This window comes from Dasypus novemcinctus, chromosome 5 (genome assembly GCF_030445035.2).
Source record: "Dasypus novemcinctus isolate mDasNov1 chromosome 5, mDasNov1.1.hap2, whole genome shotgun sequence".
NCBI classification, from domain to species: domain Eukaryota; kingdom Metazoa; phylum Chordata; class Mammalia; order Cingulata; family Dasypodidae; genus Dasypus; species Dasypus novemcinctus.
The window spans coordinates 130425643-130497731 of record NC_080677.1 but is presented as its reverse complement, the minus strand read 5'-3'; the positions used below and the strand labels follow the sequence as shown (position 1 = coordinate 130497731).

At 39.4% G+C, this 72089-nt stretch overlaps 1 protein-coding gene, 4 non-coding genes and 1 pseudogene across 5 annotated transcripts; 4 read left to right on the top strand and 2 right to left on the bottom strand.

Moving 5' to 3' along the window:
- Positions 1-20689: 20689 nt before the first annotated feature.
- TRNAC-GCA (transfer RNA cysteine (anticodon GCA)) lies at positions 20690-20761 on the top strand. The gene has a single exon. It is a non-coding gene; the product is annotated as a tRNA-Cys (tRNA).
- Positions 20762-29425: 8664 nt separating this feature from the next.
- On the top strand, positions 29426-29497 carry TRNAC-GCA (transfer RNA cysteine (anticodon GCA)). The gene has a single exon. It is a non-coding gene; the product is annotated as a tRNA-Cys (tRNA).
- A 1256-nt stretch (positions 29498-30753) lies between these two features.
- Positions 30754-30825, top strand: TRNAC-GCA (transfer RNA cysteine (anticodon GCA)). Its single transcript has one exon. It is a non-coding gene; the product is annotated as a tRNA-Cys (tRNA).
- A 21072-nt stretch (positions 30826-51897) lies between these two features.
- Positions 51898-51969, bottom strand: TRNAC-GCA (transfer RNA cysteine (anticodon GCA)). The gene has a single exon. It is a non-coding gene; the product is annotated as a tRNA-Cys (tRNA).
- Positions 51970-55545: 3576 nt separating this feature from the next.
- On the top strand, positions 55546-56336 carry LOC101425440 (small ribosomal subunit protein eS6-like). The gene has a single exon (XM_058297565.2). The coding sequence runs from the start codon at positions 55546-55548 to the stop codon at positions 56290-56292; it is 747 nt and encodes a 248-aa protein (XP_058153548.1). The 3' UTR covers positions 56293-56336.
- A 533-nt stretch (positions 56337-56869) lies between these two features.
- On the bottom strand, positions 56870-66921 carry LOC105745304 (S-adenosylmethionine decarboxylase proenzyme 1-like; annotated as a pseudogene).
- Positions 66922-72089: the final 5168 nt, after the last annotated feature.

The window sequence follows — 72089 nt, the reverse complement described above, 5'->3', positions numbered from 1 at the left end:
AGCAGGCCATAATGCCAATTGTGTTAAGTTCTACTTGTTACTGTGGTAATCATTGTTCCACTTGGGAATGTCCTTCACATTGCCAGCATGCTGCAGCACCATTGACTCCAGAAAGAAGCTAGGAAGGTAAGCTCCAGTATTCCACTGGCCTGGTGCATAGCAACCTTTGACACTATGAAACAGTGCCAGTCTGGAGGCAATATCCATTGCACATCTGGCCATTTTGAGCCATTGTTGGCTGCTGCAAGAGTCTGAACTGCAGTGTAGTCTCCATCCACTTCAGGAGCACAACCAGAGGTGTGGTAGATACCTTTATTGTTTTAGGGGTCAGTGACCAACCTAGCCGATAACTCAAATGGAACAGTAACCTGCAGTTATTGAAGGCCTGGTTTGAATGCACAAGAGTTTGACAATGCTGAAGTATATCTCTTGATTTTTATACACTTTCTATATACTTCTAATGCAGTTTATAACATACCAAATGAAGTTAATTTTTTAGTACTTTGCTTTTTACCTCTACACTTTTACCATGAAGATGTTAACTAACAGGTATTTTACTTTAGCAGTACAGGAAAAACTGTACTTCCCATTATTTTATGAAAACTGAAGATTCCCAATGGAATAAAGATTTATCTTTCCTTACCACCACTTGAATATGCAGATTGAGGTGGCCTTTGACAGGTTTTCCTGCTATAAATTTATTTTTTGCCATTAATATCACTTTAAGTTTCTATTTAGTAATGGCTTCCTGGAATTAGCCATGTAAATGCTTCAATTTAGAAGATGCTTTTACAAACTCTTTATAATTAATTATAATCACATAGACTGGTTAGTTTACCTTAAATTACATTTAACAACCAATGGAATTTATGTTATCCATTTAAAAGAAGGCAGATCTGCATTTCTTTAACTTAATTTCATTAGATATGAACTTAACAATTTTCATCACCTTAAAGATTTAATACATATAATGATTATTTATATACTTGGTATTTCATAAAACTAGGGAGATAACATCCAAGCCAAATAAAATTGAAACTGTTATAGTTTATGCAAGGAATGTTCTTTTTCCTTCCTTTATAGGAGGTAAAAACATTTTAAATAAAATTCTAAAACTGTGAACAATCTTAAAAGCACACTAATTGCTACATTCTGGAAAACTATTTTAAAAGATCTTTCCATAGCTTTCAAGGACTTTTTCTTTACTTATTGAAATTTGGGAGTAGGATTATTAACCACTCTTTTTTTAAGACCGTTAAAAGGTTTAAATTGAGGAATTATAGGACAAACTATGATTTTTAATTCAGCAGCTTAGAAGAAGATAGAGTTTCAGTCTATCACACCTCACCACCACCCTCAAAGCTCTTGCGAAGAGAAGGCCTTGAGTGTAGGGCAGGTTGAAGAACTTAGGAAAATTTTTTCCTTTCCCAGTAGTTTCTATATCCAGATTTCCACATTACCTTTCCATCCTGCTTAGCTTAATTTGAGCTCCAGGAATACTTACTCACATGTATAACTGCATATTTGATTTTTCAATTTGAATAGAGCTCATCTAACAATTTTCATTTGTTAGTTGGATATTATCATCCAGATGTATGAAGATATATATTGAGCAAATAGGCAGACATGAATAGAATTTGACACAGAAACACAGAACTCAGAATTTTCATTCTCTTACAGAATAAGTATAACTGTAAGGTAACATTTAAAAGATTTATTTGAAGTCTATTTTAATTACTCTAATTTGCACTGTGACCATGCAGTTTTGCACAAGAATTTTGTTCCTTTATTATTGGCTTATAACCAAAATGTCCCCAATGACTTAATACCATTTTCCTTTGCTTCAGAACTTTCCTTATTTCCCACTTTGACTTGAGCAGACCTTGGATGAGCAAGACTAATTCTATGTATATTCACTGAGCTATTAGAGCCTCAGGGAAACTGGTTTCTTTCATGAATTCCTGCTTTTAGGAACCATTAACAGTCAAGGCAGGAGGCCTTCCTCACTTCCCAGTCCTTGGAGATAACAGGACTCCAGCAGCCACTGGACTGGAAGAGTGGACATTCAACCCCAAGGGTTGAAATCCCCCAGGCAGCAATTTAGTCCACACTTGGAGCCATGAGAGAAAGCAAGGTCACTAATAGACTGGTAGAAGGACAGGAGACAGGGATGTCTTAAGTTTGCTTTCCACTGAGCCATAGGGGCAGAAGCTGTCATGAAATAACCAGAAGCAAAGGCAAGGGGTAAGGCTAGTCCTGAAGTGACCATAATCAGAGGTAAATTCAGTTTAAGATTACACTTACAGTAGTAGATTTAGGCTAAATCTACCCAGTTATAATTTCAGTTATTATCCTTCTGTTTTATAATATAAAGCCCTCTATATAATGATCCTAACTTTTAGTTACAGTTTCCAGTAAATTTTTACTTTAAGGTGAATTGGGTATCTTTATTAACATAAGCCACAAGAATTTTATTAGTAACACCTTTGTAAGTTTTTCTGCCTTTCCAGCACTTGAACCAACTCCACTTATGATTTATACATTAAATCCACTTACAAGATAGTTTTGACATTTAAAGACTCATTTTTAGACTACCTTTCACTGTTATCTAATATGAACTGGTGAACCCCAAAACTGATTTCCTAGACACAAGCAAGCTGAAAAGTTAAACACAGATTTCAAAGTTGAACAAAAAGTTAAGCACAGATTTAAACAGAAGAATGTTATACCCTTAGCATTTCTAGGATTTTTTTAATCTTAATTGATGGCACATGAGGTTTCTTATTTTCCAGGAGGGGTTTAATAACCAGCCTGGATCTTGATCCCTATTGATGCCCCTTAATAGGCACAACCGAGTTTAAAACTGAGAAGGCTGTCTCTAAAGGGGAGTTAATGGAAGTTTGAGGTATGTAACAGTTTGATATTGTTTATGAATTCCAAAAATAGCACCAGCACCCCTTTGGCTGACTAATACAGAATTTGGTACTGGGAATGGGGTCATGCTTTGTGCTTTTGCAATTATAAAAATGCTGGAATGGCTTTACAAATGGGAAAGGGAATTTTGTGGAGGGACTATATGGAGATGCTTGGTAGAAAAGACCTACAGTGCTTTGAAGAGACTGTTGATAGTGATATGGACTCTAAAGAGACTTTTTATGAGGCTTTAGAAGTAAGTGATGAAACTATTATCAGAAACTGGAGGAAAGGTGATCGTGTTTTAAAGTTGCAGAGAATTTAGCAAGATTAACTCCTGGTGTTTTATTGAAGGCAGAAGTTGAAAATGGGAAGCCTGGGCATTTAGCTGAAGAACTTTCCAAAGTAAACTCAGAGAAAGTACCAGACAAGTGATATAAGCTGAGAACTAAATTGTTGGGCATTAAGAAACCAGAAACAGATTCTGGAAATTTCAAGCCTCTGGAAATCAAGTACCCAGACAATAGTGCCCCATTTGAGGACTTACCTAAACCTGGAACTTGTAAATTAGGATTGAAAATGCAGTTATCTAGGAAAGACTTGTGGAAAGTCTTACTGTCTGATGGTTTGGATTTCTGCTTCCTGCATGCTAAACCAAGAAACTTTCTGAGAGAGCTGTGTGAACAAAACCACTGTTAGCTTGGACAGAAAAGGACATCAGTGGGAGAGATAGAAGGGGAAACAGCTTGGGAAAGAGGAAAACCACGGAAGCTGAGATCTGGAATTAAGACATCACCTTGGGCCAAGAGAGTAACCCCACCTATGTGTACAGACAGGGTGTGTTTACCCCAGAAGTTGAAGGGGGTGGATGTTCCCACTCAATGTTCAGGGAGAGTTTTGCCACCCCAGGGCACAGAGGGGGTGGAGTAAACATTCCTCAAGGATTAGGGTGGTTAAGGTCAGCACCCCATAGGTCTGAGAGGGGTGCACCTGTCCCCCATGGATTAGGGAAGGCCAGGTCATCAACTCGTTACTCTGAGAGGTTTGGGTCTATATACCAAAAGTTAGGAAGGATGTTGTCTTCACTTTACTGTACTAGGGGTTTTTAGGACTCTAACCCAAAGATTGAATAAAGTATGGCAATCACCCCAACATCCTTGGAGGGTGAAGCCTGAATCTTTGTCACCATCCAGATGCTTGATGAGGGTGAACCAAGAAAATGGATGTTGGGCAAACCTGTGGAAAGGGTGGGTCCCCATGTGGCCCCAGGGAGAAGAAACTTTCATCTTAAGAATGACTCTCAGACTTCGACATCAAATAAATTACGCCCTGCAGGCTTACAGAACTGTTCTGGACCCAAAACTCATGTTTCCCTCCCAATTTCCCTTTATGGTAAAGCAAATGTTTATCCTTTGTCTGTCCATTTGTGTATTGGAAGCAGATACATTGTTTTGTAAGTTTCACCCAGACTGGACTTTGCCCCAAGACAAACTGTATTTCTTTAAATGATTGCTATGTGATTTTGTACTTAGCATTGCTGATGATTTAAGGTTCTTTGAGTATTGTAATTTCTTTTGGAATTCAGAGGGTGGAGCATAGTAGTTTGACATTGTTTATGAATTCCAAAAAATAGATATTTAATTATGTTTGTAAACTGGTCTTTCCCTCTGGGCATATTAGATTATATTGAATTCAGAATTTCACTTTTTTTCCTTTTTTTAGAAAATTTTTTAAAAAAAGATTTATTTATTTATTTCTCTCCCCTTCCCCCCCACCCTGGTTGTCTGTTCTCTGTGTCTATTTGCTGGATCTTCTTTGTCTGCTTCTGTTGTTGTCAGTGGCACAGGAATCTGTGGTTTTTTTTGCTGCATCATCTTGTTGTGTCAGCTCTCTGTGTGGGTGGCACCATTCCTGGGCAGGCTGAACTTTCTTTGGCACTGGGTGGCTCTCCTTATGGGATGTACTCCTTGTGCATGGGGCTCCCCTATGCGGGGGACACCCTTACGTGGCAGGGCACTCCTTGCGCGTATCAGCACAGAGCATGGGCCAGCTCCACAAGGGTCAAAGAGGCCCGGAGTTTGAACCGCGGACCTCCCATGTGGTAGATGGACGCCCTAACCACTGGGCCAAGTCCACTTCCCAAGAGGTTACACTTTTACTTGATTAAATAATGATTAAGTCTTTGATTGGACCACATCACTAAGACTCTGAGTCCCCCCCTTTTGGCGGGTTGGGACTCACAGAAAAACTGACATGGCAAATGAGTTAGTTGGAATTTTGATCTTGGAGCTTGGGAAGCAAACACATAGAGAAGCAGGTAAGTGAGGAAGGAGAGAAGGCTCAATTGCACACAACTGAGACCCTGGGAAGAGACATGAGCCATATGCCTGATACTCTATAGCTGGCCTTGTAGAGAGAGCAGAGGAGCTGAAACCAGAGAGAAGCCCTGGGAAGAGAAGAACCCAGGAAGCCTGAACCCTTGCAGACGTCGGCAGCCATCTTGCTCCAAAATGTGGCGACAGACTTTGGTGAGAGAAATAACTTGGGCTTTATGGCCTGGTAACTGTGGGCTTCTACCTCAAATAAATACCCTTTATAAAAGCCAACAGATTTCTGGTATTTTGCATCAGCAGCCCTTTGTCTAATAACACAAGGTGTATTTCCTCATTTCTTTAAGAAGAAAAATCATGAAGTTTCTGGCCCTCAGATCTATCTGTCCTCTTCTCTTAAACTGGTTTAACTGGAATTCAGGGTCCCATACAAAGGGTGCTCTCAGCTTTACTGTGGCCATGTAGACCAGCAGTAGGCAAATTTTCCTGATCTCTGACAAGACACTCTCATGGGGAGTCTGCTGGTAGGCTAGCGACCATGCCCATTATCCTAGGAAAAATGAAGAAGTGCTTTTCAGTCAACTGATCTAGCATCCCAGAGTCCAAGTCTGACTAAAACATTTACCACTCCAAATAATTTGGAGCTGATGCTCTAGTCTCCATGTCCTGAGAATTTAATCCAGAGCCCTGCCATTGGGCATCCCTGTGGCCAACCTAGGTCTTGGGAGATGCCTGAAAACCCCCAAGTTCAGACCAAAGCACCCAAGCCAAATTGGCAGGAGATGTTGGGAGCAGTTACCCAAACTGAAGCACCTGAGCTAAGTCTCAGGGGATGTTTGGCTGCTCTCTGAACCGAAGCACCGAAGCCTTTCGGAGTTACTTTCTGGTTCCCGCCACCCTGGGAATCACGGAGCCCCTGCTACTGGACATTGCTGGGGTGTCCTGGACTTGAGAGATGCCCAGAGTAGATTCTCAACCAAAGCTACCAAACCATGCATTGCCCCTTCTTGGAAAAGGGGAAAAAGCTTCTTCTTCAACTTACTTTTACAAAGATCTTAAAAAGCAGTCCTAGTTTGTGACTCTACTGCCTGAGAGTTTCCCAGTTAAAAAAGCCACCAAAGATCATTGAGAGATTAGGGATCAATTGTTCCAGCCAACAGGCCTTGGGGCCCTAGGGCATCCTGAAGCAACCAACACCTTCCTACACTGTGAGCGGAACCAGAACTTCACTAGCAAATGCATTTTCAGTTTCTAAAACATTCCAAAGCATTTTACAAACCTGTAATGAGAAATTCAGTAGTAGGAAGTGGGAAGATTAAATGTGGAATCAAGTTTAATTATGAATAGAGCCCTGGCCCATGACCTCCCCTGGGAAAGGAACATGGGCTGCCCCATGGCATCACCTTGGCCTTCCCCATCACCACCTTCCCACCCTTCATTAGTCACTAAGGAAATGCAAATTAAAACCACAAAGAGATACTACTTCATTCTTCCAAGGATGGATGGATAGATAGATTTGCATAAATAGATGATGAATAGATGTGTAAACATTGAGATTTTTCTAAAATAGGAATTGGCTTATGTGGCCATAGGGATTGGCCAGTCCAAATCCAGAGGGCAGGTTGGACTTTCAACAAAGGTGAAACTGAATTTCCTAGGAGAAGCTGCAAATTGGAAACTTTGATGATTATGATTTTGAATTCCCCAGGAGAAGCAGACTGGCTGAAGTAGAGATAGACATTCTTTTTGACTGCTGAAATCCCCAGTTCTCACTTTAAACCTCTACTGATTGAATAAGAAGGCTCCTCTCATTGTTAAAGGCAATCTCCTTTGTTGATTGTAGATGTAATTGGCTATAGATGTAATAAACTAAGAATTTAAATCTATCTATGAAATAGCCTCACAGTAACAATCAGGCAAATGTTTGCCTGACCAAACAATTGGACACCATAATCTAGCCAACCTGACACATAAAATTATGCATCAAAGATGGCTGTTATTTTTTTAATGTAACAAGTGTTGGAGAGGATGCACAAAAATTAGTACTCTAGTGCATTGTTGATGGGAATGTAAAATGGTGCAGCTACTATGGAAAGCAATATGGTGATTCCTCAAAGAGTTATTGACCTGACAATTCCACTTCTAGATATACTCCCAAAGAATGTGAAAAAAGGGTCTCAAACAGATATTTGCACACCAAATGTTCATAGCAGCATTATTTACAATAGCCAAATGTTGAAACAACCCAGTGTACATCAACAAATGAGTGGATAAACAAAATGTGGAATATAGATACAATATTATTCAGCCATAAGAAAAAATGAAATTGTGAGACATGCTGCAACATGGATGAACCCTGAAAACATTATGTTCAGTGAAATAAGCAAGGCACATAAGGAAAAATATTGCATGCTATCACTTTTAAGAGGTGACTAAAAATGGAAAATTCACATTGATAGAAAGCGGACTAGAGGGGAGTAGATATAGCTCAAGTGGTTGAACACATTCTTCTCATGTACAAGGTCCCAGTTCGATCCCTGGTACCTCCTTAAAACAATAAAAAAAAAAAAAAAAAACCCAACTTTCATTGGGGACTGCATATAGCTCAATGGTTGGGCACCTGTGTACCATGTTTGAGGTCCTGGGTTCAATCCCTGATACTTCCTTAAAAACAAAAACAAAAAGTGGACTAGAGGTTCAAGGTAATGGGGAAGGGAAAGGAGGAAAGGAAGAGTGTTTGTTTGGAAAAGTTAAAACCTAAAAATAAAAAATTTAGAAGCAATGAAGTTCTGAAACATGCTACAACATGGATGAACACCAAAGATATCAGATTGAAATAAGCTAGACACTAAAAGACAAATACTGTATAATTCCACTTATATGAAACACTAGAATAAGTAAATTCGTAGAGACCAGAAGTAGATTACAGGTTACTAGGGGCTGGGTGTGAGGGAATGGGGGGTCATGGCTTAATGTCACAGGGTTTCTGTTTAAAGTGATGAAAATAGTGATATGAATGGTGGTAATGGTAGCACAACATAGTTAATATAATTAATACTACTTAAGTGTAAACTTGAAAGTGGATAAAATGGACAATTCTGAGCTGTATATGTTACCAAAATAAATAGTTAAAAAAAAAAAAGCTGAGAGAATTTCTCACCATCAGATCTGTTCCACAAGAAAAAGTAAATAAATTCTTTCAGGTGGAAGAAAATGACATCAGATGAAAATCTGGATCTGCCACAAGTACCGAAGAGTTCCAGGAATTGTAAATAAATGGGTAAATATAAAAGACAGTTTTCCCATTTTAAAATCTCTTTGAAAGATAATTGAATGCTCAAAGCAAAAATAATAGCAATGGAGTTTATAATATCCACAGTGGTAAAATCTATGACAACAATAACACAAAAGACAAATTGGGGGAAATTGAAGCATACTGCTATACAATTTTTATGCCATAAGTGAAGAGGTTATATTATTTGAAAGTAAAAATATAAGTTAAATATGATACTGTAAATTCTAGAGAAACTGCTAAAATAAACAAGGAAGAATAGCTAATAAGCCAATGGTGGGGATAAATAGATCACAAAATTTGCTCAATTAAACCAAAAGAAGTGAGGAAGAAATATACAAAAACAGATGGGACAAACAGTAAAACAAGATCAAGATCAAGATGGTAGGTTTAAGTACAATCTGATAGATAATTATATTAAATGTTATTGATATAAATACTCCAATTAAAAGGCAGAGATTGTCAGTCTGCATAAAAATTTTATATGCTAGCTACAAGAACACCATTTTAAATTAAAAATCATAGTTTTAAGAAAGAATGAAATGTGCTCAGAGATGTATTCACCAAATGCAATGACTGTCTCATGATGATTGAGGAAGTTGTTGTTATGGGGGGAGGAGTGGGGTTAGAGGGGTGGGGGGTGATATATGGGGATATATGGGAAAAAAAGAAAGAATGAAATATGTATATACCATGTAAATGCTAATAAAAAGAAAGGTGGAGAGGCTATTTTATAAAAGACTAAATAGATTTAGAACAAGTAATATTACCAGTGATAAAGAGGGACATTTCATAATGTTAAGATGTTTAATTTATGAAGAATATGTAATGGAGGGGTGGGGCAAGATGGCTTCAGAATAAGAGCATCCATTCATTGCTTCTACAAAAAAAATGACAAAATCCTGCCTGTGTGAGCTGTTTTGGGAACCCACGAAGCAGGAGGCTGCTGGACATCGAACCAGAGACAGTGCAACAAGAAGAGTGACAGCTCAAGATAAAACCACGGGTTTCTACCCCTCCCCCAGGGCAAGAAGCCCTGACTTCCCCAAACTTCGCTGGTCACACAGCCAGAGGAGAAAAACTCTGACAGTGGGAGGGTTCTGGTGAAGGGTGGAGAGGGGTCCTATGAGTGCAGATTCAATTGTCTGGACCCCCCTTTTTGATTTATGAAGAGTATACCAGCTGGCTTGAGGAGAAACTCGGAAGAGGGGGGAGGCAAATCTGCTCAAGCAGCGCAATTTGCCTAACCTCTGTGGGTTATGTCTGGGAGAAGGTGGAGCCAGGTAATTAACTAATCCTGTGCAATACACCTAAGGGAGGGGGACAGTAGGAAGTGCTTGGTAGGCTTCCAAGAGCATATTTAGGGTTTCTGGCAAGTTGTGGGTGCTCTCTCTCAAAGAGACGGAAAGCCATTATTTTCTATAGTGATTTGGTTCACCCAGGTCCCATTTGAATTTTGGAGGGGACCTCTCACATGGGCTTCCTGAGAAAGAGGGAAGTAAGAAAGGGAGAAAGGGGGAAGGGCAGATTCCTGATCAGTTTGTTCAATTGTGAAGAGTCTATCATGCCCCTGGAAGAAGACTTTTTTTGAGGAGCAGATTGACCTGGAAGGAGGGTTTGGCTCAATGGAGAAGTTTCAGCCTAAATATGCAAGGTCTCTGGTTCAGTTCTCAGCTCCTCTTAGATTAGTGACCCACTGGTATATTAGCCGATAATTTGAGACAGGGAAAACATAGATAATATCCTTGTAATAGCTTCCCTTGAGTTTCTTATTTTCCCTAAATAAGAGCTTATGAGGGAAGTCTGTTTTTTTTTATTGTTTGGTTGACTCCTTGCTTGAGGGCTTGTGTTTTTTTTTTTCTTGTTATTTTGTCTTTCCTTCCCCTTTATCCCCCCACCTTTTTTCCTTTTTCCTTTCTTCCCCACCTCCCCTTTTTTCAATTAGGTGCTGCTGGCTTGTTTATTGTTTGCTGTGCTTCCTCCTCTTCAACCTCCTCTTTTCTGTGTGTACTGATTTAGAATACCAATGCTATCTCTTTTCCTTCCTACATCTTTCTACATTCCAACTTCTGTTGTTGCTCTTACATTCCTCTCTTTGTTTAGCCCCCAATTTTTGTGGCTTTTTATTTCTAACACTTCTTTTTTCTATCTTTTATTAACTCTTTATGTTATTGTCCTTTCTTTTCTCTTTCCCTCTCTCCTGATCATGCTAACCTTTTAATTCATACTATGTATTTCTCTATATTCAGCTTACCATTTCAATGTAGGTATTCCACTTTCTTATTCCTATAACTATACACTGCTTATGTGAGTTTAATACTTACTCTCCTAGGTCTTAAATGGTTCTTCTGTTAACATTTACTACCAATGCTACTATTATAATTTTTCTTTTCTTACCTCATTTGCTTTCCCTGGCCCTAATATTTTTCCTTCAAGGAAAATGTATCAAGAATACATAATGTATCAAGAATACACTGTCTATTAACTTAGACAACACGGTAATAGAATAAGAAGAACAAAGTGTCAAAGAGAAAAATTAGCACACACACAAAAACAGCACCTAAAAAACCCTAAGACTAGAGGGCAAGCTAATCAACTGAACAAACCCAAGATAAAGTGATTACCAGACAGCAACAAAAAAGTACAAACCAAACCAAAAATCAGGAAGACATGGCCAAGTCCAATGAATAAATTAAAAACCAGAAAGAGGAGCAGAACATCAAACAACTAAATAAAGTTCTCCAAACAAATATCATGGATCAACTTAATGAAGTGAAGGAAGATATTAAGAAAATGCTTGGAGAGAATACTGAAGAAATTGTAAACATACACAAAAAGATAGCATATATGATGGTGATGAATGGCATCATTCAAGAAATCAAAAATACACGCTCAGCAATTAACAGCAGATTTGAAGAAGCAGAGGAAAGAATTAGTGATATGGAAGACAGTACATCTGAAGTTTGTAGAATTGATCAATACAAAGATAGAAAAAAATCCAGCAGGGACTTAGGAATTTGAATGACAACACAAAATGCACAAATATACACATTATAGGCATCCCAGATGGAGAAAAGAAGGGAAAGGGAAAGGGAACAGAAGGGGTATTGGAAAAAATAATGGCTGAAAACTTCCCAAATCTATTGAAGGAGATGGATGTACATGTCTAGGAGGTGCAGTGCATCCCAAACAGTATATATCCCAACAGACCTACCCCAAGACATATACTTGTCAAATTATCCAATGTTCAAGACAAAGAGAAAATATTGAAGGCACCAAGAGAAAAGAAAACCATCATGTACAAGGGAAGCTCAATAAGATTAAGTGCTGATTTCTCATCTGGAATAATGGAGGCAAGAAGGCAGTGGTATGACATAGTCAAGGTACTAAAAGAAAAAAAATTCCAACCAAGAATACTCTATCCAGCAAAGTTGGCATTCAAAAATGATGGAAAGTTCAAAATATTCACAGATAAACAGAAGCTATGAGAGTATGCCAATAAGAAACCTGCGCTTCAAGAAACACTAAAGAGAGTTCCGCAGGAGGAAAGAAAAAAAACAAAACAAAACAGGAGAGAAAGAGTTGGAGGAGAGTGTACGAACAACCAAAAAGACAAAAAGAGAAATAAAAACAACATATGACATACACAAATCCAAAGAAAAGATGGCTAATGTAAGTAATTCCTTGACAGTAATAACACTGAATGTCAATGGATTAAACTCACCTATCAAGAGACCCAGATTGGCAGAATGGATAAAGAAATATGACCTATCTATATGCTGTCTATAAGAAACCCACCTTAGATGCAAGGATTCAAGGAGGTTGTGAACAGCTGGAAAACACTCTTACAAGCAAAAAAGGGCAGGAGTAGCTGTACTAATATCAGACAAAATAGACTTTAAGTGCAAAACTATTTTGAGAGACAAAAGTGGACACTACATATTAGTAAAAGGGGCAATCTTTCAAGAAGAAAGAACAATCATAAACATTTATGCACCTAATCAGAGCACCTCAAAACATTTGAGGCAAACACTGGAAAAACTAAGTGGAGGAATAAATGCCTCTACAATTATAGTGTGGATACACCATTATCACCATTAGATAGAGCATCTCAACAGAGAATCAATAAAGAAACAAAGAATTTGAACAATATGTTAGAGGATCTGGGCCTAATAGACATATACAGAGCACTACACCCAAATACAGCAGGATATACATTCTTCTTTAGCACATATGGGTCATTCTCCAAGGCCAGAGAGTAAGTCTCAATCAATTCAGAAAGATTGAAATCTTACAAAATAATTTCTCTGACCACAGTGGAATGAAGCTGGAAAACTGCAAGGGCCAGAGACCCAGATTAGGCACCAAGATATGGAAGTTAAGCAACACACTCTTAGATAAAAAGTGAGTAAGGGAGGAAATCTCAAAAGAAATCAGTAACTACCTTGAAACTAATGAAAATGACAACACAACATATCAAAACTTATGGGGTGCAGCAAAAGCTGTACTGAGAGGGAAATTCATAGCCATAAACATATACATCAAAAAAAGAAAGAGCTAATATCAAAGACCTAACTGCACACTTGGAGGAATTAGTAGAAAAACAAAAAACTAACCCAAAAGGAAGAAGACAGAAAGAAATCACAAAGATCAAAGAAGAATTAAGTGTAATAGAAAATAAGAAAGCACTAGAAAAAATAAAACAAAAAGCTGGTTCTGTGAGAAGATTAATAAAATTGATAAACCCTTAGCTAAACTAACAAAGAAAAAAAGACAGAAGATGCAAATACACAAAATAAGAAATGAGAAAGTGGATATCACCACTGACCCTCCCCAGAAATAAAGACTATCAGAAGATGATACTTTGAAAAACTATATGCCAACAAGAAGGACAATTTAGAGGAAATGGACAAATTCCCAGAAACACATAAGCAACCTACATTGATGAAAGAAGAAATTGATGATCTCAACAAACCAATCAAAAAGACATAGAAACAGTCATTAAAAACCACCCAACTAAGAAGAGCCATGGGGCAGATGGATTCACAGGTGAATTCTATCAAACATTCTGGAAAGAACTAACACCAATCTACTTAAACTCTTCCAAAAAATTTAAATAGAAGGAACATTACCTAACTCATTCTATGATGCCAACATTACCCAAATACCAAAGCCAAACAAAGACAACACAAAATACTTGCTAATTGTATTCAACAACACATCAACGAATTATACACCATGACCAAGTAGGTTTCATTCCTGGTATGCAAGGATGTTTCAACATAAGAAAATCCATCAATGTAACACACCATATAAACAGATCAAAAGAAAAAAATCACATGATCATATCTATAGATCCAAAAAAAAAAGCATTTGACAAAATACAGCACACTTTCCTGATAAAAACACTGCAAAAAAAGAGGAATAGAAGGAAACTTTCTGAACATGATAAAGGGTATATATGAAATACCCACAGCTAACATCATTTACAATGGCAGAATCTTAAAATCCTTCCCTCTAAGAACAGGAATGAGACAAGGATGCCCACTATCACTGCTGTTTTTAACATTGTATTAGAAGTACTTGCTTGAGCACTGAGGCAAGAAACAAATATAAAAGGCATCCAAATTGGAAAGGAAGAAGTAAAAATTTCACTATTTGCAGATGACATGATCCTATACATAGAAAGCCCTGAGAAATCTACAACAAAACTTCTAGAACTTATAAATGAGTTCAGTAAAGTCGCAGGTTATAAGATCAATGTACAAAAATCAGTAGCATTTCTGTACACCAATAATGAGCAATCTGAAGAGGAAACCAAGAAAAAACACCATTTATGATAGTAAATAAAAAATCAAATACCTAGGAATAAATTTAACTAAAGATGCAAAAGACATACACAGAAAACTATACACCACTGTTACAGGAAGTCAAAGAAGACTTAAATAAATGGAAGAATATTCCCTGTTCATAGATAGGAAGACTAAATATCATTAAAAGATGTCTATCTTACCAAAACTGATCTACGGATTCAATACAATTCCAATAAAAATCAACACAGCATTTTTTACTGAACTGGAAAAACTATGAAATTTATTTGGAGGGGAAAGAGGCCCTGAATAGCCAAAGACATATTGAAAAAGAAAAGTGAAATCAGAAGAATCACACTACCTGACTTTAAAACATACTACAAAACTATAGTGGTCAAAACAGCATGGTATTGGCACAAGGATAGACACTGACCAATGGAACCAACTTGAGAATTCAGTTATAGATCCTTGCATATGCAGTCATCTGATATTTGACAAGGTCACAAAGCCCACTCAAATGGGAGAAAATGGCCTCTTCAACAAAGTGTGCTTGGAGAACTGGATATACATATGCAAAAGAATGAGAGAGGATTGCCATCTCATACCTTATACAAAATTCAACTCAAGATGGATCAAAGATCTAAATATAAAAGCCAAGACCATAAAGACCTTGGAAGACAATGTTGGGAAGCATCTACAGGAACTTGTACTAGAAAATGGCTTCATGAACTTCACACCCAAAGCATAAGCAGTGAAAGAAAAATTAGATAAATGGGACCTCATCAAAATTAAAGCCTTTTGCACCTCAAAGGATTTCGAGAGCCTACCCAGTGGGAGAAAATATTTGATAACCATATATCTGATTGGAGCCTAATACCCAACATATATAAAGAAATCCTATATCTGGAAAATAAAAAAGACAAAGAACACATTCAAAAAATGAGGAAGAGATCTGAACAGACACTTCTCCAAAGAAGAATACAAATGGCTAAAAAACACATGAAAAGATGCTCAACATCACTAGCTCTTAGGGAAATACAAATGAAAACTACAATGAGATACCATCTTACACCCATTAGATTGGTGGCTATTAAAAAAAACAGAGGACTTCAAGTGTCGGAGAGCATGAGGAGAAATGGGAACCCTCATCCGCTTCTGGTGGAAATGTAGAAGGATCCAGACATTCTGGAGGACAGTTTGGTGGTTCCTCAGAAAACTAGCTATAGGCTTGTCATATGACCCAGCAATTCCACTGCTGGGTATATACCCAGAGGAACTGAAAACAAGGACACGAACCAAAGTATACACACCAATGTTCACAGCAGCATTATTCACTATTGCCAAAGAGTTGGAATCAACCAAAATGCCCATCAACAGGTGAATGGATAAACAAAATGTGGTATATACATACAATGGAATATTACTCAGCTGTAAGAAGAAATACAGTACTAACACATGGGATAACATAGATGAATCTTGAGGACCTTGTGTTGAGTGAAGCAAGCCAGGCATTGGAGGATAAATATTACATGACCTCTCTGATATGAATTAAACATATCAAGCTGTCTCAGAGAGCTAGAGACTGGATGATAGCCTTACAGAAAATGGGGGGGAGAGGAAGGCTGTGGACACCTACATGGGTGAAATCTATGATAAAGTGGAGGTAAATAGTTGTGCAGTGAAAGGGTAAGACAGGGGCATAGGGATACTATTGGTGGTGATTTGCAGGCTTGAGGGGGCTAGGGCTGGGAGGATGGGTCAGATGGTCCATGGAATTGGGGGGAGGCTTTGGAGGAAGCAGGTGGACATGGGAGATTATCAGGTATGTGGTTGAAACTATAATGTTGAGAAAACTCTTTAGAAAATATAAGGAAGGGTTACTTGCTTAAGGTGTTTTATGGGGGGTGTCTGGCATGGGGTGCACCTGGGAAAGGCTTCCACAGAGTGTGTAAGCACTCCTTTTGTCACAGTGTGTTATATCAGTGAGTGGAGACACATACAATGAGTGGGAAAAGGTTGTACTCCCATCCTGGGTAGGCCTGATATTCTCAAACAGAGACGGTGTCTCTTGAGAGCATGGGTGACTCTCAATGGGGAAGACAGACTAGAGTGTCAAACCTTCAGCATTGTTGTATCTATGAATCTTGTCCTTCAAACAGTGAAGCTTGGTTGTCACTGTGGGCCCTGAGAGGAGGGAGAGAGAGGAATAGAATAGGTGGAAGAGGGATAACTGGGGGGCGATGGAAGATCATACAACGATGAATATAAGTCATGTTAAATTTCGCCAAAAATTTATGAAAGTGTATAGTCTAAAATGTAAACCATAATGTAACCAAAAATTTAGATAAGTGTGTGGTCTAAAATATAAGCCATAATGTAAGCCATAATGGAACCATGGTTAGTAGCTGTGTTTCAATATCTGTACTTCAGCTGTAGCAAATAAAACATTCACATGTAAAAAGATCATTGTTGGGAAAGGTGGAAAGGGTTTGGTGTTGGGTATATGGGAGGTCCCTATATTGTATATGTGACCTTACTGTGATCTAAAACTCTTTAGAAGACAAAATTAAAAAAAAAAAGAAAAAAAAAAAAGGATGTAGACACTGAGGAAGGAATAGAAGAGATTGCCCTGCCCCAGCACACACAGGGCAACATCTATTACTGTGATGAAAGACAAACATCAAAAACAAAGTTTTATGATATTTTTCATTTTTTAATGTCCCAATTTATTTTTCACTTTATTTTAGTTTTTCTAAATTATTATGTGTTCTACTCTAATCTTTAAAACTGTCAATACTATTTCATTTTCCTACTAATTGATTTTGGAAATATATTAGGCTTCATTTTTGAAGAAGTTTTGGATCACAGAGGGGATCAAGTACGGCAGGGGAGGAGAGCTGGCGTAGGGTGTCATTGATGGGGGATGCATGGGTTGAAGGAAGTTCTCCAAGGCATGCATATAGGGTATATAGTTATGTTCTGATGTTCATTAGGTATTTTCATAGTGGATAGATTTACACGTGACAACTGAGGGAGTCTGAGTTCCCATCCTGGGGAGCTCTGTTGCATTCCCCAATGGAACAGCAACAATCCTCCAAGTACAAGGGCAAAGACCAGTGAAGGACTGTCCAGTGATGGGCCTTTGAAACTGATGACTATGCTTATGAGCCTATATACTTGAAATTTCAACTAGGTCTAGAGCTACAGGGTACCTAAGAGTTACCTCCTGAGAGCCTCCATGTTGCTCAAATGTGGCCACTCTCTAAACAAAACTCAGCATGTAAATGCATTACCTTTCCCCCAGCATGGGACATGACTCCTGGGTATAAGCCTCCCTGGTGCTGAGGGATTACTACCATCACCACCTGGTGAGGTAACTAGAAAAATACCTTGAACAAAAGGGGGAAATGTTAAAGACAAATGAGTTTATATGGTTAAGAGACTTCAAAATGAGTCAGGAGGTCAACAGCGGGTTTGCCCTTATGCACATCTCAGAAGGATCCCAGAGACAGCCAAAGTAGATACAACCCCAGGTACTGGTTCTCCTGAAGGCTATGGAGACACATAGGTTCTATGGTCAAGGCAGATGGCACCAGAGTTCGACATCTCGCCAGTGGGCCCTACTTTGGAATTTGTGCTCCTGATTATGACGGAGTTGGATTGAGCTGTGACCTCTCTACACATGCCTCTTCTCTCACTTTTACTGAACCTGTGACTGGTGCTGGGTTGTTGTATGCTTGGAAGACTTAAATCTCTGTAATTTCCATGTGCCATCTGGGCCCCGAGCCTCAGCAAGGTTGCAACATCTACCCTGCAGTTCACTGGACTTACCCAGGTCAGCTAATGGGGAGGTGAGAATGGTCAACCACCACACCAGGGAACTGAGAGTGTCTACAACTGCAAGCAGGAGAATTGCATCCATCAGCCATATGGGACCTAAGCCCCCTCTCAATCTGGAGGTGGAGTGGACATCACCATCCCAGGGTCCACAGGATGGAGGAATATAATATGGATGGACTTGCTGGTATTCTACTATAGAAAGGTTGTGACTCTAGCAATGAAAGAAATTGTATCATTGATATGGAGATGGTGGCCACGGGAGTTGCTGAGGGCAGAGAGAGGGAGGAAGAGCTGTGATATGGGGAATTTTCAGGACTTGGAGTTGTCCTGAATGATATTGCAGTGGCGGATGCAGGACATTATTTATCCTGCCATAACCCACTGGATGGACTGGGGGAGACGGTGAACTACAATGTAAACTATGGTCCATGTGGTGTGGCAGTGCTCCAGGCTGTATTCACCAAATGCAACGAATGTGCCTTACTGATGAAAGGGGTGTTGATGTGGGAGGAGCAGGGGGTGGGTGGGGAGTGGGTATATGGGAACCTCTTATGTTTTTTAATGTAATGTTTTGTGTGATCTCTTTATTTTTTTAAAAAAATGACACTGAAAAAAAAAGAAAGAATACATATTGATCCTAAATGTGTATGCATCTACTAACAAAGCCTCAAGATATATGAAGCATAAACTCTTCATATCAACTTTGGTAACTGATTTAGATCTGACTTTCCACTTAAAAATAGAGAAATGTTCATGTAATTTAATTGAATAAACAGAAGAAACAAATGAACAACAATTGAAAGGAAACTAGAATATGACGAAATAGATTTTAAAATTACAAGCAAATTCTATGTACAACTTCAATTTACTTTAAAATTCTAGTTGAAACAGATTATTTTCATGTGTAAAAGTTACTGAACATGATCCAAGAAGTGAAATACCTGAATAAACCAATAATAGTAGGATATATTAAAAAAAAAATTAAGGGGAAGTGGATGTGGCTCAAGTGATATAGCTTCTGCCTACCATATGGGAGGACCTGGTTCAATTCCTAGAGACTCCTGGTGAAAAAGAAGAAGAGAAAGCTTCCCCACTCAGGGAACCAGTGCCCCTGTGAGTGCCCCTGTGGTGAGCCAGTGCCTGTGCAAGTGAGTCACACAGCAAGATGATGATGCATCAAAAAGAGAGACAAGGGGAGAGTTAAGGTGAGGCGCACCAGAAACCAGGAGGTGGTGCAATTGACAAGGAGCCTCTCGCCACATCAGAGATCTCCAGGATTGAATCCTAGAGGAGAGAAAATGAGAAGAGACGACAACACAAACAGCAAAAACAACAGGGCAGGAGGAGAGGAAGGGGGGAAAATAAATCTTAAAAAAAAGAAGAGGAGTACACAACAGACACAGCAAGTGCAAACAACGAAGGGTGGGCAGAAATAAATAAATATCTTTTAAAAAATATTTAAGGAGCTCTTCCTCACAATGGCACCACACCCAGAAATTTTATAGGCAAATTGTGCTAACCTTTTACTAGCAATAGATTATTCTTGTGCAAGACACAATGTTCCAGAGGATAGAAAAATATGAAAAATCTCCCAAAATCATTCTAGGAAGTTTGCATAATCCTGATATCAAAAATAAATAAAAATAATAAACCAAAAAGAAAGCTATAGGCCAACTTAGTTCAGAACAATCTAAATAAAATAGTAGAAAATCTTGTTAAAAGGTATAAAACATCATAACAACAAAGAGTTCAAAACAGAAATGCAATGATGGAGTAATATTGGAAAACTTATTCCTGTAAAGCAAGGGTTCTTTGAATTCCAGAGCAAGTAAACTCAGTGCCCAGTCCTAGTCCTTCCAGCCAGCATTAGGGTTAGGGTTAGGATCAGGGTTAGGACTTGCTGTTCCCCCTTTTCTTATTACCAAAATCTAGGACTGCAGCTTTATTTATTTATTAGAAGGTACCAAGGATTGAACCCAGGATCTCATAGTGTAAAACAGGTGCTCAGCCACTGAGCTCCACCTACTTCCCTGGGTCTGCAGTTTTAAATAGTCAAATGACTTCCCTAGGGTAAGCTAAGCCCCTGAGAGCCTGAACCAAGGTCCAGGCCTATGTCCCTGGAAAAGGAAACCAAAGCACTGAGAGGAAGATGGAGAAAATTTAAAAGACAAAAGCATTTTAGATAGTAAGAAGAGTGGAGCATGTGTAGCTCAGTGGTTGAGCACATGCTATACATGTATGAGGTCCCAAGATATTGAGGGGAATGTTTGCCATATGTTATAATAATTATTATTATATAGAATATATACAGTTATAGTTATTATTATGGAGGAGTTGAAAACTGCTCTGGGAAGAGGAATGCTCAGGTAGGCATAGGTGGGAAGACTAGAGAAAGAGCAGATTTTGACAGATGTGGAGTTAGGTATGCAATAGCAGGTTGGAAGAATTTCAATTATGAAGGGATCCTTATTAAATAGATAGTAAGCAGCAGGGGGTGTAGCTCAGGGGGTGTAGCTCAGGGGTAGAGCATTTGACTGCAGATCAAGAGGTCCCTGGTTCAAATCCAGGTGCCCCCTGTGTTGCCAAGTTTTCACTCCTTGAGCTGATAAATGGAGGTATAGCTCCTTGTTTTCTGGTAGACCAACCTCATGGAACTAAGGTTTTCAAAGTGGTAAAATATGAAAGTGTTCCACTGAAGACATTTTTCATATATTATATTTTTACTTCCTCAGCCATAAACATTTTATAAAGCAGTAGAGGGAGTCTGCTCCAGGCTTTCTTTGTGCTTCCCTGTGCTTTATTATTACCATCATGATTTTATTTGTTTATACCAAGCTTGCTTCAAAAAAGAGAATCTGAGGCAGCTTACAATAAAACTCCAACCCATCAAACAAGTTTAACAAGAAAAAGACTGAGCAGGCACTCAGTTACTGAGCTACATCGCTCCTCAGGAGGTTAAACTTTTAGGAGAGAAGATAAACAATTATTCCAGAGAGCCTATGTTTGGAGAAACTACTACTGCAGTGCGATACTTATCTCTGATCTTCCTGGTGATCACACAGATGTGAAAACATACCAACTCATCAATTGATAAAAATATTTTATTGGCTCTGAAAATCAGCAGGCATTCATATGATAGGTTTTTATAGATGAAACACTGGACAGTTAATGTAGCAGTTATGTACGGCCACACAAGTTTTGCACATTATACAACTCCACCAATAACCTAGTACCTTGGAGTTATGCAACATAGTGACCCTGGAGGCTTCTGAAAAATCCTATGGAAATGCCCATGTAGTAATCTTCAAAATTACTACACCAGTACCAGGAAGGTAGGAACTTTCTTACTGTCCTTTTCTCTCTCTCCTTTTCTCCTCCGCACCCTAAATGCTAAGTGGAAAAAGAGTAAGAGAGGACCACGTGCCAACACTTCCACTGTTTCTGCAGTTCTTGGCTCCTGCAGTACATGGTAGCCAGCAGCACCCAACAGTCAGCAGCTCATGGCACCTCCCCATAGACAGCTTCCTCTGACATAACCTTGGGTCACTTTGCACCAGAGTGCTGTAAGCATGGCACCCCCTGTGAATGACTTCTTCAGCATCCCCTCAAGCAGCGTCATAGTAAGTTCTGAGGTGCAGTATACCCTCATGATCAGCTTTCCCAAGCACGCCAGAAAAAAATTTCCTGATGAGTGCGGCCACTTGGCATCTCCTTGTGGATGGTTTGCCTGGGCACATCAGAAGGTCGGTTCGTAATGAGTCCAGCTACTACAATACCATAATGAACTTCTCTCTATACAGTAAGCCAATGCAGGGTGGATTTCAGCCCTGATGTAAGGGCAGCAGAATGGGGTTAGGGTTCTTCCAGATTTGTTTTTTCCTTATCCTCAGGGGCTGAGTCTTTCTTATTCCTAGGGGCTGAGGCTACTCCCTATTTATGCTCTTCCTATATTCTTTAGAGTTGTCTTTACTCCTTCCTAGTCAACTCCCCAATTACTCCAATCCCGTTATAGACAATAATTATATTAAAATTTTCATGTTCAAATTACTGGGTGCTTTCTGTCTCCTGATTGGATCCTGACAGATACAGAATTTATACCAGAAGTAAGGTTTTTCCAGTAGATAGAATCACATTATGGTTTTTGGGAATTGATTTGGTTGCATTGTTGAGTTTCAACATAATGTTGAGTTCCTTGCCAATTGAAAATGGGATACTAGTAATCCATAGCATAGTCACATCACAATTAATCAAGCTATCACTTGTAGTTGATTAAGTGGCAAAAGAAGCAAGTATTGTGAAGCACTTCTTCATACTTCAGAGAGCAAGCTACTCCCCAGTTCCTGGATATATAACTGGAATATGCACACATAGAAACTAGTAGAATTGCCACATCGGCTCTCTGACCCTTGGGGCAAGGGCCATTATGGTAGGATGGGCTAAGTGGAAGCCATCTCAGATTTAGTATCTTTCCTAGAGCAAATCAACAAGGCCATTGGAAATCTGTATGTAGCTATTGACCTGGATAATGCATTTTTCTCTATACCAATTTTTAAGGACTACCAGAGGCAATTTGCTTCTACTTGAAAAGGCCCACAGTATATCTTCACAGTCTTGCCTCAGGGCTACATTAATCCTCCTGTCTTCCATAATATACTCTGTAAATATCTTAATCATCTTAACTATACAAAACTTCATACTAGTCATCCGGAAGAAGTGAAGCTAGAGGACAGCACACGGAAGAAGAGGATCTTCACAAGTAGAAAAATTAGGACAGAAATATTGAGGCAGAAAGAGACGATGATTTGACTAATGCACAGAAAAGTTTTCATGAAAGAAACAAAGTTTTCAGTGGAAAACTTAAAATTCAAAATTGACTTTCAGATGAAGACAACTAAAATCCTCCAGAGAACTTGGAGAAATATGCATGTCAATTTTCATAAAAAGAGCCATCAAGCACCCAAGGAAAGCACATAAAATTGGGAACATGAAAGATACAAAGAAATGCTCTTTTTTTTTTTTTTTTTTTTTTTATTAATTTTTTTATTTTTTATTGACTTTGTAATAATATTACATTAAAAATATATATGTGAGGTCCCATTCAACCCCACCCCCCCACCCCCCCTCTCCGCCCCCCAACAACACTCGTTCCCATCATCATGACACATCCATTGGATTTGGTAAGTACATCTTTGGGCACCTCTGCACCTCATATACATTGGTTCACATCATGGCCCATACTCTCCTCTATTCCATCATGTAGGCCCTGTGAGGATTTACAATGTCCGGTGATTACCTCTGAAGCACCATCCAGGGCAGCTCCATGTCCTGAAGACGCCTCCACCTCTCATCTCTTCCTGCCACAAAGAAATGCTCTTTGAAAAGGATAGAGATGCTGGTTGGAAGTTTAGGATACACCTGCCTTTTATGGAACATCATTCTGTAAAATTTTCATAGCATTCCTTGACAATAGCATGTGCTTGAGATAAGCTCTAGAAATATTGTTATGATTGGGTTCTGATTCCAAAGTTTTCTCAAAAAAGAATCTGTACAGTCAGGATTCAATCACTGAAGCAGAAACAGTAGCATGGATATATATGATTTGTTAAAGGGATTTTTTTTTTAACCCAACACAGTTGTAGAAGCTGGTTAAGCAATTTCTATAAGGCTGTTGCTGATTTTGTATCTGTTGCTGGATCTTGAAATCTACAGGGTAGGACAAAGTAGAGGAGGTCAAGGAACCATGAGCAAGAGCTTGAATTTGTATCCATTTTTGCCATCTTCAACCTTAATGACATGGGTATCCTGAAGGAGAAACTGATGACCTTCATCCCAGTTTAACACACACTCATATCAGGAGTTGGAGAAGCTGACAGACTTCAGGGGAAGTTAGAGGAGTTGGAGGTCTAGGCTGCCAGCTGTGCCAACAAGGTGAGCCAGCAAAGATGTGACAATGTGTGTGAGCCACAAAAGCCCCTGGCCCACTCTTCCAAGTACAAAGGAACAGCTGGCTGCTGTTTTATTTTTACCACACACAAAAATGGTTCATTTTGGCCCACTGAAACTGGAAACAATACAGAGAAGGACATTTTTGGAAAGTAGCTCAGCCTGGATAATTTGAAACATTACAAAACCATCACAGCCCACACCTTGTCGACTTGGCATCCACATACATCTCTTTAACTTAATCTCCCAATGAAGTCAATAACAAAGTCATGCTTTCACCCATCATGATGTGACTATCCCATGAACAATTGGTTGTACCTACCCACTTCACATCCCCTTCACCCTCAGCAAGCACGTCAGCAGGTGTAGTTCCTTGTTTGGTGGGGTGAACTAAATCTTTATTCCTGAAGCAGCTGAGGTACAAGCAGTCTTGTCTGAATTGGTTTGTTGTAGTTTTCCACTTGCTTTAATCATAGAATATGCAAGTACTAAGAGACACCCTACAACATGGATCTGCAAACTATGGCCGAAGGACCAAATCTGACCCACCGCTTATTTTTGTAAATAAAGTTCTATGTGAATACAGCTGTGCCCATTTGCTTATATATTGTTTATGGCTGCTTTTGCACTACAAGGGCAGAGTTGAATAGTTACAATAATGCCTGTATGGCCCATAAAACCTAAAATATTTACTATATGGCTCTTTTTAGGCAAAGTTTGCTAACCCTGGCCCTAGAGGCTCTTATGCATTTCCAACATACTCCTTCTTACATCCACTGTGTAGTGGTAATCCAATCTCCCCTTGATAGCCAGAAGCAATCACCCCAATCAGTATAGTAACTCCCTTTCTACCTGTTGATTCATTGGCATAAAGAATCCAAATGGAGGGGTGGGTAGCAGTCTCAACTTCCAGCCCATCTGAAATCATTGTTGTGTCCCCGAATGGAAGCATTATTCTCTTCGGAACTAAGTCCTCTAGACAAACAAAGCCTAAAGTCAAGGGGATGGGAAGCAAAAACTTTGCTGGTGGATCACTGGGGTAATAGTGAGAGGAGCTACTCTCATATCCTTTGATTTTTGGACCAGTGAATCCTGACAATAGAAGAAAAGCACCATATTTACAGCATATATTGCAACCCGGAAAACCTTGCTCCAACCCCACAAGGGGTTACCACTTCTCTGGAGCCATAACTAAGTCTTTAAAATCTATTCTATTGTCTTATAAAGCCAGCTATTTCAGTATGATTGGAAACCTGGGGAGACCAGTGAACTCCATGAACATAGGTCCACTGTCATGTTTAATTTGCTGTGGAATGAGTTTCTGGGTCAGAAGCAATGCTTTCTGGAATATCATAACGGTGAACAAGGCATTCTGTAAGTTCATGAATGGTGATGTTGGCAGAATTGCTAGCAAGGAAAGAAAATCCGTGACAAGATCAAGTCAATATTCCAGTAAGGACAATGTGTTGCTTCTTCCACAAAGATAGCTGCTTCTCCTGGGGATTGGTGCCATGTCAGGGGCTCAGTGTCTGTCTGTGCTTTTGGAATATTGGGCACTGAACAGTGGATGTTGCCAGACTTCCCTTGGTGAGTAGAAGCCAATGCTGCTGAGCCCATGCATAACCCCCATCTCTGCCATCCTGGCCACTTTGTCCATGAACCTATTGGGTAATGAAAGGAATGACTAGGGAGGGAGGGGACTGATGTCCACAGACTGAGTGTCCTATCCACCTGATTATTAAAATCTTCCTCTGATGAGGTCATCCTTTGGTAAGTATTCTACAGGATACAAATTTCTTCATAGCCTGTGCTCATTTGAACAGTCTATCCACATACCTCTTCCCCAGACCTCATTACACCAGTTTTTCAATCATATTACCTCCAAATTCCTGACTGTCCAGACAAACTATTAGCCACAAACCATTAAATTGCATGAGTCCATACCTCTGGCCATCTGTCCATTCAGGAGAGAAAAAAAATTACGTTCACTGTTAATTTTTTTCCTACAGGGAGGATTCTCCACCACCACAGTCTCTCAAGGATGTCCTGAGTGGGGCTGTAGTGCTGAAGCCATATACTTTTGGATGATGCCATCATATCATTACAAAAAAAATCTGTAAACCAGGCCCACATTTTTTCTTCCTCAGTCAACTGGTCATAGAGACCTCCCCATGATGCCACAGGGGCAGGTACAGAGAAGGCAGTGTAGCAGAAGTAGGGGCTATGGAAATCTGGGCTTTTTCCTCTTGCAACTTATTTGTAACTTTAGTACTTGCTTGGACCTGATCTCATACACACCACTTCCATTTTATGAGGAAATGCTACTGTGCATGCCCAATTTTATGACTTGTTAGGTTAGACAACACCCAGTTTTTGATGGGAAACTCAGGTTACATGTTAACTGGCCCAGAAGCAAGTGTTTAGTTTCTACTAAGGTCCAGTAAAAAGCCAAAAGCTGTTTCTCAAAAGGAGAGCAGTTATCTGCAGAGAAGACTGTATGACTTTGTTCCAAATCCTCAGGTCTGCACTGTGGTTTATCTACAGGAGACTGCCAAAGTCCTCCTATCTGCCACTGACACCAAGGATCATTGACTCTGCTGGGTAGTATCGCCCAAGTGACAGAGAAGTTTGCGCAGCAACCTAAACCTTTTGACTCTCTTGTTCTGGGCCGCATTCAAAACTGGCAACTTTTTGGGTTACTTGACTGAAACAGCTTGTGCAAATGAAGTATATATTACCTCAAAAATTCTGAGAGATCCAAGAATTATTGTGCTTCTTTCATAGCAGTAGGAGGTGCCAGATAGAGCATTTTTTCCTTCACCTTGGAAGCGATATCTCAGCATGTCGTAGGCCATAGAGTCTCAAGAAATGTCATTGAGGTGACAGAACTTTGAATTTTTGTGGACTTCCCCGCCCCCCCTCCCCCACCTTCTGGCATGCAAGTGTTTTTCTGATATACTTAAAGTAGTTGCTCACCAGATCCATCATATCATCAATGTAATGGAGTAACATTATGTCCTCTTTAGAAGGCCTTCTAAGTAAATTAGGCCCACCTAAGATAATCTCCCTTTTAAAATATTATGTATCAACTGTGGGCCTTAATTACATCTGCAAAATCTCTTCATCTTTGCTACATAATGTAACATAATCATCAGAGTGATATCCCATCAGCTTTGCCATATTCTATCGGTTAGAAGCAAGTTACACATCCCACCCATACTCAAGGGGAGGGAGATGTGGAGATACTAGGGTGCAGGAATCATGAGGGCTGTCTGATAATTCTGCCTACCACATCTTCCTTTACAACATACCAAGGAATTTCTGGCATTCTAATTTCATTTAGTGTAGGCTTTACCACTGGGTCTATACTTTAGTCAACCATCCAAGTAGAAACTGACATGATCTTCATTTGACTGCAGACCAAGAGGTCCCTGGTTCAAATTCAGGTGCACTCTTTGAATAAATCCTTTCAGAGTCATTCTTACCTCCTTGAGCATAATACATTAAATCTAAAATCTCAGCTTAGTGAGCCCATACCCATAAATTCAACCTGATCCAACTTTATATTCCTTCTACTTTGATTCTACTGTGGTGGTTTTATAATATATCCATAACTTCTTTGACATCTCTCAAAGATGTGAAGTTTAATTCCCTGCAGGGTAAATAGTTTTGCTAGTGCAAACCTTACTTTCCTTGCTTGCTACTTGTTTCTCCTTCATTCCCATAGTAACGAAGGAATACCTAAACTATCATCAATCTTCTATGAGCAAGGAGCATTTGAGGCATGGAGCCAGGTAGGTACACAGGGCCGATAATGCTCATCAAAACTCATTCTTGTGTCCTTTTAAGATCTTTGTACACAGACCATGAGAAAGAACTTTAGAATGAATATGTATTCCTTAGGATACCTCCCAAGTCTTTATTTCCTTCTGGCTATGTGCCTTCTTTGTTCTTTGTCTATGTAAAGTACTGTTAAACCTCTTCTGGTAGCAGAATCTGTCTGGGTCCAGCTGCAGCCCTGAACCACGTCTCCATTAGCAGTCTTCCTGAAATAAATGATTGTATAAACCACCCATGTCTCGGAGAAGCATTCTTTGGGCTACTCAGCAGGGGACCCAGGCCTGTAGGACCAGACAGTGATTTTGCAGCTGCAGCGCTATATTCCCTTTCCTTTGAGTGTGAGCTGAACTTAGTAACTTGCTTCTAATTAGTAGAATATCCTTGAAGTGGCAGTATGTTCCTTCTGAGACTAGGTAAAAAAAATAATACATTCTGCTCTGCCTTGTTGTCTCTCGGATGACTCACTTTGGGGGAAGCCAGTTGTGAGTGGTGAGGACGCATCAGGCAACCCCTTGGAGAGACTCACATGGTGAGGAATTGAGGCCTCCTTCCAACAACAAGTGAGGAATTGAGTCTTTTTTCCAACAGCAATTTGAGTGAGCCATTTTAGAGTGCCTCCAGCCACAGTCAAGCTTTCAGGTGGCTGCAGTCCCAGCTGACATCTTATCTACAACCTCATGAAAGATCCTGAACCAGACCACCTAGCTAAGATACTCCCAGATTTCCAGGACCTCGGAAACAATGGTATGATAAATCTGTATTGTTTTAAGCGGCTAAGTGTTGAAGTATTTTGTTATGCAGCAATACATAAAACAGAGTCCCTCTACCACAAATGCTGACCCACCTCTCCTAGGATCAACTAAGCCTCCAGGATCACTTTGGAAAGATAAAAGAAAGACAGATGTGTAGAGCTGAGAATGAAAGCCAAAGAAATAAAAAACTTAGAAGGTTAATGTTGGCATGAATGGGAGTGGTTGTTAAGGGAAGACAGAAAGAGGAAAGAAGTGAGCAGTGAGGTTCTGGATATATGAAATAGAAAGCTAAAATAAAATTTTAAAGTTCAAGTACTTAAACAGATGTGCAATTTGGAGGAGATGTAGGAGAGAAAGTCATCTCCATCCCACATTGTAGATTATTGAAATGTGAGCTCAGCTGAAAGTGTGGCAATAAGGGTTCTAGTCCTTGCTTAGTATCACCTTCTCTCTGTGCTTCATTTGTCTGTATACCAAACCAGGTACAGATTTTGTTGTCTCAAATCAAAGCTTTAGTGAATTTCCAAGCTCTTTTTAAGAGTGGTAGTGTCTTTTTGGAAAAGTAATATAGTATGGCAGTAAGGTGGATCCATTTATAGTAGGACAGGACTAGCAACTCTTTACTGAGTCAGAATGAGCAGCCTATGTGAGTAGAATTGTAAAGAAATACAAAGAGAAACTAAATACCCTTTATTACTAGTAAAAGGGGGTATAGCTCAGTGGTAGAGCATTTGACTGCAGATCAAGAGGTCCCTGGTTCAAATCCAGGTGCCCCCTTTCTCTAGCTGGCTCTTTTCTTTGAGCTGAATTGACATAATCAAGTTTTCCTGCTACCACAGTCCAGTTTCCTAAAGAAGGAGGCTAAACAGAGCTTATTGAACAGCCCCTTTATGGCCATATAGTACTATTCAAGATCTTGTTAGGTACTCAGCATGGCATTGAAGTCCAAGGACAAAACCAAGTCTATCTCTGATACTTTCTTTGAGGACTCTATTTCCTGGGACAGCACTGGTACAAACTTTTGTATATCAGCCATGGCCCAGTCAGGACAGAAAAATGGCACCAGTTATTTTAACAGAGAGAAGTTAATATAAGTAATTGTTGACCAGGAATTAAGAGAACTGAAAGGACAAAAAGAAGAGACTAAGTATCATGGAGTTAGAAACTGCCAGAAGCAGGTTTAAGGAAACAAATAGGAAATTATCAAAAACTTAGAAGTTTGGAGCAGGATCTCTGTGGAGCAGGAACCCAGACCTCTAAGGGGTGTTGATGTCTTCTAGGAGGTATGATGAGGCTGGACCTGAGAGTGTTCAGTTGCAATCTGTAATCACTGTTGCTACTGGAATGAACTGTCACTGCTGTGGCGCCACATTTCTCTTTTGCCAGCTGGCTTCCAGTCTCTCTCTAGAGCCAAATTGGCAGGACCAACCAGGAAACCAGCTGGCAAAGGAGAAATGTGCTTTGTAAAGCCCCAGACCCGGCAATGCAAAGCAGAGCACAGAAAGGTGGGTTTGAAACTCCAAGACAACAATTTCTCCAATCACTTCTTTGGAGGCCTCACCAAAACAGCAGAAAAAAGCGTTGAATATATGGATATTGGGGGCAAAGGGAAAAAGGGTCAAGCCTATATCCTAGGGAGTGACTTTGTGGAAAGAGCTATGATCCAGTACTTAGACAATGTGGGTGTGGGTCCTATCTTTGAAGTGCTGCCTATTGTGCCAGGACATCGTTCCTTTTGAGTCTCTGTTTTGTTTGTTTGTTTTTGGTCCTCAGCATAAAAATCACAGTACAATTGTCACTATAGATCCTTCCAGCTAGCAAGTGAATCTCCCCCAAATTTCTGACCTCATCTAGGCACGGAGGGTGGGGAAGTTGTGGGCCTGTGGTAGAAGGGAACTTATTGCTTCTCCTAAGGCAGGGATATGAACAGGCAATGAAGCAGTTCTGGTAGCTTTGAGGAAACCTGTCCTGCAGGTTGCAGCTGTGGCTGAGGCGCAGGTGAAGGATGTTAATTAGATTCCAGTGAGAGAGTGGGGGGTATAGCTCAGGGGTAGAGCATTTGACTGCAGATCAAGAGGTCCCCAGTTCAAATCTGGGTGCCCCCTAACATTTTAGTTACCGAAGCTGAGCAGAATAGTTTGACCTCAGCTGATGATCTCATCCCAGCTCCAACTTCTCTAATCTTTCCATTATCTTCTCACCTGGTCTTGCTCAGCAATGTGTACTTTGATCTCATGGATGAAGATAAACACTCTGTCCTTTGAAGGCAACCAGGAATAAATCTGAGATCACCTACAAAGGAACAATAATTGGATATCTAGCTGACTCCTCAACAATGGCAAGGAAAGCCAGGGATAGCACAACAAAGCATTCAATGTGTTGAAAGTAACAGCCGACTTAGAATTCTATTTCCAACAAAACTATTCTTCAAGAACAAACAAGAAGGGAGTAGGTATAGCTCAAGTGGTTGAGTGCCGCTTCCCATGTACAAGGTCCTGGTGCAATCCCCAGTACGTCCTATAAAAAAAAAAAAGCTGAGAGATTCTACCAACAGTGTCTCTAAAGAAAATTCTAAAACATACTTCAGGAAAAAGTAAAATGATTACAGATGGGAGGTCTGAGGAACAAGAAGGAATTTTTTTTGAAAAAATAGATTCTGGTCAACAACATATAAAGAAAAGAGTTGGCATTGTGATTATACTAAAAGTCACCAATTATACACTTTGGACAGATTATATGGTATGTGAATATATATCAATAAAACTCTTTAAAAAAGAAATAAATGTGCAAGAATAGCCAGAAATAGCATCTATGTACTACAGGGGAGACAGAGAGAGATTGAGACATGATGAATTTTTTGTTTGTTTGCTTGTCTGGTTTTTGTTTATTATTATTACTGAAATAATGAAAAGGCTCTAATAATGATTAAAGTGATGAATGCACAGCTATGTGATTATACCAAATACCATTGATTGTACACTTCAGATGGATTTATGCTTTATTAATATGTATCAATAAAATTGATTTGTTAAAAAAAATCTGTGTATATATGACCACCCAAAAAACAAACAAACAAACATACAAACAAACAAGTTCCTACTTGGTGCCAGACACTGGGGAACACAAAAACAACTAGAGGGAGTGGGTGTAGCTCAGCGGCTGAGGGCCTGCTTTGCAGTTACAAGATCCTCAGTTCAATCCCCAGAACCTCCTTTAAAGAAACAAACAACAGTGTTTCTCACATGTAAGGAGCTGGATTTACTCCTATTCTCAACATGAAGAAATGGAGATGCAGAGGAGTATTAAAAAATGAAGAAAAAGGAAGAAAGAGTTGGTCAAAATTAGAGTGTCATAAGGTCTTTATATAATATGGGAGGAGAATAAAGATAATGATTAACTTTAGACTTTTAAAATTTGCATGCAGAAATTTCTGGTGTACCATTTTAAAAGTTGTGGCTTTGCCAAGCAAAAGGGGATAAGGGGAGAGGGTGATGGCAGCAAAAATGGCAAACTAGAGAACTCCAAGGGCTTGGCCCTCCACAGAAATACCCAAAAAATAAGCAAAAGCTGTCCTTTTTGGACCTCTGGATAATAGTCACAGGTTTACAGAAATGAGGAAATGCTAGAGCAGGAAAAATGTAACTTAAACACAGTAGGAGACTTTTGTGGAATTTTTTTTCCAGTGATAGCATGGGGGTTTGAAACAGTGACCTCGTGTGTGGAAGAAAAGCACTCAACCACTGAGCTACATCTGCTCACTTTTGTAGCATTTTAACTTAGCTTTGCCCCATACTCTCTTTGACATGGTGGTAGTCTTAAAGATGGTAATGTGTACTCCTGGTATGGGTACCTGGTTTCAGAGAAAGAAGAGGGAACCTTGTTCCCAAGGAATTGTGTTTATCTGTTTTGACTTGTCTGGAGGTTCCCTGAAGGATTGCTGCAAGCCACTTATTTTTGTTTTACCTAACTTGGAATTTTCTCAGGGTGGAAAAGCAGCTAAGCAGAAAGCATTCCTTAAAAATACTGAAAGGCAAATGAACAAGCTCCTGCTGCCTGAGGCCAAAATTGCAGTTGAGGCAAACAACAGAAATAACAGAAGCCTGGGAGAAAAAGCTGCAGAGAGAAATATGTTGGGAAATAAGGGTTTTGAAAAGCTCCTGTGTAAAATGGGCAATCTAGAAAGTCAAGCATATGCTTAGGGAAGGATGCACATTCTGAAAAGACCTGAAAAGACCCTAAGCTGTCACCTCCAGCTTATCTTTAGGCTAAGGAAGAGTTGTAAATGGACTGGCTAAGCCTTGAAGGAATTCCCCAACACAGAGCCAAACTGCAAAGACTGAAAGGGTTGCTATTTTCTTCAGACATTTAGGGAAATATTTGCCAAACCACAAGCTGACCACAAGCTAAAGGCACAGAGACTTCAGAGACCATATACAATAAAGAACATAGTCTTTTAAAATAGTTTAGAAATGTCGCTAAACAAACAACCCACAGCAAGCTACAACAACAAACCCCAAGAAGGGAGAAGAATCTGATTTCCAGCTTTATCACATTTTAATATTAAGAATGGGGAGTGGGTGTGGCTCAAGCAGTTGAGCACCTCCTTCCACATGGGAGGTCCTGAGTTTGGTTTCCAGTGCCTCCTGAAAAAAGACAAAAACAAACAACAAGCAAAAACAAACAAATAAAACCAACTTAGGGGAGCCAATGTGGCTCAGTGGTTGAGCACCAGCTCCCCACATACAAGGTCCCTTTTAATCCCTGGCCCCCAGGTACCTCAAAAAAAAAAAAAAAAGAATGATGTACTTTATTATTAGGAATTCTGAATCCATAGGCTTTCTAATCAATAGTCTGCTGTTTTAACCTAGAATTGTGAATAATTAACTTGTCATTTGTCCTTTGGAATGTTATACTGCTGCTATGCAGGCAACCCCATCACCCATTACTGAAAAATAAATGTTTAGAAGGAGGAAGTCACCAAACATGATATTTACATATCCTATTTGTATCCCCTGTAAAGTTAACATCAGGTTAAAGCTGATGTGAGTGTACCATAAACAGAATAGAAAAGACCCCTTGAGACACCATGTATCTCCTGTGGAGGTCTAGCCACCCCCCGATGGATGGACTCAGTTACTTTCAATCAAGTCATTCCTCATGAATTGCAAGACTCATTGGAGTTCTGAGGTTCAGAACCCCTTAAAAGGGGTAGCCCCTAAGCTGCCAGTCAGAGCCTCCCCCAGGTGGGGACAGTCTGCCTGGGACCGTTTTTACAATCAGGACTCTGATCAGCTGCAAAGGGGCCCCCCAGCCATGTGAGAGCTCAGACGTTGAGTTTTCCCCTGATTTGGTGAGTGTTTGTATATACTTTCATTCTTTCCTATGTCTTTAATTGATTACTTTCTTTTGTGATTGCTCAATGGTTATAATCATTTGATATAACCCGAAACTCATTTGACTGCATAAAGCTGCCTTTGCATAGCATTTAGAGTTTTGGCCTCTTCCATAGCAGAACAAACATGAATGGCTAGTTTTCATCCCCCACCCCCACCCACCAAAAAATGAGGCATGTAAAGAAACCAGAACGTACAGTCCATCCACAGGGAAAAAAAGAAATTAGAAACTGTCCAAACATTGGACCTACAAGACATAGACTTTAAATCAACTGCCTTAACTATGCACAGAGAGCTAAAGGAAACCATGGACCAAAAAAAACTAAAGGAAAATCTGGAGAATAATGCCCAACAAATAGAAAATATCAATAAAGATAAAAATATAGGGGAAACTTTAAATACTATTTGTATATATTTATGGATTTGGTTAGCTTAGTGTTTGTTTAGTTTCTCATCTGCTAAAACAAATACCATGCAATGGGTTGGCTTAAACAATGAGAACTTACTGGCTCATGGTTTTGAGGCTAGAAGTCCAAAATCAAAATAAAGGCATCAGCACAGTGACGCTATCTTCCCAAGCACTGTGGCATTCTGCGGTTGGCTGCAGGTGATCCTTGGTCCTTGGTTTTTCTGTCACATGGCGCTGAACATGGCCCCCTCTGCTGGCTTCTCTCTCTCCTGATTTCCACTCTGCCTATAAAAGACTCCCGCAATATACGTTAAAGCCCAACCTAATTCAGTGGGACCGCACCTTAACTGAAGTCACATTTTGAAGAGATACCTTTACAGTAGGTTTATACCCACCAGAATGCAGACCAAAACCAAGAACAAGCCGAACCGTGGTGCACATTCAATGCACTGCACTTAGTTTTTTGTATTTATATTTATGAGGAGATTGTCCTATAAATTTCCTTTTTATACTGCCCTTGATGGGGTTTAGAATCAAGATCATGCTAGTCTCACAAAAGGAGTTATAGAACGTACATATCTTTTCGATTTTTAGAAAGACTTTTATGTAAAAATAGAGTTAAATATGTGATAAAACTCACCAGTAAAACCATCTGGTCTGAAATCTTTTGTGAAAAAGTTTTAAATAACTTTTAGTTTTTAGAGCTATTAAAAACTTGGAGGGCTATTCGGCTTTTCTGATTTTTCTTATGTCAACCTTGGTAATTTTTAAAATTACCTAGTTTAAAAAAAAACTTTTAAAAGTTTTTTTCTCAGTTTCAGTAGAGCATGGAGGTAAAGTATATGGACTGTGAAGACACAAAGCACAAGTTCAAATCCTGGATCCCAGCTGCATGACCTTGGAGAAAATTGAGTCTGCTTCAATTTTATTATCAATAAAATGAGCATAATAATAGTGCCTACCTTATGGAGTTATCATGAGGAATAAATAAATTAATATTTTTAAAGGACAGTTTTCTAGCACAGTACTTGGTATAAGTTCTCTATACATGTTTGTTAAAAAGATTTTTAATTTTAGGTATAATTATATTTTATAATGTCCCATAAACATTCTATTAAAGTCTGAAGAATCTGAAGTTCTTTTTTATTACTGATATTGGTTATTTATCAGTTTTACCAGAGAGTAATCAGTTTTATATTTTGTTTTAAAGAACCAACTTTTGGCTTTGTTTGGCTCTATTGTGTTTCCTTTTTCTCTCATGGTGTTCTTTATTCAGTTGTTTTCTAAGTTCTCAAGATAAATTCTTAGTTCATTTGTTTTTAGTCTTCTTTTCTAGTACATCATTCAAAGTTGTAAGTTTTCCTCTAAATGCTTATTTAGCTGTCCCCACCAATGATGATATTTACTATTTTTATTAACACTTGTTAATAAAAATGCTCTTTTCTAATTTCCATTATGATTAAGTTTTTGACCCATGAGTTATTTAGAAGTGTATTCCTTAATTTCTAAATATGTGAGTATTTTCTAGGTATCTCTTTCTGGTTGTTTTCTAGTATATATTATGACCAGAGAATATATATTATATGATATCAGTTCTTTAAAAATTGAAACTTGGGTTACTCACTGTGGGAAGATAGCAAAGTAGGGAGCTTAGGGCTCAGTCCTTTCACAAAAACAACTATTGAATAGGCACAAACTGTCTGAAATGACTGTTTTGAAACTCTAGAGGCCATAATAGAACTGTACAGTATCCAGGGAAGAGTAGGAGGAAGAGGCTGATAAATTATTGTAAAGAACAATAAATTTCTTTCTCTGCATGGTAGCTACCAGCACCCATCTCCCACTCTCACAGCACGATACTGTGGGCTCCAGTCCCTGCATAGATTGCTGGTGACAGAAAGGGACATAAAAATCCCTTTCCCCAAGAAGAGGGCTGGCACAGCTGATCACTGATCACAGATTTTTTGTAGTAAATTCAGATCACTGGGGGCCTGGCTCTGAGAGCAGCCTTTGTTTCAACCCACCCAGGGAAGATGGCAGTAGTCACTGTTTCAACCTGCCCCATACAAAGGTTGCAGCCGTCATTGTTTCAACCCTCCCCAGAAAGGGGAGGTGGCAGCAGAAATTTAAAGACACTTGCTTCCTCAGGGTTCCAGGGGACAGTGAGTGAAGGGTTGCCTGTGCTGAGCAGGACAGGAAGTCTCAGCTTTGAGGAGCCATTGGAGAAGCTCTTGGTGTACTCCCCGACCCCTCCCTGGGGCATGTTGGAGCTGGTCTGCACCCCCGTCACGGGTCCTTGGCCCTGTTTGGGCTGGGAAAGGCTGACTTGGGTAAGTCTTCTACGGCATGTCCCCCCTTTTAGAATGTGCCCTGCAAGCAAGAGCAGCTTGAGACAATGAAAAGAATGTAAGAAGCCATAGAGGTGGACAGTCTGGGGCAAAGAGCTTACTAGCCTCAAACATTCAGGACAAGGAGGTCTGTCTCCTGGGAAAGGGAGGGAACAAGCAAACTCCAGGGGAACTCCACAACAACTAACAAGCAAAAGCCCAGGATAAGACAGAGGCCCGGAAAGGCAGGAAAAACCGCACACACTGCATTTGCTTTGGTTGCAGCTCAAGAAAATCTATCTTATCACCAGATGATTACAAATCAAGAAACAGATATCTTAAGGAATAAACCCCAGAGTCCACATTTTAAAATATTGAAATGTACAGTGTGCAACAAAAGAGTACAAGACAAACAAAGATACAGGAAATGATGGTCCACCCAAAGGAAGAGGATAAAAATCCAGAAAACACCAGTGAAAAAGACCAGAATGTAGACATACTGAACAAAACATTTAAAAAATTATCTTAAAAATGCTCAAGGAGATGAAAGAAAATACAGAGAAAGGACTAAAAGATACCAGGAAAATGATGAATAAGCAATATGAGAATTTTAGTAAAAAAATTGAAATTTTTAAAAGGAACCAAACATAACTACTAGAGTTGGAGACCACAATAACAAATGAAAAATGCTCAGGAGGGTTTCAAGAGCAGATTGGAGCTAGCAGAAGAAAGAGTAAGTGAACTTTCAGGTAAAACACTTGAACTGAGTCAGACTGAGGAGTAGAAAGAAAAAAGAAATACTAAAGGAGAAAATAGCTCAGAATACCTCCAGAACACCACTAAGCACACCAATATATGCATTACGGGAGTCCCAAAAGGAGAAGAAAGAATATGCAAAGAAATAATGACAGAAAACTCATGAACTTCACAAAAGACGTGAACATGCACATCTGAGAAGTCCAGAGAATACCAGACAGGATAAACATGAAGAAAAATAGTAGAAGAGTTTAATACACCATTCTCAATAATGGATAGAATGTCTTATCAGAAGATCAATAAGGAAGTACAAGATTTGAATGATACTCTTAACCAACTAGACCTAAGAGATCTATATAGAACACTTCACCCAGCAAAAACAGAAAACACATTTTTCTCGAGTGCACATGGATCATTCTCCAGGATAGAACATACATTAGCTAACAAAACAAGTCTCAATAATTTAAAAAATATTGAAATCAAGCAATGTATATACTCTAACCACAACAGAATGAAGCTAGAAATCAGTAACAAAGGAGGAAATGGAAACATAACAAAAATGTGGAAATTAAACAACATATACAAACAACCAAAGGGTTAGAGAGAAAATCAGAAGAGATATTAGGAAATACCTGAGGTGAATCAAAATGAAAATACAACTGTGGCATTCATAACTTTGCATTTTCTCCCTCAACCCTTCCTGTTCTTCCCACCTCCCCAAATGGCAGCAGCATTTCTAAGTAGTTAAAAAGGCAAGCCTCAGGAACTGGTTGTGTACTGGTGACTGATCAGTAAATCTTGGAACCCTGCATTCTTTAGAAATCCTGCAGTCTCTCACAGTGCCTTCCCCATCTACACATGGACATGCATTACAAAATACCCCTCTCATTTTGTGGTGAGCAAAAATGATCATTCGAGCTCTGAAAATGCTGCCTTCTTTCATGCTCTGAGGGTAAAGACCCCTTGTAAATCCCTTAAATAAATGTTTATTAACTCACCAAGCTAAACTTGTCTGAGTCTTTCTTTAGTCTGGCATATCCATCTCAGTTTGGTGGGAAGACACCTCCTTGCATACTCAGGACAACAAAATACCAAAACTTATGGGATGCAGGGAAAGCAGTGCTGAGAGGGAAATGTATAGCTTTAAATGCTTACATTAATAAAGAAGAAAGACTTCAAATCATGAACCTAACCTCAAAACAGGAAAAACTATAAAAAGAAGAGCAAACTAAACCCACAGTGAGCAGAAGGAAAGAAATAAAGATTAGAGCAGAGATAAATGAAATAGAAAACAAAAAAAATAGAATCAACAAAACAAAAGTTGGTTGTTTGAAAAGATAATAAAATGAACAAACCTTTAGCTAGACTGACAAAGAATAAAAGAGAGAGGATGCACATGACTAAAATGAAAAATGAAAAGGGAGACATTACTAGTGACCGTGCTCAAATAAAAAGGACTATAAGAGAATACTGTGAATAAATGTACGCCAATAAATTAGATAACCTAGATAATATGGACAAATTCTTAGAAACATAGAAACTACCTACATTAATTCAAGAAGAAATAGATCTCAACAAACCAATCACTAGTAAAGATATTTAATCAGTCATCAAAAACCTCCCAACAAAGAAAAGCCCAGGGCCAGATAGCTTTACAAGGGAATTCTACAAATATCCAAAGAAGAGCAATTCTTTTCAAACTCCCCCAAATAATTGAAGAGGGGGAGCAGTCTCTAGTTCATTCTACAACATCACCCTAATACCAAAGCCAGATAAAGATACCATAAGAAAAGAAAATTACAGACCAATATATTATCTCTTATGAATATAAATGCAAAAATCATTAAGAAAATATTAGTAAACCAAATCTAACAGCATATGAAAATAAATATACACCATGATGAAGTGGGATTTATCCCAGGTATACAAGATTTGTTCAACAATTAATTGATTATTACATCAATTAATGTAATAGACCACGTTAACAGAATGAAGGGAAAAAAATGACATCATTATCTTGATTGATGCAGAAAGGCATTTGACAAAATCCAGCAACCTATCTTGATAAAAACACTTAGGACACTAGGAATAAAAGGAAACTTCTTCAACATGGTAAAAGGCATAGTAAAAAGCCCACAGCTAACATCCTACTTAATGGTGAAAGGCTGAAAGCTTTCCCTCTAAGATCGTGAATAAGACAAAGATTCCCACTGTCACCACTGTTATTCAACATTGTAGTAGAAGCACTTGCCAAAGTAATTAGGGGGAAATAAAAGGCATCAAAATTGGAAAGGAAGAAGCAAAACTTTTCCTATTTGCAGATGATATGATCTTTTTTTTAAAAAGGGTTATTTTCTTTATTTCTCTCCCCTTCCCCCCCACCCATTTTCTGCTCTCTGTGTCCATTCACTGTGTGTTCTTCTGCATCTACTTGCATTATCAGGCAGCTCCGGGAAACTGCGTCTCTTTTTTTTGTTGAGTAATCTTGCTGCATCAACTCTCCGTGTGTGTGGCGTCACTCCTGAGCAGGCTGCACTTTTTTTCATGTGGGGCAGCTCTCCTTGTGGGGCAGACTCCTTGTGCACGGGGCACCCCTATGTGGGGGCACCCCTGAATGGCACGGCACTCCTTGCGCACAGCAGCACTGTGTGTGCCAGTTTACCACACAGGTCAGGAGGCCCTAAGGATTGACCCTGGGCCTTCAATATGGTACATGGACACTCTATCAGTTGAGCCACATCCGCTTCCTGATATGATCTTATATACAGAATATCTTGAAAAATACACAACAAAGCTACCTAGAGCAGATAAGTAAATTCAGCAAAGTGGTGAGGTACAAGATTAACACCCCAAAATCTGTTGTGTTTCTGTACACAAGTAATGAATAACTGGAAGGAGAAATCAAGAAAAAAATTCCATTCACAATAGCAACTAAAATAATCAAATATCTAGGAAAAAAATCTAACCAAAGAGGTAAAGGACTTGTACAAAGAAAACTACAAAACATTGCTAAAAATATAAAAGAAGACCTAAACAAATGGAAAGGCATTTTATGTTCCTGTATTGGCAGACTAAATATCAGTAAAATGAATGTTACCCAAAGAAACTTATAGATTTAATGCATCCCCAATCAGTATTCCAACAACCTTCTTTGCAGAAATGGAAAAGCCAGTCATGAAATTTATACGGAAGGGTAAAGGGCCTTGAAGAGCTAAAGCCATCTTGACAATGAGGAATAAAGTTAGACGATCTCCCAATCTTAAAACTTACTACAAAATCACAGCAAGCAAAAGAGCATGGTACTGGCTTGTGGACAGATAAATGGACCAATGGAATTGAAATGAAAGTTCAGAAATCAGTCCCCACATTTATGGTCAGCTGATTTTTGACAAGGGGACAAAGACTGCTCAATTGGGAAACAAATGCCGCTGGGAAACTAGATGTCCATTTGAAGAAGAAGAAGGAGAAGAAGGAGAAGGAGAAGAAGAAGGACCACCCCTACCAAATTAAGAAGAAGAAGAACCACCCCTACCTTACACTATATTTTAAAAATGAATTCAAAATGGTTCAAAGACCTAAATATAAGAACCAGGACAACTTCCGGGATGATGGCAGAGTAGAAAGACATGGGACTCTCTTTTCTCCCAGAAAAAAATAGCTAGAGGAAAGGCAGAAATGACCCGGAAAAAAATGTTCTAGGGTTTGGGACACCAGGGAAGGGTGGGCACCATCTAGAAGGTGGGGGGGTGGGCTGAGCAGACAACTTTTAATTTTCTGGCCATTGGCCAGCAGCTACAGACAGAGGGGACTGTAGGGATCCACCTCCTAAGAAACAGGAGAAAGAGAGATGCCGTCTAAAGTTGATTCAGCTTTTGGCCCACAACTTTGGTCTCTTGTGTCTCATGAGCCCTTTGAGCTAGGTAGGGCTGCACCATTGTTGGCTCTGGGAGCCAGCAAAAGAACTAAAGAGATCCAACACTCTCAATCATCCTCCCTACTGACCAGGAATGGTTGTTGAGAATGCAGAAGGAAGTGAAATTCTTTTCCACCTGGGCAAAGGAACTTTTAAGTCTCCCTCCCTAAGGCCCTTGCAGGTGTGCAACCCATTTACTGGGTCCATGGCCCAGATTTGAGCAAGTAACAGGCAATCCTAAAGACCTAGAACAGGCTGAACCAAGAATCAAAGAATGGCAGTAACACACAGCCTCCCACCACTAAATCCCTATGAAAGAGAGAGAAATTGAGCATCAGAGTAAACTCACCATCGCGATCAGAGACAGACATCAGCAAAAAATTCAAAGTCATACTAAGAAAATGGAAAAAATGGCCCAAGCAAAGGAATATCTCAAAGTCCCAGATGAGATACTGGATTTCCAACAACTAATCAACGAATTTCATACAAATTTCCAAAATTAAGTTAACATGCTGAAAGACAATGGCTAAAGAGATTAGGGACATCAAAAAGACATTAAGTGAGCACAAAGAAGAATTTGAAAACTGGAATAGAAAAATAACAGCTTATAGGAATGAAAGACACAATAGGTGAGATCAAAAGCACATTACAGGCATACAACAAAAGACTCAAAATGATAGAAGAAAGAAAAAGTAATACAGGAGACAGAACACTTGAGATTGAAGAGAGAGAAGAACAAAAAGAGAAAAGAATGGAAAAATTTAGCATGGGCTCAGGGAGTTGAATGCTCAACAACATGTTTCATTGGCGTTCCAGAAGGAGAAGAGAAGGGAAAGGGGGTAGAAAGAGTATTTGAGGAAATAATTGACTAAAAATTTCCCAGCTCTTTTGGGGGACATGGATGACATGTCCAGGAAGTGCAGTACACTCCAAACAGAATAAATTCTAACAGGCCTACCCCTAGAAATACACTTATCAAATTGTCAAATACGCAAGACAAAGAGAGAACACTGAAAGCAGCTAGAGAAAAGAGATCCATCACATACAAGGGAAGCTCAATAAGATTAAGTGTTGATTTCTTATCTGAAACCCTGGAGGCAAGAAGGCAGTGGTATGACATAGTTAAGGTGCTAAAAGAAAAAAAACTGGGAGCAGATGTGGCCCAAGTGGTTGAGTGTCTGCTTCCCATATGAGAGGTCCCAGGTTCAGTCCCTGGTGCCTCCTAAAACCAAAATAAAAAAAAAAAAAGAAACCACAACAAATAAAACAAATGAAAAAAACAACTCAGGGGAGCCACTGTTGCTCAGTGGTTGAGCGCTGGCTTCTCACATATGAGGTTCAGGGTTCAATTCCTGGCCCAGGTACTAAAAAAAAGAAACAAAACAAAAACAAACAAATAAAAAACCTGCCAGCCAAGAATTCTACATCCAGCACAATTGGTATTCAAAAATGAGGGGAGGGAAGCAGATGTACCATATGGGAGGACCTGGGTTTGATCCCTGGGCCCTCCTGGTGAAAAGAAGAGAAAGCGTGCCCACGTGGCGAGCCAGTGCCTGCGCAAGTGCCCACATGGTGAGCCAATAGCTGCGTGAGTGCCCACGTGGTGAGTCAGTGCCCCACGCAAGTGAGTCGCGCAGCAAGATGATGACGCATCGAAAAGAGAGGCAAGGGGAGACTCAAGGTGAAGCGCAGCAGAAACCAGGAACTGAGGTGGTGCTATTGACAGGAACTTCTCTCCCCATCAGAGGTCTCCAGGATGGAACCCTGGTGAATCCTAGAGGAGATAAAATGAGAAGAGAAGACAAGATAGATAGCAAAAACAGCAGGGTGGGAGGAGGGGCAGGAAGGAAGGGAGGGAGGAAGGAAGGAAGAAAGGAAGGAGTCAATTCTATCAAAAAAAAAAAAAAGAGGGAGAGTTCAAAATATTCACAGATAGGGAAGTGGACTTGGCCCAATGGATAAGGCATCCACCTACCACATGGGAGGTCCACGCTTCAAACCCCAGGCCTCCTTGACCCGTGTGGAGCTGGCCTGTGTGCAGTGCTGATGTGCACAAGGAGTGCCCTGCCACGCAGGGGTGTCCCCTGCGTAGGGGAGCCCCACATGCAAGGACTGCGCCCCGTAAGGAGAGCTGCCCAGCGCGAAAGAAAGTGCAGCCTGCCCAGGAGTGGCACCGCACACATGGAGAGCTGACACAACAAGATGATGCAACAAAAAGAAACACAGATTCCCGGTGCCGCTGATAAGGGTAAAAGTGGTCACTGAAGAACACAGAGCGAATGGACACAGAGAGCAGACAACTGGGGGGAAAGGGGAGAGAAATAAATAAAAAAATAAATCTTAAAAAAAATATTCACAGATAAAGAGAATTTGTCAATAAGAAATCTGCCCTTCAAGAAATACTAAAGGGAATTCTGCAGGTTGAAAGGAAAAAAACAAAATAAAACAGGAGAGAGAGGGTTGTAGGAGAGTGTAGAAAAGAAAATTACTATAATAGTAAGAATAACATAAAAGATAAAAAGAGAAATAAAAACAAAATATGACATATACAAACCTAAAGAAAAAAGTGGCTAATATAAGTATGGCCTTAACAGTAATAACATTGAATGTCAATGGATTGAACCCACCAATCAAAAGACACAGAACATGGAGAGCTGACGCTGCAAGATGATGCAACAAGAAGAGACACAGATTTCCGTGCCGTTGACAACAACAGAAGCAGACAAAAGAAGAACATGCAGCAAGTGGACACAGGGAACAGACAACTGGGGTGGGGGGGGAGGGAGAGAAACAAATTTAAAAAAAAAATGAATACGTTTTTTAAAAAAAGACACAGAATGGCAGAATTGATAAGGAAATATGAACCATGTATATACTGTGTACAAGAAACCTTAAACCCAAGGACGCAAGGAAGTTGCAAGTGAATGGTTGGAAAATGATTTTACATACAAACAATAAACAAAAAGGGCAGGAGTAGCTATACTAATAGCAGACAAAATAGACATTAAATGCAAAACAAAGAGGCAAAGAATGACACTATATATTAATAAAAGGGATAATCTATCAAGAAGAAAGAACGATCATAAAATGTATGCACCTAACCAGGATGTCCCAAAATACATGAGACAAACATTGGAAAACATGGAAAAACTAAGGGGAGAAATAGAAACCTCTGCAATTATAGTGGGGGACTTTAATATGCCATTATCACCATTAGACAGAACATCTCAACAGAGGGTCAGTAAAGAAACAGAAACTAAACCAAGGGTTCTTAACCAGGTGAATTCAAAAAAACATTATTCTTGTGGGGATGTGTTGGTGTGGGTGTGATATATTTATTAAATAATACACAGTATAGTGTGTACTTAGTAAAGGGTCTGTGGAACAAAAAAGGTTAAGAACCCCTGATCTAAACCTAATAGAAATATACAGAACATTACACCCAAATACAGCAGGATATACATTCCTCTAAAGCACATATGGATCATTCTCCAGAATAGTCAACAGAACAAGTATCAGTGAATTCAGAAAAATTGAAATTATACAAAGTAATTTCTCAGTCCACAATGAATGAAGCTGGAAATTAATAAGGGGCAGAGAAACAGAATAGGCACAAAGACATGGAAGTTAAACAACATACTCTTAGATAATCAGTGGGTCAAGGAGGAAATTGCAAAAGAAATCAGTAACTACCTTGAAATGAATGAAAATGAGAGCACAACATATCAAAACCCATGGGATAGAGCAAAAGCAGGGCTGAGAGGGAAATTTATAGTCATAAATGCTTATAATAAAAAAGAAGAAAGAGCTAAAATCAAAGACCTAATTGCATACCTGGAAGAATTAGAAAAAGAGCAACAAACTAATCTTAAAGCAAGCCGAAAACAAAGATTAGACAGAACTAAATGAAATTGAGAATTAAAAAATCACTAGAAAAAATTAACAAAACCAAAACTAGTCCTTTGAGAAGATCAATAAAACTGACAAACCCTTAGCTAGACTAACAAAAAAAGAGAAAAAAAGAAAATACATAGAAAAAAAAATCAGAGGGGATATAACCACTGATCCCACAGAAATAAACAGTATCATGACAGGATACTTTGATAAGAGTTTAATATCCATGATATATAGAGATGCTACAACTCAACAATAAAAAACAACTACCCAATTTAAAAATGGGCAAAAGACTTGAAGAGACATTTGTCCAAAGAAGAAATACAAATGGCGAAAAAACACATGTAAATATGTTCAACATCATTAGGGAAATGCAAATGAAAACAACAATGAGATAGGATTTCACACTTATCAGAATGACCACTATTAAAAGGACACAAAACTACAAATGTTGCACAGGATATGGAGTGATAAGAATGCTTATTCCACGGCGGATTTGGCCCAGTGGTTAGGGCATCTGTCTACTACATGGGAGGTCCGCGGTTCAAACCCAAGGCCTCCTTGACCCGTGTGGAGCTGGCCCATGCACAGCGCTGATGCATGCAAGGAGTGCCCTGCCACGCAGGGGTGTCCCCCGCGTAGGGGAGCCCCATGCGCAAGGAGTGTGCCCCATAAGGAGAGCTGCCCAGCGTGAAAGAAAGTGCAGCCTGCCTAAGAATGGCGCCACCCACACGGAGAGGTGACACAACAAGATGACACAACAAAAAGAGACACAGATTCCCGTGCCGCTGACAAGAACAGAAGTGGACAAAGAAACAAGACACAGCAAATAGACACAGAGATCAGACAACTGGGGGGGGGGGGAGGGGGAGGGGAAGGGGAGAGAAATAAATAAATAAAATCTTTATAAAAAGAATGCTTAGTCACCATTGATGGGAATGTAGACTTGGTACAGCCACTGTGGAGGACTATTTGGCAATTCCTTAAGAAGGTGAATATAGACTTGCCACATGACCCTGCAATACCACTACTGGGTATATACCCAGAAGAACTGAGAGCAGGGACACGAACAGACATCTACACACCAATGTTCATAGTGGCATTATTCACTATTGCCAAAATTTGGAAACAACCCATGTGTCCATCAACTGAAGAATGGGTAAACAAACTGTGGGGTACACATGTGATAGAATATTATGCAGCTGTTAGAAGAAATGAAGTCACAAATCATATGATATGGATAAATCTGAAGGACATTATGTTGAGTGAAGCAAGCAAGACACAAAAGGACAAATATTGTATGATTGAGGTATTATGAATTAAATATATGGTGTAATCTCATGGAGTTAGTAACAGAATATGGGTCACCAGAAGATAGAATGAAGTTAGACAGTAGAAAGCTGAGGGTTAATCTGTGCAGAATTGGTAAAAAAAGTTGTTAATAAATCTTTGGAAAGGAATAGAAAAGGTCAAAACACAACATAATGTTTGTAGCAATGCTATTATATGGGAATGACAGTGATTGAAAAGGAAAGTCTAATGTCATGTATATTACTCGAAGGAAACCTTTAAAATGTAATATGAGACTATACAGCATAGTAAAACCTCATATGAAATATGAATATGGGTGATATTACATATATGATTGTTTTTCTTTGAAACTGAATGAATGTCTATTAATATTACAAGATGTTAACATCAAACAAAAAATTATGCTAAGTGAAAGAAAGCAGACACGATGTACTATATATTTTATGAATCCATTCATATAAAATGTAAATATAATTCAATTTATAAAGATGGAATTAGATTAGTGGTTATGTAGGACTGGGGAAGGGCAGAGGGATTGAGAGGTGACTGCAAAGGGGTACGGAGTTTTTCTTTTTGGAGTAATGGAATTTTTCTAAAATTTTTTGTGGTGATAAATGCATGGCATTTCGATTATATTAAAAGCCATTTGCTGTACACTTTGGATAGCTTGTATGGCATGTGAATATATCTTAATAAAACTGCTTTTCAAAGAATGCAAACAACCCCAATTTAAAAATGGGTTAAATACTTAAATTGATTCTCTCCAAAGGAGATACACAAATGGCCAGAAAGCACATGAAAAGAAGCTCAACATCAGTAGCTATCAGGGAAATGCAAACTAACCCACAATGAAATACCATTTCACACTCACAAGAAGGCAGCTATTTAAAAAATGGAAAATAACAAGTATTGGAGAGGCTGTAGAGAAATAGGAATACTGTTTCATTGCTGGTGTCAATGTAAATATCTGTAGCTGCTGTGGAGGAGTTTGGTAGTTCTTCAGAAAGCTAAGTACAATACCATATGACCTGGCAATCCTATAATGACATAATCTGGGTGATGAACAGGGGATGCATCTTGGGTCTGGTCCTGATCTGACCCTATATTTTTATCAAATAGTTAAATATGGGGAAAGAAGGCAGAAATTACAGTTTCTGTACTGGTGATTAAAAGGTTTAAAAAGTAAGGGATACCTGGATTTGAACCAGGGACTTCTGATACTGAAGTCAAATGCTCTAAACCTGAATAATCCCCCCAAACAGGCGGGTTTTCTCTTTAGCACCTTACACTCATGATCCTGTGCCCAGGATACCCATGAACCAAAATATTTCTACAGAAGTAACAGAAGCCCAAGCAGAGTGATGTGAGAGCAAGAAGTAAGGAACTACACTGCCTGCGGAGTCAAGAGGGGCTTCCTGGAGGTAATGGACAAGGAGGAGTTTGCCATATGAAAAAGGTGGGGGAGACCTGCAGGCCAAGGGAGAAATAAGAGCAAAGACCGAAACTGGGTCAGCTCAAATTCCTAAAAACACAAAACTACCTAAACTGACTAAAGAAGAAATAGATCTCAACAGGCCTAAAACAAGCAAACATACTGAATAAGTTATCAAAAACCTAACAAAGTAGAGTCCAGGACCAAATGGCTTCACTGGTAAATTCCACTAAATATTCACAGAATTAATACCAATCCTTCTCATACTATTCCAGAATATCAAAAGAAGGGCATTCTTCCTAACTCATCCTATGAGGTTAGCAGTACTCTGATACCAAAGCCAGATAAAGACATCACACAAAAAAACTGCAAAACATATTGATGCAAAAATTCCAAACAAAATACCAGCAAATTTAATCCGACAGCATACTAAAAGGATTACACACTGGGACCATGTGGGATTTGTCCCAGGAATGCAAGGGTGGTTCAACATAAGAAAATCAATCAATGTAAAATCCATTAATAAAAGGAAGGGAAAATACTAATGATTACCTCAGTTGATTCAGAAAAGGATTTGACAAAATCCAGTAATTATCATGTTAAAGACACTCAGAAAAATAGAATAAAGGACAATTTCCTTAACATGACAAATGGTATATGAAAAACCCACAGCAAGCATCATATTCAATAGTGAAGGACTGAAAGTCATTCCCATGAGGTCAGGAAGAAGACAAGGATGCCCACTTTCACTATTGCAGTTCAACAGTGTACTGAGGTCTAGTTAGGAAAATTAGGCAAGAAAAAGAAAAGGAACCCAAATTAGAAAAAAAACAGAAGTAAAACATCTCTGTTTGCAGATGACAATCCACAAGAAAACTACTAGAACTAATAAATTCAGCAAAATTGCAGGCTACAAATTTAACACTCAAAAATCTGCTGTGTTTCCATACACCAGCAGAGAAAAAACCAAACTGGAAATTAAGAAAACAATTCTATTCATAATAGCATCTAAAAGAATCAAGTATCTAGGAATAAATTTAGCCAAGGAAAGGAAAGACTTTTACATTCACAATTACAAAACAGTGCTAAAGAAATTAAAGAAGACCTAAATAAATGCCAAGATATCTTGTATTCATGGGCAGTAAGACTTAATATTGTAAAGATGTTGATACTACCCAAAGCAATCTACAGATTCAACATAATCCCTATTGGCAATCCCAGCAGCCCTTTTTGCAGAAATGGAAAAGCCAATCCTCAAATTTACACAGAATTTCAAGGGACCCTAAAGATCCAAAACAATATTGAAAAAGAAAAAAATAATTGGAGGTCTCATACTTCCCAATTTCAAAATTTACTTCAAAGCTATATAGTAACTAAAATATATGGTGCTGGCATAAAGACAGACAAATAGGCCAGTGGAAGAGAATGGAGAATTCAGAAATAAACCCATACATCTCTGGCCCACTGATTTTGATAAATGTGCCAAGTACATTAATTGGGGATAGTTTCTTCAACAAATGGTGCTGGCAAAACAAATATCCACATGCAAGAGAATGAGGTTGGACCCCTACCTCATACCATCTACAAAAAATCAACTTAAAATGGATCAAGGACCTCAAACTATAAAATTCTTAGAAGAAAGCATAGGGGGAAATCTTCATAACCTTGGATTTGCCAGAGGTTTTAGACCTATAAAGAATAGATAAAATGGACTTTCTCAAAATTTAAAACTTTTGTACATCAACATTGTCATGAAAGTGAAAAGGCAACCTGGAATGGAGTTGGTATAGCTCAGTGGTTGAGTGCATGTTCAATATGTAAGAGGTCCTGGGTTCAATCCCTGGTACTTCCCCCTCCCCCCCTAAAAAAGGCAACCTGGAGGATGGGAGAAAGCAATGGCTAATCGTCTATCTAGTAAGGATTTAATATTCAAAATGATAAAAGGAACTGCTACAACAAAAGACAACCCAATTTTCAAATGGGCAAAAGACTTGAATAGATATTTCTCCAAGACACTAGAAAAGATATCCAGCATCATTTGTCATCAGAGGAAATTTAAACCAAAACCCCAATGAGATACCACTTGACACCCACTGGGATTACTATTATTTTTTTAATGGAAAATAACAATCTTGGCAAGGATGCAGAGAAGTTGGAACTCTCATATATTGCTAGTGGGAATGTAAAATGATACAGCCACTGTGGAAATCAGTTTGGCAGTTCCTCAGAAAGTTGAATACAGCAATCCCATTTCTTGGTACAATCCCAAAAGAATTGAAAGCAAGGACTCAAAATGTTCATAGCAACATGATTTATAGTTTCTAAAAGGTAGAAGTAACCCAAGTGTCCATAGCAGGTGAAAGGATAAATAGCCATAAGAAGGAATGAAATTCTGGGACATGCTACAACATGGATGAAACTTGAAGACATCATATTGCATGTAATAATAAAAAAATCAAATTTAATTTAAAAAAAGAAAAAAAAAGAAAAAAGAAATATATTGCTTGTAATAAGTCAGACACAAAAAGGCAATTATTGTATGATCTCATTTATATGAAATATTTGAAAGTAAATAAATTATATATAGAGAAACTACAAGATACCAGGTGTCAGAGGGTGAAAGAAATGAGGTTATTGCTTAACGGGTGCAGAGTTTCTGTGATGAAAAAGCTTGGTTAATGGATATTGGTGATGGTAGCACAATATTGTGAATGTAATTACTATCACTGAATTGTAAATCTGAAAGTGGTTAGAAGGGGAGTTTTTTAGTTGTATATATGTTACTACCATTAAAAGTTTAAAGAATTAGATAGATAGATAGATAGGTAGGTAGATAGATAGATAGATAGATAGATAGATAGATAGATAGATAGATAGATAGATAGATAGATAGATAGATAGATCCGGTATGTCTGGAACTCGGTAAGGCTTGAGACTGATGTAAAAATAAATATGGGGGAAGTGGACTTGGCCCAATGGATAGGGCATCTGCCCACCATATGGGAGGTCCGCAGTTCAAACCCTGGACCTACTTGACCTGTGTGGAGCTGGCCCATGAGCAGTGCTGATGCGTGCAAGGAATGCCGTGCCACGCAGGGGTGTCCTCTGCATAGGGGAGCCCCATGCACAAGGAGTGCACCCTGTAAGGAGAGCCGCCCAGTGTGAAAGAAAGTGCAGTCTGCCCAGGAATGGCACTGCACACACGGAGAGCTGACACAGCAAGGTGATGCAACAAAAAGAAACACAGATTCCCAGTGCCACTGATAAGGATAGAAGTGGTCAAAGAAGAACACACAGTGAATGGACACAGGGAGCAGACAACTGGCCGGGGCGGGGGGGGGGGGGAGGGGAGAAATAAATGAAAAATAAATATGAGTTTATCAATCCAGGAAACCAGAAACATTTCAGAAGGCTGAATTTCTTGCTAATCCAAGTGAGACTCAGAACTATTGTCATTTGGGAAAGCCTGTGACACACAGCGTAGACGTGGAGAAGGACAGTTCATCTTCACAACCACCACACTGTTGACTATTCTAAGATGAGAAAACAGACTTGGCCAGAACAGAACCCAGGTCGAGAGAGCACCGAAGAACAGATATGTCCTAGGTAAGGAGGACATAACACAATGCTTTCAATAAGGTGTGCCAGACCAGGGACCAGAGCGGGTGGCAAGTGCAGTTGTTTTCCTCCTGCTCATTCACTACAGTATTTTATTGTCTGAAATCTAAAAGAACCCTTAACTAGGGAGAACCTGGATTTGAACCAGGGACCTCTTGAGCTGCAGTCAAATGCTCTCCCACTCAGCTATACCCCCAAGGTACTCCTTAAGCATTTAATTAGTACCCTTTAAATGTGCAGTGGTGCAACTCACTGCAGTTTCTGATTTCTCATAAGCCGAGCTCCTGGGCCCTGGCTGCCTGCTCATGACAGCCTGGCCTTCACTGCCGATCAATGCCTTACTAGCTCACCTATAAATATTTATTGTCCATCTATGTTCCTAGCAGAGCCTTCTTCCTCCTTCCGTTTTGTCTTCCCACCTCTCCAGCTTCACTTCCCTCTGCCATTCTCTGTTCCATCTGTCCTGCAGTGGGCATTCATTGGCTTTTCCAGCATAATGGAACCGGGTTCCTTCTCTTCCTTTCCTGTACTAGGGTTCTGAGGAGAAAAGTTCAGAGGCCTTGCAGGGCTGCGACAAGAGCATTCTCAGAACACCACACCCTGAGCCTCAAGTTGCCTCTCTTGCTCCTTTTCCACCATATGCTTCATTTACTCAATTTCCCTACAAGCTGCCAAATACTGTCGAGAAATGAGGAGAACAAGAATCCTTTTTAAGAAGAAATCTGCTATTTTGGGTGGGGACAGGGTAGAGAATGACATGACTTGCTTGTGAGTCCCACAGGGCGTGGAAAACAAGCAGAGTAGACAGTTCTACGCCGGCAGCAAGAATGGGGAAGCAGGAGGACAGGCTGCTGTCCTCTAATCCAAAACATCCAAAACATTGGCTGCTGTGTGCGGAAGACGGTCAAGAGAGAGCCCCTCCCGGCTCCCCAGAATGGCTGGACAAGGCTTTGTGGCGTGGGTTCCTGCTCCTCTGCCTCCTCTACCATCTCCCTTCCCATACCCCACCCGTCCCCTCCCCATTCAAGTATTCTCCGGTAACTAGGATGCTCCTCAGTGCTCTGGGTAAGGAGATACTTCGTCCAGAAATCCTAAACTTCCGTGGGCTGGTTTTGCCAAGTTTGCTTAACACCCTGAAGTAATTTCATACTTACAGTTTTTCCTTTTTCTTTTCTTTTTTTTTCTCTTTATTTTTTTAATGTTACATTAAAAAAATATGAGGTCCCCATATACCCCCATCCCCCTCACCCCACTCCTCCACCCATAACAACAACCTCCTCCATCATCATGAGACATTCATTGCATTTGGTGAATACATCTCTGAGCCCCGCTGCACCTCATGGTCAATGGTCCACACCATAGTCCACCCTCTCCCACAGTGCACCCAGTGGGCCATGGGAGGACCTACAATGTCCGGTAATTGTCCCTGCAGCACCACCCAGGACAACTCCAAGTCCCGAAAACGTCGCCACATCTCATCACTTTCTCCCACTCCCTACCCCCAGCAGCCACCATGGCCACTTTCTCCACACCAATGCCACATTTTCTTCGATTACTAATCACAGTAGTTCATGAATAGAATATCAGTAAGTCCACTCTAATCCATTCTCTATTCCTCCATCCTGTGGACCCTAGAATGGCCGTGTCCACTCCACATCTATGTCAAGAGTGTGCTTAGATTCCACATGGATGCTGGATGCAATTCTCCTGCTTTCAGTTGCAGGCACTCTTGGCTCCCTGGTGTGGTGGTTGACCTTCTTCACCTCCATGTTAGCTGAGTGGGGTAAGTCCAATAAACCAGAGTGTAGGAGTTGCAAGTCTGTTGAGGCCTAGGGCCTGGCTATCACATGATCAGTCCAGAGATTCAGGTCCCCTGGGTATACATTAAACTGCAGCACTAACTACAGTTCCGGTAAAAGTAACAGGAGAGGCTTGTGGACAAAGATCACATCTGAGTCCAGCTCCATCACACAGAAACACAAACTCCAAAGTAAGGCCAACTGACATGGGGTTTTTCCTTTTTCAAGGCCATTGGGACTTGCCAGAGTTGACCAGAGCCTTCCTCAACTGACCCAAGAGTTTGATGTTTTTAATTCCAACTGATTGCAGGGAAGTGGGTGGCAAACCAGCCGGACAGCACAGCTGAAGGAGCTGGAACTGGTCTGTGAGCTGGGTGTCCTGGCAACCTCTCCTTGGCAATTCAGTTTGTTGTAGAGAAGTCGGTTATATGCAGTATCAAAGGCCAGGACACGAGAACTCTGAGAAGGAAGTTGATTTATTTCGACCAGCCAGACTTCTGTCCTAATAAAAACCGAGCCCTGAATAGAATTTTTGGGTCCCTTTTATACAGAGGAAATAAGAGTGGGGAGACAAACGGTTCTTGTATGCAAAAAGACTTTTTGTTAGTTTCTTCAAGTGTTTTATCTGAGTATTAGATAGATTATGTCCTCCAGGTAAACTTGATTTAACACATATTCCCCACATTTCAAGTCAGCTTTTAGCACGAACCCCCCACATTCCAGGTAGGCTTTTAGCACATTTGGCTTACATCCTCCCTGAATATCCAACTACAAGAGTTTATACTTCTCAATTGACTTTCTAGGCATATTTGGATATAAAATAAGTTTGGATACAATTTTGAATTTATGCACAGGCTATATTAAGTTCATTTCAGCCTTGGGTGGGCAAGTTTCCTCTGGCAGAAACTCTGCAGTGAAGCCGCTGGCTGGCTCCTAGGCCACACCTGGACTTCCATCCATCCAGCTGCACCATCATCTCTTCCCACCCCCCACCCCCCATAAATCCTCTGCTCCCACATAACATTGGGTTCCTACTCTCTAGCTCCCATGTGGGAAGGAGACTTGTTTGAACCAAGGATGAGTTCCCAGGGCTCTGAAAAACAGTAATCTAGAACAGAACATCAGTGCAGGAAAGAGCAGCCCCTGACTAGACTTGGCCCCTTAGGAGGCAGCACAGGAAAGAAAAAACAGAGAGAGGATACTAAGGAAACAGAGTCCATGGGAGAGGTGAAACCACAGAGACACTGGGGTTGTGGCAAAAGACATCTTAAAAAGTTTTTTTTAATTAGACAATTTGTGGGTTTACAGAAAAATTGTGCAAGAAATACAGAGTTCCCACATAACCCCCTATTATTAACACTTTATGTTAGTGTGGTACCTTTGTTACAAAAAAAAATTATACTATGAACTATAGTCCATAGTTTACATTAGGGTGTATTTTTCCCCTATATACCACTTTTTTTTTTTTTTTTGAGGTACCAGGGATTGAACCTGGAACCTCATACATGGAAAACAGGCTCTCAATCACTGAGCTACGCCCACTTCCTACCACTCCACTATTAACACCTTGCATTAGTATGGTATATTTGTTATAATTCATGAAAGAATATTTTTATTCTACTATTAACTTTAGTCCATCTTTCAAACAGGCCTAACTGTGTTGACCAACATATAGTTACATCATGCTGTTTTATAAATTCTGCCAATCTGTGTCTTTTGATTGGGGAATTTACTCCATTAACATTCAGTGCTATTGCTGTAAAGGCAGTATTTACTTCAGCCATTTTGTCCTTTGGTTTTCAATGTCATGTCTTTTTTTTTTTTGCCTCCTTTTATTGCAGCCTCCCTTTTGGTATAGCTGAGCTCTTTTTTTCTTAAGAGAACTTGACTTATGGAAGTAAAACTTTAATTTTTGTTACAAAAAAACATCTGGCTTTTTTTGTGGCTTCTCAGAGGCAGTCGGCTGCTTTAGCATGAAGCTGAACATCTTCCCAGCGGCTGGCTGCCAGAAGCTCATTGAAGTGGACGATGAACGCAAACTTCGTATCTTTTATGAAAAGCATATGGCCACGGAAGTTGCTGCTGATGGTCTGGACGAAGAGTGGAAGGGTTATGTTGTCCGAATCAGTGGTGGAAATGACAAACAAGGTTTCCCCATGAAGCAGGGTGTCTTGACCCATGGCCGTGTCCGCCTCTTACTGAGTAAGGGACATTCGTATTATAGACCAAGGAGCACTGGAGAAAGAAAGCGCAAATCTGTTCGGGGTTGTGTTGTGGATGCCAATCTGAGTGTTCTCAACTTGGTTATTGTAAAAAAAGGAGAGAAGAATATTCCTGGACTAACTGATACTACTGTGCCTCGTCGCCTGGGACCCAAAAGAGCCAGCAGAATCCACAAACTCTTCAGTCTCTTTAAAGAAGATGATGTCCACCAGTATGTTGTGAGAAAACGTCTGAACAAAGAAGGTAAGAAACCCAGGACCAGAGCACCCAAGATTCAGCATCTTGTTACTCCCCGGGTCCTGCAACATAAACATAGGCCTATTGCCCTGAAGAAACAGTGTACCAAGACAAATAAGGAAGAGGTTGCAGAATATGCTAAACTTTTGGCCGAGAGAATGAAGGAGGCCAAAGAAAAATGCCAAGAACAGATTGCCAAGAGATGGAGGCTGTCCTCTCTGAGAGCTTCTACCTCAAAGTCTGAGTCCAGTCAAAAATAAGACTTCCTAAGAGTAACAAATAAATAAGCCATTAAATCTAAAATAAAAAATTTTAAAAATCTGTATGAAATTCGTTTTAATAACATTAGTAGAGAATATATTCTAGAAACTGGAGGTAACTAGATATAAAATTCAGGCAGCAATTTAATAGAACAGTCCCAGATGGTTAGGATGAGACTAACACTTAATGAGAACGAAAGCCTTGTCTGTGGGGAATTTTGGATGATACCTGGAGAAATATTATACTAAGCATAAACAAAACTGAGGGTTTTTTTTCACAAGCATTATAAAGTTTCATACAGTAAAAGATTTTTTCTACATGCACCTCAATTTCACAGTGAGTGGCATAGAATACCTAAACACAGAAGAGAGCATTCATGGAAGACATCTAATTCCATGATATAATAACACGTACAACAATTCACAGTGATTGCACTATGATCACAACTAGGGACTCCTGCAGCTACAAAGTGGTGGTTATGGAAAGCATGGCCCCTGGTATCTAGAAAGCAGTCACCACCTTCTTCTATGTGTATTCTCTGTTTCGGTTTTGTGTTTTGTTTGTTTTTCATTTTTCTTAATCAACTCTACTGTTGCTATTCTTAGCAAAGCTGGTAAAAACAAAGTTGTAATCATTGAATATAGCACTCTGGCAATTAAGATGTTTAAAACTGTCAGTTGTCTGGGGTGAGGAAAGCACTGTGCCACATTTAGACCTCTGATTTATAAGCAAGTTGGTCACTAAATTTCCTGGCTTAAAGATTTCCCCAACTTTCCTGATGAGATCATCATAGGAGAGCTGACTTCATTTTATTTCAAAGCAAACATAAGAAAATTCTGGTTCTGGAGTGATGTGAATAGTCCAATAAGTTCCATCTGATTTCATTCCATTCATCGGATACCCACAAGGATGGAACAGTGTGGCATCAATGACAGAACCTGGTATCAGGCCACAAGTTCCACTCTAATGAGTGACATCCTTTGTGGTAACACCATCTTTCATGTAGAACTGGTACATAACTGCTGAGTCAAGCTCACTCATCAGAGTTTCCAGGGTAAGATCTGACTGACTCCTTAAATGACTCTCTGGGAAATGCAGAGTATACAAGTACCAAAACTCAGGATTCATATATCCCATATAGCATGCTGCTCCATTTGGAAAAATTGCATTAAAAACTCTATTTCTACTTGAAAAACCCAGTGTGGGTACCCTTGGTGAAAATGCTTCATGAAATTCTTAGGAGAATAAAAGAATCTTTGGGAATTCTGGGAAGATCAAGGATTAGAGAGACAAAGGACTCACTTCTCTTTCAGAAAAATAGCTAGAAGACAGGAAGAAATGGCCAGAAAAAAATGTTAGTGCCTGGATGTGGCTCCCACATGGGAGGTCCTGGGTTCAGTCTCTGGATCCTCTTAAAAGCAAAAACAACAAGCAAACAAAGGAAAAGACTAACTCAAGGGAGCTGATGTGGCTCAGTGATTGAGCACTGGCTTCCCACATGTAAGATTCCAGTTTCAATCCTCAGCCCCAGTACCTCAAAAATGTTTTTGGTATTTATGGCACCAGGGAAAGGCTGGATACCACCCAGAAGAGAGACAAGAAAAGGATAAAAATCTCAACAGGAAAAGCTATGTGAGTAAAAACTGTAGCTGCAGCTGCTTGTGCCCATCCCCCAACCCTCAGAGCAGACAGCTTTGAATTCTTCAGTCTCTAGCAAGCAGCTACAGATGGGAGTGGTGCAGGGGTCCACCTCCCCAGGAATGGGGAGAGGAGGATGCAGTCTAAGGGTGATTTAGCTTTTGGCTAACAAAATTGGTCTTCTGTGTCCCATGAGACTTTCCAGGCCAGGTGGGGCTGTAGCATTTTTTGCACTGGGAGCTGGCAAGGGAAGAAAGAGATCCAACTCTCACAAACCCTCCCTACTGACCAGGACTGGTTGTTTAGAATGTTTAGGAGTGGAATTATTTCCTATCCAGGTAAAAGGAGGGGCTGCTGGCAAAATTGGGAGAACAGCCTCTGTGAAAGTTTGAATTGTAAGGCTCTGAATAGCCTTGAGGCAGGATCCTCTGTCACATTGTTGTTCATTGTGGTTGCAGTGAACACATTCCAACCAGGGTTTGAACTTAGAGGACAGCTAAAGAGCACCTCTTGTGGCAGATGAAGGAAGTACATGTGAGGAAATTTAAAGTAAATAAATGAGGCTTTTTCAGCCTTTACAGTCCAAGACCCTTGGAAGTAGGTCTGCAACTCATCATCATTGGGTGCATGGTCAGGATTTGAGCAACTAAACAGGGATAAGATCTAGAAAAAGTTGAACCAAGAATCAAAAAATAGAAGTAACAGCTTCCTGTCACTAAATCCCTACACAAAAGAGAGAAATTAAGCATCAGATTAAATTCACCATCATAATAAGATGCCTAGACATCAGCAAAAATTACAAGCCATACCCCCTCACAAAAGAAAGATATGGCCCAAGCAAAGGAATATATCAAAGTCCCAGAAGAGATGCAGGATTTGAGATAACAAATCAATAAGGCTCATACAACTCTCCAAAATCAAATCAACAAGTTGAAAAACAATATGGCTAAAGGACATTAAGAGGACACTGGAGTGAGCACAAAGAGGAATTTGAAAACCTGAACAGAAAAATAACAGGGGAAAGGGTGTAGCTCAGTTGGTTGAGCGCTTCTTCCCAAATATGAGGTCCTGGGTTCAACCCCCAGTACCTCCTAAAAAAAAGGAAAAAGAAAAATAACAGCACTTATGGGAATGAGAGACTCAATAGGTGAAATCAAAAACACGTTAGAAGCATACAACAGCAGACTCGAAATGCTAGGAAGAAAGAAAAAGTGATGCAGAAAACAGAGCAGCTAAAATTGAAGAAAGAACAGAGAGAAAAAAGAATGGAAAAAAGTTGAACGGGAGTATAGTAAGTTGAATGGCAACACAAAGCACAGCAACATATGTGTCATGGGAGTTCTAGAAAGAGAAGAGAAGGGAAAAAGGATAGAAAGAGTATTTGAGGAAATAATAGTGGAAAATTTCCAGACTCTTGTGATAGAAATGAATTTACATTTCCAAGAGCACAATGTACCCCAATCAGAATAAATCCAAATAGACCTACTCCACGACACATCTGCCAGAATATCAAATGCCAAATGCCAAAGATAAAGAGAAAATTCTGAAAGCAACAAGGGACGAGCAAATAATCACATACAAGGGTTGCCCTTGAAAGACTATGGATTTCTCACCAAAAACCATGACGGCAAGAAGACAGTGGTGTGATATAATTAGGATTCTCAAAGAGAAAAATTGTCAGCTGAGAATCTCTATCCAGCAAAATAGTTCTTCAAATATGAAGGAGAGTTTAAAATATTCCCAATAAAAAGAAACTAAGACAATTCATAAAAAAAGAACCTAGCATTGCAGGGAGAATTAAAGAGACTTACATCCTGAAAGAAAAAGACAGGAGAGAAAGGGTTGGAGGAGAGTGTAGAAGGGAAGACTATCAGAAAGAATAATCAAAAGAACAAAAGACAGATGAAAATAAGATGTGAAAAACAAATAATTAAATGGTGGAAGTAAATAATGCATTTACAGTGCTATAATTGAGTGTGAATGGATTAAACTCCCCAATCAAAAGATAGAGATTGACAGAATGGATAAAAAAAAAACATGAGCCATCCATATGCTAACTACAAGAGGCTTACCTTAAATCGAGGGATACAAATCAGCTGAAAGCGGAAGGTTGGAAAAAGATATTCCATGCAAACAGAAAATAGAGCTGCAGTAGCTATACTACTATCAGACAAGACAGATTTTAAATGCAAAAATATATATAAGATATGCAGAAGGTCATTATATATTAATAAAAGGAGCAATCCATCAGGAAGAAGTAACAGTCATAAATATCTATGCACCTAACCAGGGTGTCTCAAAATACATGAGGCAAACCCTGGCAAAACTGAAGGGAGAAATAGACCTCTCTATAATAATATTTGGAGACTTCAGCACACCACTCACATCACTGTATAGAACAAGTAGACAGAAGATCAACAAGGAAACAGAGAACTTGAACAATATGATAAATGAGCAGGACCTAATCGATATATACAGTTAGTTTCATCCCAAATCAATGGTTATGCATTCTTCTCAAGTGCTCATGATCTTTCTCCAGGATAGACCACATGTCTCAATAAATATAAAAAGATTGAAATTATACAAAGCACCTTTTCAGATCGTAATGAAATGATGCTGGAAATCAGTAATAGGGAGGAAAGGGGGAGATTTGCAAATCTGTGGAGGCTAAACAACACACTCATAAACAATCAGTGGGTCAAAGAAAAATTTTAAGAAAAATAGTAAGTACATCAAAATGAATGAAAACAAGAACACAATTTATCAAAACTTATGCGATACAGGGAAGGCAGTGCTGAGAGGGAAATTTTAGACCTAAATGCCTATATTTAAAAAGAAGTAAGAGATAAAATCAAAGACCTAACTGAACACCTGGAGGAACTAGAAAAAGAATGGCAAACCAATCCCAAAGCAAGCAGAAGGAAAGAAAGAATAAAGATTAGAGCAGAAATAAGTGAAGTTGAGAACAAAACACACTTGTAATAAAACAATAGAGAAATCAACAAAATCAAAAGCCGGTTCTTTGAGAAGATCCATAAAATTGACAACCCCTTAGATAGAATAACAAGAAAAAAAAGAGACTAGATGCAAATAAATAAATTCAGAAATGAAAGGGGGATGTGACAACTGACCCCACAAAAATAAAAAGGATTGTAAAAGGATACGATGAGAGGAAAGCGGACTTGGTCCAGTGGTTAGGGCGTCCGTCTACCACATGGGAGTCTGCAATTCAAACCCCAGGCCCGTGTGGAGCTGGCCATGCGCAGTGCTGATGCCCGCAAGGAGTGCCCTGCCACGCAGGGGTGTCCCCTGCGTAGGGGAGTCCCACACGCAAGGAGTGTGCCCCGTAAGGAGAGGCGCCCAGCGTGAAAGAAAGTGCAGCCTGCCCAGGAATGGCACCACACACACGGAGAGCTGGCACAGCAAGATGACGCAAAAAAAGAAATACAGATTCCCCTGCGGCTGACAACAACAGAAGTGGACAAAGAAGAACAAGCAGCAAATAGACACAGGGAACAGACAACTGGGGCGGGGTGGGAAGGGGAGAGAAATAAATAAATAAATAACTCTTTTTTTTAAAAAAGGATATGATAAGAAACTGTATGCCAACAAACTAGACAATCTAGATGAAATGGGCAAATTCCTAGAAATGCACAAACAACCTACATTGAATCTGCAAGAAATACAAGAACTCAACAACCCATTTACATTTAATAGGATTGAATCAGTCATCAAAACTTTCCCAAAAAAGAAAAGCCAGGACCAGATAGCATCCCAGGTAAATTTTACCAAATATTTCAAGAATTAGCACCAATCCTGTTTAAACTCTTCCAAAAAAATTGAAGAGGAGGGAAAATTACCCAATACATTTTATGAAGCCAATATCACCCTAAATACCAATGCCAAATAAAGATAATACAAGAAAAGAAAATTACAGCCCAATCTCTCTAGTGAACACAGATGCAAAAATTTTCAACAAGATACTTGCAAATAGAATCCAATAGCATATTAAAAGAATTATACACCATGATGAAGTATGATTTATTCCTGGTATGCAAGGGTTCAACAAAAGAAAATCAATTAATAGATACATCACCTTAACAAATTGAAGGAAAAAACACATGATCATCTCAATCTATGCAGAAAAGGCATTTGACAAAATCCAGCATCCTTTCTTGATAAAAGCACTTCAAAAGATAGGAATAGAGGGAAAGGTGTTCAATATGAAAAAGGTCATATGTGGAAAACCCACAGCTAACATCATATTCAGTGGGGAAATATTGAAAGCTTTCCCTCTAAGATTAGGAACCAGACAAGGGTGCCCACTGTCACAATTATTTTTCAACATTTTATTAGAAGTTCTAGCTAGAGCAATTGGACAGAAAAAAGAAATAAAGGGCATCCAAATAGGAAAAGAGGAAGCAAAACTCTCACTATTTGCAGATGACATGATCCTATATTTAGAAAGTTCTGAAATGTCTAACACAGAGCTACTTGAGCTAATAAACAAATTCCTCAAAGTGGCAGGGTACAAAATCAACATGCAAAAATCAGTAATGTTTCTATACATGAGTATTGAACAATCTGAGGAGGAAATCGGGGCGGGGCGGGGGAAGAGGAAATCAAATTTACATTAGCAACAAAAATACTCAAATACCTAGGAATCAATTTAACCAAGGATGTAGAGGACCTTTATTAAGAAAACTACAAAATACTGCTAAAAGAAATCAAAGAAGACTGAGCAAATGGAAAAATATTCTGTGTTCATGAATTGGAAGGTTAAATATTGTGAAGATGTTAATAAACATAGATTCAATCAAAATTCCAACAGCCTACTTCACAGAAATAGAAGAGGCAATTACCAAATTATTTTGGATAGAAAAAAAAAATCCTAAAAGAGAAGAGTGATGTAGGAGGACTCTCTCTTTCTGACTTTGAAACATACAAGGATACAGTGACCAAAACAGCAGATAGACACATTAATAAGTGAAATGGTATTGAGAGCCCAGAAATAGATAGCCAACTGTTTGTTCGTTTGTTTTAGGAGGACTGGGGATTGAACCCAGGATCTCATACATGGGAAGCAAGTACTTAACCAAACAGTCCTCCAGTTTTTGGTCAGCCTACAAAGTCCACTTTTCTGAGATAGAACAGTCTCTTCAACAAATAGTGTAGGGAGAACTGGTTATCCATAACCAAAAGAATGAAAGCTATACAAGCTTTATTTCTCTCGCTATAAAAGAACCAACTCAAAATAGATCAAAGACCTAAATATAAAAGCCAGGACCATAAAACTACTAGAAGAAAATGTAGGGAAACATCTCCAAGACTTGTGGTAGATGGTGGTTTCTTGGATCTTACACCCAAAGCAAGAGAAAAAAAAGAAAAAATAGATAAATAGGACCTCCTCAAAATTAAACACTTTTGCACCTCAAAGGACTTTGTCAAAAGGGTGAAAAGGCATCCATCTCCATGGTATAAAATATTTGGAAATCACATTTCTGATAAGCGTTTAATATCCATGAGAAATAAAGAGATGCTACAACTCAACAATAAAAATGGAAATTGGCAAAAGATTGAATAGACATTTTCCAAAGAAGAAATACAAATGGCAAAAAAAAATATGAAAAAGTATTCAGCATCACTAGTGGTTAGGGAAATGCAAATAAAAGCTACAATGAGATATCATTTCACACCTATTAGAATGGTTGCTATTAAAAAGACAGAAAACAATTAGGGGGGGGGGGGAAAGAAAAAAATAGGATGTGGAATTTTTTCAAGTCAACATTCTTTATCTAAGTTCTTTATCTAACTTTATCCAAGTTCTTTATCTATCCTTTAAACTCATCGCTATATGCCATTCCCTAGTAAGGGACCATGACATTATATTGGGCTTCAAATTTCGGGGAGTTCTGGATCACAGAGTGTTTCAACAATGGCAATGGAGGGATACTGGTATGGGATACCAATGACAGATGATATATGACTGACAGGGAGCTGTACAGAACATATGTCCAGGGTGCATGGTAATGTTTGGATATACTCATAGTGGCAACAATTAAAAACCACAGTAGGGGGGGTACTGGGTTCCCGGCCAGTGGTGCTCTGTCGTGGTCCCTAGGGGAGCAGCGACAGTCTCCCAGGTACAGTGGTGGGGACCGGGAGGGAGTGAGGGTTCAACAGTGAGCCCCTGATACTAATGACTATGCTTGTGAGCTGATAAACCCAAAATAATAACAAGGCCTAGAGCAACTTTGTGCCTGGGAATTTCCTTCTGTCAGCCTTCATGTTACTCAAATGTGGCCAGTCTCGAAGCCAAACTCAGCATGTAAATGCAATGCCTTCCCCCCAGCGTGGGACATGACACCCGGGGATGAGCCTCCCTGGCAACGAGGGACCACTATCAACTACCAACTGATGATGCAACTGGAAAATGACCTTATACGGAAGGTTCAATGCGGATCAGCAGAATATCCATGTCTACATAAAATACCATGACTTTAAAATGCTGTTTGACCTAAAGTAAGGGGGAAATGGAAAGGAGAAATGAGTTTATATGGCTACGAGTTTCTAAAAAAGAGTCTGGAGGCTGGCAGAAGGTTTGCCCTCATGCACAACTGAGCAGAGTCAGAGAGACAGATAAAGCAGATACAACCCCCAGATATTGGTTCCTTTGAGGGCTAAAGAGACCCATGGGAGTTATGGTCATGGCTGATGGGGTTAACTACCAGGGCAGATGGCCCCTCTTTGGAAATGGTGTTTATGTGTGATGAATCTGGACTCAGATGGGATCTCCCTTCATAAGACTTTCATGCTAATGTGCTGGAGGTGCAGTTAATGTTGGGGTTTAAGATATATTTAGGGGATTTGAATCTCTGGACTGACAATGTGATAGCCAGATCCTGAGCCTCAACAGACTCCAGCACCTACAATCTGATTTATTGGACTTACCACACTCAGCTAAGATGGAGGTGAAGAAGGACAACCACCACACCATGGAGCCTAGAGTGATTACAACTGAAAATGGGAGGATTGCATCCAGCATCCAGGTGGAATCTGAGCCTCCTCTTGACATAAAGGTGCAATGGACACAACCAATCCAGTGTCCACATAGAAGAGGTGGCATTGGATTGGGAAAAGTGGACATAATGGACAAAGGGTATGGGGAAAGGCAGGAAGAGATGAGAGGTGGAGGCATCTTCGGGACATGGAGCTGCCCTGGATGGTGCTTCAGAGGTAATCACCGGACATTGTAAATCCTCACAGGGCCTACATGATGGAATAGAGGAGAGTATGGGACATGATGTGAACCAATGTATATGAGGTGCAGAGGTGCCCAAAGATGTACTTACCAAATCCAATGGATGTGTCATGATGATGGGAACGAGTGTTGTTGGGGGGGGGGGAGAGGGGGGGTGGGGGGGTGGGGTTGAATGGGACCTCACATATATATTTTTAATGTAATATTATTACAAAGTCAATAAAAAATAAAAAAATTATAAAAAAAAAAAAAAAAAAAAAAAAGACAGAAAACTACAAGTGTTGCAGAGGATATGGAGAGATAGGATTGCTTCTTCACTGTTGGTCGAAACGTAGAATGGTACAGCCACTGTGGAGGACTATTTGGCAATTCCTAAGGAAGTTGAATATAGATTTGCCATGTGACACAGCAATACCACTACTAGGTATATACCCTGAAAAACTGAGAGCAGTGACATGAACAGACATCTGTTCATATTGGTGCTGTTCACAATTTCCAAGAGATGGAAACAATCCAGGTGTCCATCAACTGATGAATGCATAAAGAATTCATGGTGTACACGTACAATGGAATATTATGCAGCTGTTAAGAAGTGAAGTCCCAAAGCATAGACAACATGGATGGATGTGGAGGATGTCATATTGAGTGAAGCAAACCAGACACAAAAGAACAAATACTGTATAAATGAGCTATTATGAACTAGATATATGGTGCAATCTCATGGAGTTAATAACTAGAATATAGGTCACCAGAAATTAGAATGAGGTTAGAGAATGGAAAGTTGAGGGTTAATCTGTGCAGAATTGGTATAAAGGTTGTTTGTAAATCTTTGGAAATGAGTAGAAATGGTGAAATCACGTAATAGTGTTTGTAACTATTAATAGCAGTGCTTGTATATAGGAATGACAGTGGTTGAAAGGAAAAGTCTAAGGTCATGTACATTACTAGAAGGAAAGCTAAAAAATGTACTGTGGAACTGTATAGCATAGCAAAACCTCATGTGAAATATGAATATGGGTAATTGAGCATATATAAGACTCTAAGGGTTTTTCTTTGAAACTGAACAAATATACATTAATGTTACAAGATGTTAATATCAGGCAAAAATACAACCAAAGCAAATTATGGGTAGTAGTGCGTAGTAATAGGGTAATAATCTTCCATTAAGAGTAAAAAAAAAAAAATCAAAGGAAATATACTAAGTGAAAGAAACCAGACAAAATGTACTACATATCATTTGACTCCATCCATACAAAATATAAATACAAATAAATTAGAATGACAGAAACAGAATAGCAGCTATGTAAGGCACTGGAAGCATAGCAAGATTGGGAGGTGATTATTAAGGGGTAGAGCTTTTTTTGTTTATTATTATTGGAATAATGAAAATACTCTAATAATTGATTGAAGTGATGAATGCACAACTATGTGATTATACCAAATACCATTGATGCCTTGGGTGGATTTTATACTTTGGATGGACAGTATGCTTTATAAATATCAATAAAATTGATTTTTTTAAAAAACTTTGAATTGAGTCAAACCCACTGCAATCCCTAGCAAGCATCAACAGGAGAACCACTGCTTTCAGTAAGAGAATGGCACCACATGGCTTCAAAATGAAACATCTCTTAGACACAAACATGCTACTTTCACTGAGTACATAAGTTTCCTGCTTGTCACTCTTTGTCACACTAAAGATTGAACATTGCACATTCTCCAAAAGTAATTCCCAGTTTTGAAGAATGGGATGGCACAAGATCCCTGGTTTACGTTGGGCTGCCGCTAGTTAGAACTAAACCTCCGGTAGCTTCTCGGTTTCTTTGAAAAAATGTGCCACTTCTATTACTGTGAGACTAATGAACAACCAGCAACCACAGAAAAGCAACTAAATTAAATCTTTTCTCTCACCACTGCAGATGATTCCAGCTGTGTTACTAAAATTCAGTGTTCCTTTTTTTTGGCTATAATTTTATATTAACTTTTAAAAAAGGATTAATAAAAATTTACTGGCTTTTTTTGTGTGTGTGAGCAAAAGTTAAGTTTAAGTCTGTTGGAAATAAGAGGCAGATACAATTCAGTGTCTTGTAGTTTGCTGCTTTCCTTAGAGTAGTGCGTGGGCTAGCTAATGTTACTGGCTATACTGGGTAAGCCTGTGTAGTTGATCTTTTGTAATGTATCTGACTGATCCCTTTCTCGTGTTTTTGGTTTCTGTATATTTTTAAAGCACTTTCTTTGTATTACCCTAGGGTTTGCATTACACAAACTTACCTCAATAACCTACTATTTTGAAAAGACTTAGTTTCGACAGCATACCTGTTCTCTACTCCTGTATCACTCTATTTTCCCCCTTTGTGCTATTTTTGTCCCACATGACCTCTTTATATTTTCCATGTCCATAATCAAGAAATATGACTTTTTCAATTGTGGTCTGACTCTCACAGGAATTAAAAAGTAGAGTTATTCATTGAGGATACAGTACTATTGGTTTTTTGTTTTTTGGGTTTTGGGGGGAGGTACTGGGGATTGAACTTACATTTGCTCCCCACTATTGAGTTTTGCATTTACCCTTTTTGTTACCGTTACTGAAGATCTTCACTTTTTTACACCACTCCAAGCCATGCTTGCCTGTCTTTTCCTTTCAACCTGCAGTACTCCTTTTAGCATTTCTTGTAGGGCAGGTCTTTTGCTGCTGAACTTTCTCAGTTTCTGTTTATCTGTGAATATTTTAAAACTCTCCCTCATTTTTAAAGGACAGTTTTGTCAGATAAAGAATATTTGGTTGGCAATTTTTCTCTTTCAGTACCTTAAACATATCATACCACTGCCTTCTCACCTCCATGGTTTCTGAGGAGAAATCAGCACTTAGTCTTATTGAACATCCCTTGTATGTAACAAATCTCTTTTCTCTTGCCTTTTTAAATTGGCATTTGACATTGTGATTAGTATGTGTCTCAGAGTAAGTTTATCAGGGTTTTCTCTGGAGTATGCTGCACTTCTTGGACTTATATATTTATGTCTCATAAGTGTTAGGAAAGTTCTGGCCATTATTTCCACAAATATTTTTTCTGCTCCTCTCCCTTCTGTTCTTCTTCTTGGACATCCATGATACATATGTTTGTATGCTTCATGCTGTCACTCAAGTCCTGGAGACACTGCTCAATTTTTTCTATTCTTTGTCTGTTCTTCTGACTGTATGCTTTCAATTGCCTTTCTTCTATTTTGTTGATTCTTCTGCCTATTCATATCTGATGTTATATGCCACTAGTGTATTTTTAATCTCCATTATTGTGCTTTTCATCCCCATGATTTCTGTCATGCTTATTTTTAAACTTTCAAATTCTTCTTTATGTCCATAATTGTCTTCTTAATATCCTTTAGCTCTAGATACACCATTAGTTGATTTCAACCCATATATTCCTTCATCTCCTTGACTTGATTTAGGAGCTTTGTTTGAACTTCTTTGATTAGTTGTTCCAAATTCTGTGCCTCCTCTGAAGTTTTAATTTGTTCCCTTGATTTAACAATACCTTCTGGTTTCTGAGTGTGGCTTATAATTTTTTTGCTGATTTCTGGGCATCTGGTTATTTGGATGTGTTATCTCTGAAGGTAAGTTGCTTCCCCTTGCCTAGGGTTTTTACTGTTGATTGGCTTTGTGTTAAGGTTCTTCTCTGATGCTTGGTCCAATTTATTCTGGATCTGTAGAGTAGTCTATGTTTAACTGTCTATGTTTTCTCAGCTCTTCTTCATATGACTCTTGCCTTGTATATACAGTACAATTTTTAAGATTGACCTTTGTGTGCAATTGTTTCACCTCCATGAGAAATTTCCTTTCCTCTGTACCTTCACCAGGAATTTTCATCTATTTGTTTTTGTGCAGCATTTCTTCCCAGCTCCTATGGTTTGTTTAAATTCCCTCCTCTCTCACTACCCCTTTTTCATTATACTTTTTCTGTTCTGACCCTTCCTAACTTAAAACAGTTCAGTTTCCCCCACTTCTTGTTTTCTGTGATGCTTTTCTGCCTCCAGTTTCTTCCACTTTAGGGTATCCTGCCCCAGGGAGCCAGATGGGGTCAATCCATAAAGGTACGTTTTTCATTTAGGTAGTCCAGCAAACAGAGACTAGATTAAGTGTGTGCACCTCTTGCCCACAGTTCTGCTAAGATCTCTTTTTTCTCCTGGGGGCAATTTTGTATGAGGCACTCCTCAGCCATTTGCGTTCTGCCCTGGGTCTCTGCAGACTTGGATCCCTGTGCCTGCATATGTGTGGGGTTTAACTCGCTGCTCTAAGTGGCACTATGGTCTGTATCTATTACAGGAGGGATTTGGACTGTGCTGCCTCAGGGCACCTCCCAAGCTGTGCAGGACCAAGTGAGGGTTGTGTCTGAACAGACAGGTCAAGGATGTAAATTTCCTACTTAATTTTAGTGTTTCTTTTTCTTTTTCTTTTTTTCAAATCAGCATTGTAAAGATCTTCTCCAGTAGGAATCATCCTTCAGAATTCTGAGAAAGTGGCATTTGTCCTTTTTTCAGTTGATTCTGAGGGGAGACTTTTCCAGAGACTCTTATACTGCCATGCTGATGACATCTCCTCAAGACTTTTTTTTTTTCACATTGTTTTTAGTTAATTGTGATTATGGAGAAGAAACCATAACTAAGCATAGGTGAAATTCCATATTACTCAGGAAAGCAGTGTAGGGCCAGACAGTTTTCATCTTGATTGAGTTGTAGAGAAGGAGTGCCCAGAGAAGCAGCTGGAAAAGATGACAGGATTGGAGGGACCTCTACCCTTTTATTACACAAAATGTTCAAGGGTTGCTGTTGTTGCTGCCTTATATTGTGTAAAAACTTGTGATTTTCGCATTGTCATACAATGAGACAGAAATATTTTGGATTATACATAAGAAATCTCATAAACTTTGATTGCTTTGTGTTATTTCCAACAGCTAAAGAAAATCAGTATTCTTTCAGAGATTGAAGGCTGGTGGTGTGACTTTCAGTTAGACAAAGATTTCTTAGAAACAATGCCAAAACCACAGTTCATAAAATAAAAACTTGATAAATTGTATTTTATCAAAATTAAGAACTCTAGCTCTTTGAAAAATGCTACTGAGAGAACGAACAGATGAGTCACAGACTGGGAGATAATATTTGCAAATCATATATCTCATAAAGGACTGTACCCATAATATATAAAGAACCCTCAAAACTCAGCAATAAGAAAATAAACAATGAAAATGAAAAAAATGGACAAATATCTGAACAGATAGATCACAAAATATATATGTATACATATATATAATGGCAATAAGCGCATAAAAATATAAAAATATGGTAAACTTCATTAGTATTTAGGGAAATTTAATTTTAGTAAATTAAAACCACAATATACTCTACTTACCATTAGAATGTAGATCAGGAAGACTGACCATACCAAATGTTGGTGAAGATGTTGAGTAACCAGAACCCTCATACACTGCTGATGGTAATCTAAAATTGTACCACCACTTAAAAAAATTTTTGGCAGTGTTTTAGTTTGCCAAATGGCTGCCCATGAAAAGTACCAGAAATTTGTCGGTTTTTATAAAGGGTAATTATTTGGGGTAAAAGCTTTCAGTTCCGAGGCCTTGGAAAGTTCAACCTGAGACACAGTAGGAAAGGTTTTCTCACCAAAGTCAGTTGTGACGTGTTGAAACAGGATTGGCAGGCCATCTGCCTGTTCTCTGCCTTCCCCTCCCATGTTCCTCTTTCATGCTAAGCTGTTCTGCTTTCTTCCCAAATTCAGCTGTAAGTTAGCTAGGGCTTGTCTTTCTGGGCCTCCTCTATGAAAGTATGCACTTGTGCATGAATATTCACAACAATTTTATTTGTAATCGTCAAAAACTGAAAACAACTAAAATGTTTATCAAGAGGTGAAAGGGTAAACAAATGTGGTATATGAATACAATTGAACACTTCTCACAAATAAAATGAATGAATTGTTTATACACACGATGGGGAAAAATCTCAAGAAATTATATTCAGTGAAAGAAGCCCGACAAAAAAAGAGTACATACGGTATGATGCCAGTTATATAAAATTCTAGAAAATGCAAACAAATCTGTGGTGACAGAAAACAGTTTGGTGGTTGCCTGGATTGAAGGCAGTATTTTAAGAGATTGGTATTTTACCTAGAGAGAGAAGGCAGAGAGGTGGGGGATTTTGAGCTCCAGTTAGGAAACACAGTCATCACATCTCTTTTCCACCTTACCCTCTCTTCTCCAAAACTCTGCAGCCCTGTGACCTCCCACTTACCCACCCTCAATCAATGGCTGTAGGCACCAGTACAGAAGAGCAATTACCTGGAAGGGGTAATAGGAAGTTCTGGTCCAGTCATGCTCTTAGCCCAGAAAAATAAGGAATGTAGAACTTCTAATTCATGGAAGCCCATGGACTCACTGGCAATTCTGAGATCCAAACATCCATCTCTTTATAGCATACTCACCCCTCCTTCCTATCTCCCTGTGCCTCTCAGAAGATGTCCTGGGAGGCTGGTCCAGCATCTGGAGGCCACCTGAGAGATTGACATCGGCATCCTTCTCTCCTTTCCTCTGGTCAGCTTGTCCAACTGTTATCGGCCCTTCTGGAACACCTCTCCCACTTGTCTCACTCACAAGACAAGGCAGCTTACCTGTCCATTGCCCTCTGGCTGCCTTGCTTCTTTGAATAACTTTTTCCTTTTCAAAAGTTCACACTTTCCATTTTCACAATCTTCATCACTATTGTTTCGCAGCTTTTAGGAAGCACTCTCACCATAAGCCCTGATTTTAGTTTCTGCTCATCCACCCACCCTCCCCAGGCCTTTGTTTCTGGTTATGCTTGGTGTCTTTTGCGTTCAGCTCGATGATCCTTCCCATC

Coding starts and splice junctions, on each gene's coding strand:
- LOC101425440 (XM_058297565.2), top strand. CDS start 55,546: ATGAAGCTGAACATCTTCCCAGCGGCTGGCTGCCAGAAGCTCATTGAA.